This window comes from Leptonychotes weddellii, chromosome 10 (assembly GCF_054177405.1).
Source record: "Leptonychotes weddellii isolate Sample4059 chromosome 10, ASM5417740v2, whole genome shotgun sequence".
Taxonomy (NCBI): domain Eukaryota; kingdom Metazoa; phylum Chordata; class Mammalia; order Carnivora; family Phocidae; genus Leptonychotes; species Leptonychotes weddellii.
In genome coordinates, this window is record NC_138378.1 from 102,644,582 (window position 1) to 102,713,095 (window position 68,514).

Genomic DNA, 68,514 nt, shown 5'->3' on the forward strand with positions numbered 1-68,514 from the left:
CTGCCCTATGCATCTCTTCCATCTGGCTTTTCCTGAGTTACATCCTTTTATAATAAACTGGTAATTTGTAAGTTAAAAAAAATAAGTAACTGGGAAAACTGCTAAAGGAACAGATATAGACTGCATAATTTTCTAACAAGTAGAGGAAAAAAAAGTATCAAAAAATAAAAATTTAAAAAATTTCGATCAGAAAGAAGATAAAAATGGAGTGGAAAGACTTTGAGTTAAAACTTACTCATCAGTGCTAACAGTTGTGCTATTCACCTCAAGTATTTTTATATGTAGTTCCCTAGTTAAGTCTTTAAAATTATATTCACACATTTCCAACTGCAGTATTATATCTAGGTAGTGGGTAGAAAACGTTTTGAGATTGAGATAGATTTTCTTAAACTACACTGTTTCTAGTAGAATTCTGACCTATCCAGAAAGCCATGTTATTAAAACCATTTAATAGATCACAAGGCCAGTATGAACTGTCTAATACAAAGTCAATGGAAGAATTGGAAAACAAACTATATTCCTTGGTTAAAGTTCAGTATGTTAAGTAAAACAGTTAAGTCATTACTAAAGGTATCAGATATGAATAACTTCTACGTTATAGACATAAATCTACAATTAGTTTGTCTACAGCGTTTTCACAAGCTGTTTAATGTAAAAGGGCAATGATGATGATTTTTTTTTTTAAGATTTTATTTATTTATTTGAGAGCGAGAGCGAGAGAGAGATAATGAGAAAGAGAACATGAGAGGGGAAAGGTCAGAGGGAGAAGCAGACTCCCTGCTGAGCAGGGAGCCCGATGTGGGACTCGATCCCGGAACTCCAGGATCATGACCTGAGTCGAAGGCAGTCGCTTAACCAACTGAGCCACCCAGGCGCCCAATGATGATGATTTTAACTATAAATTTACTGGAAATTTCAATGAGAATATTGAGAATATTTTGGCTTTTAAAACATATCTAAGTCCAAAAGAGGAGAATTTGGGATAATTCATATGGAGCACTCTGAAAAATGTAAAATGTATAATACAAACTTAAGTGGGATACTTAATAACAAATCTTAGGCATAGAGCAGGGTAAGATCAGTGAAAAGAACATAAAAATATCCTATTAAAGTAAAAAAGTAGATCTTCTATCTATAAAGGCCTATTCAAAGATATATATCAGGTTTTAAAAAGCCTCTGTTTTATTTTTTTATGAGTTACAATGTTAACTTTATTTACTTATTTCTTTAAGTAGGCTCTATGCCCAATGTGGTACCCAAACTTACAACCCAGAGATCAAGAGTCGCATGCTCTACCAACCAAGCCAGCCAGGTGCCCTGAAATAGCCTGTTTTAAATAAGGTATCATGTATATTACAAATAAGAACCACAAAAATCACTTAGTAGAAAGCATACTTACAGAGCAATAAAGAAATTTATCCTGGTATGCTCATTTATAGTAAATTTAGCTCTCTTGAAATAAACAAAGGTCATAGCCAAAAGATACTATAGGGAAAAAAGTAAAAGTTAATATTAATGTTTCGCTTTCATAAGTAAAACAGCTTTAAAATAGTTATCTTTGAGATGAATAATAAGCTAAAAACAATAAAGCATTACTTATCTTTATTACAGAATTACCTATTTATTTGGGTCCTTACTTTTTGGCTTCCTGTAATCCATGTGAATGGTGAGAAATAGTTCTGAACCATTTATCATGATTAAGATAAATAATAAAATAAATTTTATTATTGCCAATATATTTTGAACCAAAATCCAATTTTTTTCTACCTTAAATTTCAAATCCATAGAGAAGTTGAAATAATAATAAAACAAATAACCATACATCCTTCACATAGATTCACCAGTTCTTAGCATGTTACCACATTGGCTTGATGCATGTATCTATACAAAAATTTTTTCCTGACTCCTTAATTGCAGACATCCATACTCACTTTTTATTTATTGACTGACTGATTGAATGATCAGTCAGGGTGGCATTACTGATCGAATTTTTAAATTGAGGTATAACTGACAAAGTTGTATATATTTAAAGTTTACAATGTGATGATTTGATGTACATTGTGAAATGAATACCAAAATAGAGTTAATGAACACATCCATCATCTCACATATTATCTTTTTCTTTCCTTTTTGTTAAGAACACTTGGGATCTACTTGCTTAGCAATTTCATATACTTACTTTTTAAAATAACCTTTTAAAAATAACTTCTAACCAGAAATTAGACTATATGACTATTTTCATTGGAAAACAGTGTTTTAAATGTGTTATTAGAAAGAAGTATCTAGCCTGGTATTAGGATACTATGCCAGGTCCTATCTGTCCAAATTAAAAACAACTTATAGTACTGATGTATTAGATTCCCTCTCATAAAATGCCTATTTATCCTATTCTTCATAGGATTGACTACAAAGGTGACTCCAAGTTTTCAAGGTAACTTTCAGTAGAGAACTCTTGAAACAGTGTTAAGATATGGTATGCTGGTTAGTTACTTTAAAAACACTGCCCCCTGCTGTCCAGCAATTTTAATTACTGTAATGCACTTAAAGTTGAAAAGTGTAACTCCACATGCACATATCTACATAGATATTTTATATGAAGGCATTACTGTTAATTTTTTAAAATATTAGTGACTTTGTGAATATGTTTAAAAATATTTCATGTTTTAGAAATACATCATCTTAAAAAATTTATGGATAAAGTATTAGGATGTCTGAGATTTGCTTCAAAATAATCTAGTTTGGGGAAGAAGGATTAGAAGAAACAAGCAGAGCCATGAGTTGATGATTATAGTAGCTACATGTTAGGCACATGGAGGGTCTTTGTTCTATTTTCTCTACCTCAAGGTATATATATTTTAAATTTTCCAGAATTAAATTTCCAAAATTAAAAATTAAAAAAACCAAACTCTAACTTTATCTTTGTTACCTTAAGCCTGAAATAAAAAAGTTCATATCAATATTAACTTAATAAGTATTTAATCATAAGCTAGTCTTCCATTCATCCCTTTCCCATTGGTTGGCACATTAAAATTAAGTGTGATGTGAAGTCATGCTGAATTTTCTGATATGTCTACCTGGTCTAAGATGGCATTTACAAAGCTAAAATCATAACTGTTCAGCTGAATCTAAAGAGTATAGAAATATCATGGTCCCTAGTATGTAAGCACCATGATGATCTTTTATGAAACACTGATTCTTAAATAAAGAACATAATAAACTAATTTTACTCTACAAAATTATTGGGATTTGTTTATCTAAGTTACCTACAAAATATTAAAATGTATAACAGACTTCCTTAGTGGAATGAATGTCAGAATATTCAGAATATTCTTTCCCCACAGCCTGATAAAAGGTAATAATTCTGATCAAAACATTAAGTCTATACTGATTCTTGCTTTCAATCAAACAAATATGGACTTAAGGCCATTTAAATCTAATCAATAATATTCTACAATTCCTCAAGTATAAAGTGAATCTCTGATGTATGCTAATTTCAAAAATTAATGTGTAAGGATTTCACTTTGAAGAAGCAATGCAGGCTAGTTCTTTTCCTAACCTTAATTAATATGATTGAAAATTCTTATAAGGTTTTTTAAAGTTCTGATGGTCTAGTAACATAATAATGCAGTTACTGATTACACTGTTACCAAATTTACCTTGTCTGCAATTTTACAGCAGCAGTCCATCCACAAGAAATCTTGAATTAAATCGTCATCTACAACAAAAGATAGCTATGACTTGTCTTTTAAAAACAGAATGTTTCCTTTTGAAGAATTAACTTCTAGATAGAGGATTATAAATGATGCTTAGAAAGCAAACAAAAATGGCTGGACCAGTGTTGTCTAAAATGTAGTCTGCATTTCTTTGGTATATTTACCACTGCAAGCACTGTACAAAAAGCTACTGCTTTACTTTGGGTTTCCCATCTGAGTTGCTCAGACTGGAGCGCAAGTGTTAGAAGTGTTTGGTTTCTTGACTATCCCAATAGTTCTTTGAGAAAGATGTCTTGGGTAACTCTAGAACAGCTCTTTATTACTTTCCAAAATCAATCTTTACTGGTGGAAATGGAATCTGATAAAAGATAACTCAGTCTTTAGTAAATAATGACTTAATGAATATTACTTGTTTTCTAAATATGTTTTACTCTTTCTACTACTTTCCCCTGTTAGATCCCAGGGTATTTTTAGTTTTGAATTCTTCTTTTCATCTCCTATTTATCTCTGTCCAATTATCTATTATCCAAATACCAATGAAAATGTCTAAATAAAGAAGATTCATAATTTATTAGCTATTTATAATTAATATTTAATTTTGGAAAAACAGTATTATGACAAAAGATCCACAAAAATACTTTTAAAAATATGCAAAAAGTAGGTCAAAAACACTTACTCAATTTTAAAAGGCTAAAATATATAATCCCCAAATATATGAGTAGTTGTCAGAATATACTCTGAGAAAATCTGCTTTTTCCCATTCCCCCCTTCATTTTAAGTTAAATAACAAACAAAACATAACTTCTTTATACTAATTTTTACATCCTAGAAATATCAATATAGTCAAATATACGGAAAGTTCCAAGAGTAAGTACTCATTTTCTTAGACTAATTAATTTCTGCCTTAATTCCATTTTTTTTTAAAGTAAACTCTACGCCCAATATGGGGCTCTAACTCGCAACCCCAAGATCAAGAGTGAGTCGCATGCTCTACTGAATGAGCCAGCTAGGCACCCAACTATTTCTTAAATTACTTATGGTAGAGCCAGGTATTTTCTCTTACTTCTCATGATTAGTTACGAATAATAAAAACATTTGTGCATAATAGTTTTGCACTAGTCTTAAAGAGAAAGGGAAACTTATATTAACAGCATTCTAGATCCTGACAGGGAACATCCTGGTAGTTCAACATTTTTCTACTTACGTTACTTACATTTTTTCTTCTTTATCTCATCTTCTTTTTTGCTTTTCTTTAAATCTTAACCAGCTTGCCCTCCTTTTTTCTCCCTCCCTCCCTCTCTCTCTTTCTTTCTTAAGATTTTTGTCTTCTGAGTAGGGTAAACACTCTTGTCCGCAACTCTCTTATACATGGGACACTTCTGCCTGTCACCTGGATTTAACAGACTATGGTATCTACTTGACTTGGTTCATTCCTACAGATATTTACCAGATTCATCTATCCTACTCTTTAATCTGTCTACCTTACTACCTTACCTTAGAAAAAAAAGAATCTTCCCTTTCTTGGCTAATAGAAGTAATATAAAGAAGTTTCTTTTTTAAGAACTTTGTCAGCAAAGTAGCATTGTCTTGTGATCTGAATAAATTTAAACCCAATTTCATTATATGAGCATGATGATAAAACATAATTTTTAACAATATTCCCCCCTATGTGAAGTGCCTGGCTGGCTCAGTTGGAAGAGCATGCAACTCTTGATCTCAGGGTATGAGTTCGAGACCCACGTTGGGTGAAGAAATTACTTAAATAAAAATAAAATATTAAAAAAATATATCCCCCATATGTAATACTGAAACTTATCGAGGTTGACCAATCTTCCCACTTTGCTCAGTTTTAGCACTGAAAATCCTGGGAAACACCTCAGGCCTAGTCAAACTGGGTCAATTGGCTCATCTGAGACTTTATGTAGTTATTTTACTTAGGTCACCCAAAACTCATGATATGAACTTGAATTGCCCAGAATTCACATTTGACACTTGGATTTAAGTAGTCCAGAAGCTAGATGAGTCTGAATTTCTAAACCAAAAGCAATCCAAAATAAAAAATCCAACATTAAAACAAAAACAACCTAAGTAAAACAAAAACAAATTTTCTGAGACAGAAAATTTGACATAGAAAATAACAACATCCTCTTTGATTATTATGAAAACAATAAAGTAGATCTTTAGATTCTCTCATTTTTAAGTACTTTACAATTACCGCTATTAAAATATTTTAAACCTACCAAATAATTTAAAGAAAGCAGTCATTTCCTGACGCTGTATAACTAGACAGGGTCCTTTGGGGCGTTTAGACTTGTTGCTATTATGTGCATTTTTTTCAGATGCTGGCCAATTATCTTTAAAAATAGGACGCTTCAGATTAATGGGTTTTTTAGGCTGATGTGATCTATTTGACCCTGATTTTACATGAACAGTGACAGTAGGTGGTGTCTCACAACACAGCTGATTATGTCTCATTTTGGTTTCCCAAGATTCCTGTAAAAATAAAACATATAATTATTTACCACACTCGTGTTCATTTCTATATAAAAACAACTAATCAGATGACATTACCAGATGCATTCACATAAAATGTTACTGAACTTGCTACTAAAATGTTATTTGTGATAGTGACCCACAGAAGAAATTGCTTTTGGGAATTCAGTGCTAAGAAATGCTATGCTTTCTTTGGGTAACTGATATACCTTCTCTTCCCAATAATAAGATCCTGTATACCATTTTGCTTTGATGACTAGGGATCCCAAAACCAAATTTGGAAGTTAATTATAGGAACTATGCTGAGTCTATAATCTATTTGTGGTATTTTTTCCTAGTATTTTAAAATTCTGCTTCTATTGACATAATTTTGTCATATGGTTATTATATGCCACTTCAAATTTTTTATAGAACAAGGCAAACTATTTCCAGAACTAAATTATTATCATACCAAGTGTTATATTGAAAACAGTCCCCCCCACACACAAAATATTTTCTTACTGGTTAATTCTTTGATATGTTACACAATTCACTTATTCAACAAGCATTTACTGGTATTTACTGAAAAGTTAAAAACACTTCCAGCAAAGAAATGTAGGGTATATGTGCTTTGAGGGAGTCTCATAAATTTTTCACTCTAATTTTTAATTATTTAAGTGACTGATAAGTGTACATGAATGTACAGTGTTATAATCCAATAAAATTAGAAACAAAGTTAATTCATCAGTATTTAACAATATGCATAACCACTACTATGTTTGGTGGTAATCAGTTCACATAATTACTACAGTTAGTATTACTTTTGTGGTCAAAGTATTTATAGGATAGGAAATGGAGGTAAGCATAGGCAAAGTAGGAAACTACTCTAAGACCCTAATGAGAACCTCTAAATCCATAACTCACAGTGACCCAGGCGGCCATGCCTCCCTTGGTGTTCAAGGAGTTAGGTACAGATTCTCCTTCCTGACCCACAGAAACTTCCCTGCTGAAGGAAGGAATGGAAAGTAAGATTGGATATAGTAGGGCTAGATCAGCAATGTCCAATATAATGTGAGTCACATATGTAGTTTTATATTTTTAAAGCTGTATTACAGAAGTACAAATAAGAAAATGACCTGAATTTTAGTAATATATTTTATGTAATCTAGTATATCTAAAATATCATTTTAACATGTAATCAATATAAAAATGAGATATTTTACATACTTTATTTTTCAAACTAAGTCTTTGAAATCTGGTGTGTGTATTTACACTTACAGTATATCTCAATTCAGTTGCTAAATTTCCAACAGTTAGAGTGAAATGTAGTCCTACCAAAACAATAGTATGTAAGTAAAAAATATTTTACACTCCTTCAGTACTTAAAGTAAATAAAAGTAAAAACTCTTCAGTTGCACCATCCACATTTTAACTGCTCAACAGCCACATATAGCTAGTAGCTACATATTAGACAGCAGAGGGCTAGATAATGAAGAACTAGGCAGAGGAAATTATATTCAATTGATTCTATAATTGCTTCTTTCCCTCTGTTTCACTTTCCTCCCCTCACCTCATCTTTCTTCTTAGATCCTAAGGTCCAACCAAATTGAAGGCAATTATGGAGTTGGGGTTGGGGGTGCTACAAACTCCAAAGAAAAAGGAATGGGTGATAAATTGAACCTTGAGACTTGCCTAAGAACTTTCTGCTCTTTCCCACCCACCTCATCTGGGAGACGGCTGGAGGTCTCATCAGCATCTTTTTTTTTTTTTTTTTTTTAAGTAAGAGCAGCCTTTCAACTAGATGGAAAAAATTAGTCAGGCTTTTCAAACTGGGGTGAAGGGGCTAGGCAGGCTTGGGGGTGTAATGTACCAGAATATAGAATAACTATGGCATATCTCCCAGGAGGTAAGTTTTACTCAATGTTAAGTAAATAACTTAAAATAGTGTTATTATATTAGGACAACCATGGATATATTGTGAAATAGAATGCAAATACTGTCAACCGAATAAATATGTTCACAGTATAGCTTTACACTATTCCACTAAACTCTTATGTTTGTGTTGGGATACTTCAAATAAAATTTGAGGAAATAGAGAAAGAACTGTGTGAAATTCCCCAAATAGAGATTCATTGAAGTTAATCAGCAAACACTGGCATGAAAGTTATGGAGGAACCTAAGGAGAGAAGCTATCAATGGTACATTCTTGGTCAAATTCCACCTTGAGATAGTTTTAAATTTTGCTCTTTATTTAGAAATACTGAGAGAATAGAGTTCTCATGGCAAGCAAGAGGAAAAGAATGCAAGGCAAATAAAAATATGAGCCATTTCAGGGGGCATCTGGGTGGCTCAGTCAGTTAAGTGTCTGCCTTTGGCTCAAGTCATGATCCCAGGGTCCTGGAATCAGGCTGTGTCAGGCTCCTTGCTCAGCGGGGAGCCTGCTTCTCCCTCTCCCTCTGCCACCCCCCCGCTTGTGCTCTCTCTCATGTGCTCTCTCAAATAAATAAATAAAATCTTTTTTAAAAATATGAGCCATTTCAGAAAAAGGTAAGAGACAGGAAGAAGGGGGAGCTAGGAGAAACTATGCTCATATGGCAAAACCATTTAATGAGTTTTTACACAGACTCCACCAACATGAAAAAAAATACCAGAATTCACACTTGAATAGGATGTCTGGGATTTTTTTTTTTTAATAGACCACAGCTAATCTATAAGCAACTGAAATAATTTCTTTTCTCTGGGGGTAATATAAGAGTGTTAGGGGTGCTGGTTCACAGAATCATACAATAGAAGTAGGATTTGGGGGTAATATAAAGAGTGTTAGGGGTGGTAGTTCACAGAATCATACAACAGAAGTAGTATTTGGGGACTGGTGTGCCTATATGAAAAATCTAATAGCAATATCCAAAGGCAATTCAGGGCAGGCAGGGAAAACTTAACTTCCCTATAATTACAGTCTCACACTAAGCACTTAATATGTGCCAGACAATGTGCTAAAAGTTTTACATGCATTTTCTCACTTAATCCTCAGAATATTTCTATAAAATGGGCATTATTTTATCCTTATTTTCTAGATGAGAAATTTGAGGCTCAGGGAAGAAGAAATTTGCCCACGGACACATAATTAGTGAATGATAAAGCTAGGACTTGAATCTGGGGCTGTTTGACACCAAAGTCCCATATACTTTAACCACTAAAACACTGTTCTAAAAATTAAATGAAGTCATGTGTAAAACACTTGACACATGGTAAGTAATATTTTACTCACTGTCATCTTGCCAGGAAAACAAAGCCAGCTTATGAGCTTTCGCTTTATAAAAATTTAAGTCTAGCATTTGCATTTAAATGTGCACATTACATTGTGACCTACATTGTTAAATAAGCCATTGCTTTAGGGAAGAAAGATGGGCTTATCACCTTTTTGCTAAAATAAAATAATTCTTAAAAATAATCCTTATTGAAATGACTATAACATTTTTTTTTATCATAACCACAAAATTTAAATTGTTAAAAAACAACACAGCAAATTGAGGAAAAATATTCTGGCAAAATTGCTGGAAGCTTTGCAGGGGCTATTATCAAATCTCCATTATTTTGATGTTTTAAATATTTTCTCTAATTTAATTTATCATCTAATGGTTATAGAATACTTTTAGACTCGGCCGAGTGCTAGGTGCTACAGTACTAGTAAAATTACACAGCATAGCTGTTTCAATAAGAAGTTCATATCTGATAAGAAATCCAACCCATTAGCGAATAAACCAAGACCCTTCGATGAAGTGGTGGGAATAAATGGAAACTAGATTGAATAGAATTATAGGAGTGATTACAAAAGGGAGTGTTACAAAAGGAAGTGCAGGAGGTGTGAACATACACCCTCCTTTTTCTAAATGTGGCAATCATGAGAAGGAAGAAAATGAAAAGCAGCTGGAAGGGACAATAGTCAACGGAGAATTTGTTTTTCTTTTTAAAGACAGGATTCTTAAGTTTGCCTGAAGGCAGAAAGGAAGGAGGAGCCAGTTGAGAGTATATGTTAAAATACTGGAGAACAGACCCTTATTAAGACCTGATTCTGTCTAGCTAATGTGACCTTAGGCTATTCAACTCCTGGGAACACCCATTTGCTCACTAATGATATTAAGATAATAGAAACACCGGTTTTCTTAGAACCTGGTACATATTAGAACCCAATAAAAATTAATTATTAGATATTGTTAATAATACATATTTAGTAGGGTTAACGAGCAAATGAACTATATGCATAATGCCTAGCACAGTGCTGAATCCTTCACAAAAACTCGAAATACAGCAGCACTATTATTGTATCTTTTTTACAGGTAAGGGTATCTTTCAAGGAAAGAAGAGTCGGATATGACAGCCACATTTCATCTCCACTAATAAATATAATTTAAATGTTAAAATTTTATTGGTAACAGAGATCATAGGTATTTTAAAATGTGCTTTTGCTAGAGAGTAAAATTTGTTAACAGGCAGGATCTCAATTTTAACATAGCGTGGGTTTTTCGGTCTTTAAGTGTTCAATTACTTCACAAGTTTCTTTTCTTTTCTTTTTTTTTAAAGATTTTACTTATTTATTCATGAGGGACAGAGAGAGAGAGAGAGAGAGGCAGAGGGAGAAGCAGGCTCCCAAGGAGCAGGGAGCCTGATGTGGGACTCGATCCCAGGACCCTGGGATCATGACCTGAGCCGAAGGCAGACGCTTAACCATCTGAGCCACCCAGGCGCCCCACAAGTTTCTTTTCTAAAAATTGAACCTAGCTGGCCTGCAGCCGTGCTGGACATGTAAGGAAAGGGCACCGGGAAACTGTAGGAGAAGGGCTCAGGGCAGAGCACTGAGATGCAGCAGCTCAGATCCGCGACTCTGGTGCCGTCGCGCCTGGGGACGAAGACGTGATGAAGGGGACCCAAGGAGAAGGGGCGGACTCACTCAAAATACCACTGGCTCACCCGGAGGATAACGGCGGGCCGGGACCGCCCCCCCCCAACCCCCCCGTCCTCTCCTCTGGCCGGCGCGCGAGGGGTGCCAGCCAGCGACAAGCCGTCCAGGCCCGCGGCGGGAGGTCACCGCCCGGCACGTGGGAGCGCGTCGTCCCTCCGTGGTCCCTGGTCCACAGTCCGCCCCGCGGGCTAAGGCGCGAGGGCGCCGCGCCCGCGAAGCCCCCACAGAGCGACGGAGGGGGCTGCGCCGGCTCGCCAACACCACCGCGCTTCGCCGCTTCCCCCCGCCGCCGACTCCGACCTCGACAACCCCCGCCCCTCTCCCGAGCCCAGGCCCCGGACGCTGGGAGGGCTTGCTCCCGTCGCGGCGAGGGAGCCACTCACGGGCGGAAGCGTGTATGAAAGGGGCCGTGACGCCGCCCCATCCTCACACACGGTGGGCGGCGGGGCCCGCTGCAGAGGTATGGAAGGACCAGGAGCAGCTGCAACTGGAGGGTGGCCGGCGAGGCCCGAAGCCGGGGCGCGAGCGGAAGATACCTGCGAAAACCTGGGTCTAGGGAGCGGGCGCCGGGCCGCCGGACAGCCGCCCCCGGACGCTCCGAGGCCTCAGGCGGTTGCTCACCACTCGCTCCACAGAGGCACTACCCGCTCAAGAGACCTCCCGCCAACCAGGAGCGACGCTCGCGCGGGCCAATCAGCGCACAGAGCCGCCGCCGGGGGGCGGGGCCTGCCCGAGGTCGCGCGCGCCGCGACCCCAGTTCCAGCTCGAGCGCTCCAGCTTCCGCGCGCCGGGTGCGTGCGGAACACCTGAACCTACCTGGGCTTGCGGACCCTCCGGGCCCGGTGCTGGCAGAACGCCACCACCCTCCCAGATCTCTTCTGGCCTCCTAATTTAGCCCCTCCCACGTGGACGCTTATCAAAGCCAGGCTTGTATTCGAGCCATTTACCTTCCCTCCGGTTAGATGGAGAGGCCCTGCGGGGCTGGGACTTCAGGTCTTCGCTAACTCCCTTCTACTTCACAGCACCAAGCAGGACGCCTTGCACACACGCACTAGCAGATACTTGATAAAGACAGGCGTCAATAGTAGGAGGACAGAGAATCAGAAGTGAACTTTGCGGGCGCCTGGGTGGCTCAGTTGGTTAAGCGACTGCCTTCGGCTCGGGTCATGATCCTGGAGTCCCGGGATCGAGTCCTGCATCGGGCTCCCCGCTCAGCGGGGGGTCTGCTTCTCCCTCTGCCCTCTTCCCTCTCGTGCTCTCTGTCTCTCATTCTCTCTCAAATAAATAAATAAATAAATAAAGAAGTGAACTTTGCAGCAGCAATTGTAATGCCCACAGTTTCTGCTATGTTAAATAACTATATAGACAGAGGAAGAGACCACATAAATTAAAAAAGAAAGGTGTGACTACCGTGGCAGAGGTTATGTTACACTATTCCGTTAAATCTACTGTTCTAAGCTGTAAATTCTTCTACAGGAACCTTTTCATTTTGGTCTCATCGTAGCCCTTGGCCAGGTGCCTGGGATGTAATTGATGCTTAGTAAACGCTTGTTCTCATTCTACTTTCTAAATATATCTCCCCACTATTATCCATTGATTCTTTACTCCAGGCTTACATACTTTCTTTTCTCAGAGAAGGTCTTAAACTTTCTTCTTTGAGCTGGCATATAATGTGCTCTCTCTTTTTCACCTTCATTTAAATTTTCTATCTGATATCCATCCTTTAAGACCCAATTTAAGTCATCAGCCCATCATCTGAGTACTTAGTAAGTTTAAGACTGTGCCATTCTTGAATTCCTGCAGCACCTTCAAAAGTTCTGATTTTTGCAATCTTATTAACCAGCTTTTTGATAAAATTATTTTATTATGTGTACATATAGATACAATTTTACATAAATGGCGTTGCATACGTACTTTAAAAAATGGAATGTTTGAGGGACGCCTGGGTGGCTAAGTCAGTTGAACATCTGCCTTCGGCTCCGGTTATGATCCCGGGATCCTGGGATGGAGTCCCGTGTCGGGCTCCTTGCTCAGCAGAAAGCCTGCTTCTCCCTCTGCCTGCTACTCCCCCTACTTGTGCTTGCTCTGACAAATAAATAAAAAAATAAAATCTTAAAAAAAAATGGAATGTTTGATAGGTACAAAAGAATATATATAGTAACATACATGCAGGCAGCAGAGCATAATAAAACAAAAACTCGAGAAGCCACTACCCACCAAAAAAGGATGAATCTTAACACCCAAGAAATAGAACATAAACAATACTGATAAGATCCTGTATGTTTCTCCTCCTCCCCTTACTTTCCCTGAAGAAGTGACTTTGGTTTTTCCCATTCCCTTAAGATTTACTGTACCTTTAAACACAGATTTTGGGGCACCTGGGTGGCTCAGTCGTTAAGCATCTGCCTTCGGCTCAGGTCATGATCCCAGGGTCCTGTGATTGAGTCCCACATCGGGCTCCCTCCTTGGGGGGAAGCCTGCTTCTCCCTCTCCTACTCCCACTGCTTGTGTTCCTGCTCTCCCTATCTCTGTCAAATAAAATCTTTAAAAATAAATAAACACAGGGCGCCTGGGTGGCTCAGTTGGTTAAGCGACTGCCTTCGGCTCAGGTCATGATCCTGGAGTCCCGGGATCAAGTCCCGCATCGGGCTCCCTGCTCGGCAGGGAGTCTGCTTCTCCCTCTGACCCTCCCCCTCTCATGCTCTCTCTCTCTCTCATTCTCGCTCTCAAATAAATAAAATCTTTAAAAAAAATAAACACAGATTTTGTTTGTAAATTTAATACTTTGTATTCTTCATAGTTTGAGATTTTAACATGCTAACACAGAACACTGTAAATCATTTTTATTGTTGTATAGAATTCTGTTCTATATATATACTGTAATTATCACCATGCTCTTGTCAATGGCCATTTGGGTCATTTTTTGCTACTCTGAAAGCTATGAGCCTTCTTGTTACACAGACTTGGTTATCAGTGGCTGTGCTTCTGTAAGACTATATTAGTTAGTTATAGCTGGCACAGATTAGTTGGGTGGTCTGATTGGTTGGTGCCCATGTTAAATATTCAACTACTACTGCTTGTATATGCCCCATGGTGCATGCGTGTAATTTTCCTATAAATGCTTTAAAGGGAAAATGATGGGTTTTGGGGTATGCAATTTACAAGATTACAAATGCTAATCTCATTTCCCAGGTAGCTGTACACATTTTATTATTTTATTTATAAGTAATCTATATGCCCAATGTAAGGCTCAAATTCCCGACCCTGACTGAGATCAAGAGTCATATGCTCTACCAACTGAGCCAGCAGGAGCCCCTAGTTGTACCAATTTTAAGAGCTCCCATTAGTCTACATCTTGCCAACTTTGTATTTTCAGACTTTTTGTGACTAGATTATCTTTTATTAAAGTATGTCATAGAGAACACCTTTGGATTTTTTTTCAGCACCCTTTTTTTTGGAAATATTCTACTCAACCTCCCAAACCACTTGGGTGCAAGGATAGCAGCTATATTCATACAATATCATTTCTCTTCTTCACTTGTTGGGAGTCATAAAGGCCTTTCATCCAAGCTGGGCCAAATTCTATTCCTGGAATTTTGCACTAGGACCCAGAATTCAGTGTGGCTGACTACTTTCTTATATTGGAAGCAACAAAAACTCCTGAGAAGTATCAGGATGGAACAATAAAACAAAAGGATTGCATTAAATTTCTCTCTAGAATACTTTTCTTCACTGTACCTCATTTTTTTGTTCCTTACTGAAAATATCTTTTCCCATACTTGCTTCTGCCTATGACATAATCCTTATTTGTTAAATTGAGGCAATAGTTTCTCCACTTTGAAGTTTAGATTCCTAATTTTAAGTGTTCATAAATACTAGGTGACTTTTGAAAGACAAAATGTTACACTATACCACTTTTCTAAAAATGTTTGAAGTAGTTCACAACAAAGGTGACTTTAAGGTCAATTAAACAGAGAACCTAGACTACAGAAAGGGGGAGGGGCAAGAAAGGAACCATAAAGATCTTGGCAAGTTTGATTGTGAACAAGAGGCAATTTCCCCCAATATGCCTGTCAGGTGCTGGCTGGGAAATGTTGCTTCAAGTAACTAGACACAACTCATATTTTTAAAATTAATTATTATTTTTGAGAGAGAGAGCATGTGAGTTGTGAGGAGGGGAAGAAGGTGAGGGAGAGAATCTTAAGCAGGCTCCACGTTCAGTGCAGAGCCCGACATGGGGCTCAATCTCACGACCCTGAGATCATGACCTGAGCTGAAATCAAACTGGACACCCAACTAACTGAACCACCCAGGCGCCCCACAACTTCTCATACTTACCAATATTTTACCAAATGAAGATTATAGTTTTGACAATACACTGAGGATAAATGAAAATTGGAACTGTATTTTTTTGGACTATGTTCTCCAAAAGGTCAAGGTGTCAAAACAGTAAGTTTTGAAACTCACTTGCATTCATTAAAAAAAAACATCTGCATGCCTACTATATGCCAGGCAGCACTCTAGAAGCTAGAGATACACCAGTGGGAAAAAAAAAGACAAAAATCTTTGCCTATATGAGCTTACATTCTAGTCACAAATAAACTGAGAAGCCCAAAGGCTTCTAAGGGCCAAATACAACAAAGTCTTGGAGGAATGCCCAACATACTCATCAATCTGTACAATGAATAATTGATTTTCTTTAAATAATGGAATAGACCATAGTTTCTGTTAATCTGTCAATGAGCACACCCAAAGAGTTTAGGGAACTCAGCTAATGAAAGATTTAGGTACCTCATTCAGAACAGGTGTTACAGTACAGTAACAGAAAGCTTTTAACCTAGATCTGTGATATTATCAAATTAACCTCAATGGAGTTACCAGGCCCCAGCCTTTATCTCTTTATTTGACAGAGAGATAGGAGAGCACAAGTAGGCAGAGCGGCAGGCAGAGGGAGAGGGAGAAGCAGGCTCTCCGCTGAGCAGGAAGCCCGATGTGGGACTCGATCCCAGGACCCTGGGATCATGACTGGAGCCAAAGGCAGACACTTAACTGACTGAGCCACCCAGGTACCCCAGGACTTGTTTTTAAAACTCCTTTCTTTAGTTAGATACTATACAACAGTTACATGTTGAAAGTTGGGTACTGGGCTTCACACATTTTTTCTGAGATAATAACGTAGGTTATTAATTTGGCAAATTGAGTAGTTTCATGAGTTCTACCAAAAAATGATTTCTCAAGTGACTCCACCCCTCACACCTGCCTGAGAGCTAGAGAGACCTGAATGAGAAAGTAAATTACAGTGACAAAGAAGTTTATAAGTCAACCAATGTAGGAGGTGGTGGCTGAGGAAGTAAGTTTTAACTTTTATAATTTTCTAATTATGGAATTGTTTAGAAATTCTGGAATTCAAATGTACAGGTAAAATCCAATTTTAACAGATCAAAATTATTACACTGAATCTAAATTTCACTTTTGTTGAACAGTTTAAAGAGAATAAAGATAATAAAGCTCTATGTGTGTACTTACACAGAATCAGTTTATGCCTTATTTAACTCCTGTTCATTTCACAAGGTATGCTGTCACTTTAAAATCCCTTTAACTACTTCTTAGCTGTTTAAGGAAATTATAAAACACTGAAAACTATTAGCAAAAAAGGACATAGTATTTCTAAGTGGATGCCACTGGTATAGTCAGGCTATTTAGTGTCTTCTCAGGCACAGCTTTGATTCAGAGATGGATCATAAGGAAATGAGGTGGATTAAGTCAATGTACATAGAGCAGAGCAAACCTGACCACTTTTCTTCTCTAAACACATTTTTAGTATATAGATGTGAAAGAAAATAATTGTTCTTTTGGTTCAAGAGTTATGGTTGCCAAGGAGACAAAGGAACGAACATACCTGAACTTACAAATGAAGATACTATTTCAGTCCCTTGGCTCAATGAATACACTTTTATGTTAAGGGACACATCTCAAGATGTTCCTGGCTTTCCCTCAGATGAATTTTTTTTGAAAGGCATATATATCCCTTGAACACTTTTTTTTTATATATATATATATTTTTAAAGATTTTATTTATTTATTTGACAGAGAGATAGAAGAGCACAAGCAGAGGGAATGGCAGAGGGAGAAGGAGAAGCAGGCTCTGCACTGAGCAGGGAGCCCGATGCGGGACTCGATCCCAGGACCCCGGGATCATGACCTGAGCCGAAGGCAGACGCTTAACCATCTGAGCCACCCAGACGCCCTCCCTTGAACACTCTTAACACTTCCAATTAACTGACCACGTTTTAAAGCTTTAAATTCTTCTTGCTGGTATTCTGACTCAACATTTTGCACAAACCAGTCTTGACGATCATGATTAAATTTGTCCCTAGGCAAAACTAAAACGACGAATGTTAAAGTTTCAAACACAAGGGGTAGCACACATTGTAGTTGTTTTTTTCCATTTAGGAACTAACAAAAATGTAACCTAATAATCTGTGATCCATCACATTAGCATGTTTAATTTTAAATGCCATGACATTTGGATTAAAGATAAATTTGAATATAGAAATTAAAAATCAGAGAGGAAGAATGATATAAATTAGTGACACTAGAATCACAGGATATTTTTCTCCTAAGAAATGAAGTTTTATTTATTTGAAGTAGCAGTGTTACCAACTAAGTAATATTTGTAACACATTATATGATAGAAACTTTTAAAGTGGTTTTAAGACTGCCTGAGTAATTTTTTTTTATTATTATTTTTAAAGATTTTATTTATTCATTTGAGACACAGAGATAGAGAGAGAGCATGAGCCGGTGGAGAGGCAGAGGGAGAAGGAGAAGCAGGCTTCCCGCTGAGCCAGGAGCCCGATGTGGGGCTCGATCCCAGGACCCCGGGATCAGGACCCGAGCCAAAGGCAGAAGGTTAACCATCTGAGCTACCCAGGCGCCCCTATTACTATTTTTTAGTAATCTCTATACCCAACGTGGGGCTCAAACTCACAACCTTGAGGATCGAGAGTCATATGCTCCTCCGAATGAGCCAGCCAGGAGCCCCGTTGCTTGAATAATTTTTAAACATAAATTTCTATCCTTCAAATTTAGTGACCAATATTAATATGCTTAGTGACTATTTTTTCATATTCAATACTGAGCTCGATGAATTATTATAAAAACACAGTAAGTCCCTGGGTGTTATATGCAAACAATGAATCATGGAACACTACATCAAAAACTAATGTAATGTATGGTGATTAACATAATAAAAAAAAATCTAAAAAAACCCCACAGTAAGTCAAATCCAAATTAATATGTTTTGACAACAGTGAGATTAATAAAAGACTGCCCTGTCTCCTGCCAAAGATTTATTTTTCTAGATCGCTTCACTATGACTACTAAGAGTACATCTAAAATTCTATTAGAAATTGCTCAACTTACACTCCAATTAGGAAGATATTTAAATCACATTACATAAAAGCCTGTGTAACCTAACCTAATACATCATATGTAGTATATGAACACCTCCAGAAAAGAATCAACTCAATATATGTCAAAGATGTTAAAATTTTATGTTTGAACAGAATGTGTGTTTAAATGTCTCATTGTAAAGGGGGGGGGGGGGGGAAGGAATAAAATGACCAGTCAGGCTTCATATCAATTAGACAACTTTTACTAAATGAGAAAACTACATTTAAAATGTGCTTTAAAACAAAATGGAATTAGAAAAAAAGACATATGCATTTGAAAGAACTTTGCACTGTGCTGAAAATCAAATCTCTTGCAGTAATACAATACGCCAATTCATAAAATGTAAGTTAACAGAATTCTCAATTGAACATTTTCAAAGACAATATTAAGGTCAAGAATTTCACATCAATGGTAGCACATACAGAAGAAGGGCTTTATAAATATGATGTCCATCCCTATGAAGCTTACAAATTTGACAATACTCAATAAAAGCTTTTAGAATCACATCCAAAAGGGTCGCATCCAAAGAATCACAAATCTGTGTCCTGTAAGTTCTCCTTCTAAAATCTTTATGTTGACTTTTCTACTCCTTGTCATTTGTTAATACTAACCCTTTAAAAAAAGAGAACAGGAAAAGAAATGCTGCAATAAACCCTTGATCATGTACAGAAATTATTGCTACTATAGTTCACTACAAAGCATGTCTATATAATATTGTATGAACTTTGATCATGAAAAATCAGAATAAAAATCTTTAGTGACATAAGCCTTACAATCGTATACAACATTCACATGGCAATATTAGACAGTTAAGCACCCAATAACCATAGTTGACAAAAATGTCCCACTGACCAGCATTCATTTAAATACATCCTTCGTACAGAGGGAGGAAAAAAGAGATAGTGTCAGCTTTCCAAGGCTTGTCAAAAAAGGATTCTCATGTTCTGTGGATCTAAAAACAAATAGCAACAAGAACAACAACAACAAAAAACCCCCAAAAAAACCCAAAAAAACAAAACAAAACAAAACAAAACCAATGCAGGTGAGGGTGTTACCAGAAAGTTAAGCATGCCAAAAGGTGTTTCGTGCGAATTAAAACCTAAAGCCAAGGTACCACATAATCACATTACCAACTAGTTGGGTAACACTATATGAGCCTTATCTTAAAGTTAAATGAAATGCTACTGCACAATAGAGCATCAATAAGTTAAAAATTAGAGTGCACAAATCCAAATCAGTGGCAATTTCTGTATAAAGCAAAATATTCACTATCAGCTGTAAAGTTTGCCCAGTCAAACTGTTTGATTCAATCACTGGATTGGACAGTTTGCCTATTTTTAAAAAATATCAATCTCTAAAATTCCTTTTTACTGTAATGAGGCGTAAGTTTTCTTAGTAAGATCAAACAGGTACGTAAGTAAATAAGCAAGGGAAAATAATAGTTGGTGAATGTCTTTAAAGCTCTTCCCACATTTCACTTGTAAAAATGTTCAGGGAAAAAAAAATTAAAATATTTGCCATTATTCTAGCAAAAACAGAACAAAACAAAACAAAACAAGCCCAAAATAATTAAACAACCAAGCAACACTAAAACCACATTACACAGATGGATCATCATGCTTTCATCTGGTTTAACTATCACATCTAGTTTAACTGGGATGCTTTTCAACTTTAAAAACTGTGATACGTGAAGATGTAACTTTAATGGGTAATTTTGAATTTGGATTTAACTTTGCTGAATATTATAACAGAGTATACTTATTACAATACAGTGTAGCACATCTTTCTATTAGAAAAAATTTAAGATCCTTTACCCGTCTCCTTAAGTTAAAGGTGTGACATCATAAAGGGTGTCAAATGGCTGGATGGTTTTACAGTGCACACTTATATATTATGAAGTATGTCCTTAACAAATCTGATGGATTCTTTACAGAATTCCTTTCTTCACCTTTTCTTCGGTGGATTAGCTGTTCGAGGTGGAGTGACAGGACGTCCTGAATTCAGTCCACCATACTGGTACTTAGCTTTCTTTTCAGATGGTTTCAATATCTTAAAGTAAATTATTTAAACAGTGTTATTCTTTCAAGTGCAATAAGTTAAGGAAAACTGTTATAAAAGTGGACTTTTCAAGAAATAACAAATTGTAAATAAAATATTTACATAATTACACAAATTGCAATAAAAATATAGAAAAAACCAGAAAAGTTTCATGAACATTTCTCACATTTAAAGTGTGCATAGATAACTAAATATCTGAATATTGCTATTATTTGTCATTCCGTTAATAATTTAGTAACAAAAGCTCAAGCACACAAATCCTATCAACTACCCAATCCTTTACATAAAAAAAAAAAATTTTTTACTTTAATTACTTTCTTTATTTTGAGAGAGAGAAAGAGAAGGTGTGCACATGGGGGAATTGGGGGAGTGGGTAAAGGGAGAGAGAGAATCTTAAGCAGGCTCCACTCCCAGCGTATCACCATGGAGCCAATGCAGGGCTCAATCTCATGACCCTGAGATCATGAACTGAGGCAAAATCAAGAGTCGGACACTTAAACAACAGCCACCCAGGCACCTCAGGTGAAAAAAAAAGAAAGAGAAGAAAAAGAGAAAGAGAAAGAATTGAACTACCATATCTGTATGGTGAGTGAAGAACACTTAGTTTATGAGTGAAAGATTGAGTTGGCTACACACATAAAAAAATGCTCATCATCAGGGAAATACAAATCAAAACTACACTGTATCACCTCACACCTGTCAGAATGGCTCAGTTTAACACAGGAAACAACAGATGTTGGCGAGGATGTGGAGAAAGGGGATCCCTCTTACACTGCTGGTGGAATGCAAACTGGTGCAGCGACTCTGGTGGTTCCTCCAAAAGTTAAAAATAGAACTACCCTGCAATTCAGCAATTGCACTACTGAATATTTACCCAAAGGATACAAAAAAATACTGATTCAAAGGGATACATGCATCCTGATATTTACAACAGCATTATCAACAATAGCCAAATTATGGAAAGAGACAAATGTCCATCGACTGATGAATGGATAAAGATGTGATACAGATCTACAATGGAGTATTACTCAGCCATAGAAAAGAATGAAATCTTGCCGTTTGCAAAGGCACGGAACTACAGTGCATTATGCCAAGCAAAATAAATCAGTCTGAGAAAGACTAATACCATATGACAGAACAGAGGAACACAGGGGCAAGAAAAAAAAAAGGGAGACAAGCAAACATTAAACCATAAAATAGACTCTTAACTATAGAGAACAAATTGAGGGTTGACTGGGGGAGGTTTGCAGGGGGATAGGTTAAATGGGTGATGGGTATAAGGAGGGCACTTGTTATGATGAGCACTGGGTGTTATATATAAGTGATGAATCACTAAATTGTACTCCTGAAACTAGTATTATGCTGTATGTTAAAGGACCCTACCACTACTTATTTAGACAGTAATTAGTCACAAACTCTTTAATCTTACTTCATGTGTAGATCTCAAAAAATATATATTTATACATTTTACATATCATAAGTCCAACTGTTTAAAATGTACAAGTCGACGATTTTTAAAATACAGAGTTGTACGACCACTGCTATAATCTAATTTTAGAGTTTTTGCCACCCCAAAAGAAATCCTGCTCCCATAAGCAATCACTCCACATTTCCATTCTCTACTACCCGAATAACTCCCTTCAACTCCAAGGAAACACTAATCTTTCTCTATTGATTTGTCTTTTCTGGCTATTTCACATAAATGAAGTCATACAATATGTGGTCTTTTGTGACTGGCTCCTCTCACTGAGATAATGTTTTTGAGGTTCATTCATGTTATAGCACGTATCAGTACTTCATTACTTTTAACTGTCAAACAATATGTCATTTAATGGATATTCCACATTTTGTTTTCATTCTTTAGGTTTCCACGTTTTGGCAATTATAAATAATGCTCCTATGAATATGCATATACCTGTATTTGAGTACCTCCCTTCAATTCTTTTGGGTATACCTATGGTGGAATTGCTGGGCCATATAGAAACTCTATGTTTAACTTTTTGAGGAAGTGCCAGTTTCCAAAAAGCAGCTGCACCATTTTACATTCCCACCATCAATGTATGAAGGTTCCAAATTCTCCACATCCTCACCAATACTTGTTATTGTCTGACTTTTTTTTTTAATTTTTTTTTTTTTTTAAAGATTTTATTTATTTGAGAGAGAGAGAATGAGAGACAGAGAGCATGAGAGGCAGGAGGGTCAGAAGGAGAAGCAGACTCCCTGCCGAGCAGGGAGCCCGATGGTCTGACTTTTTTATTGTATTTATTCTAGTGGGTGTAAATAAAGCTTTAACCTACATTATAGACAGAAAATTTCAATATTTACACAAAAAATGTGTAGAAAAGATATATAAAGTATTTCTTAGAACTATTCAAAGTGTCACAGTGTCTCAATGAAAAAGAAATTAATCCAATTCCATTATGCTAAATGTTGAAGGATAAGGTCTAGTTCCTATGCTTAAATTATAAGTAAGAAGTCACATATTTACCATTCAATTGTACTAGCTAGTAGAAACAGTAAAATACAATAAAAGGAAAGAAGGATGGGAAAGCCCCTTTACATTTAGAGAAAGAGGAATATAGTACATGCACGAGAGGAACATAAAACCCTTTGCAAAAACAAAGCATTGAAGTTGTTTTGTCTGTGAACAAGAATGATTTTAAAGTAGCACACTATAGACAGACTATGGACTCTGAGAAACAAACTGAGGATTCTAGAGGGGAGGGGGGTGGGGGGAATGGGTTAGCCTGGTGATGGGTATTAAAGAGGGCATGTACTGCATGGAGCACTGGGTGTTATACGCAAACAATGAATCATGGAACACTACATCAAAAACTAATGATGTAATGTATGGTGATTAACATAACAACAAAAAAAAAGTAGCACACTATAAAGCCAGAGTTGGTCTATTTCTTGCAAAAGGAAACAAAAGCTAAGTTATTAATTGAATTCACATTCTTTTAGTAGGTTAAGACCCTATTCCAAGAAATGATACAGGAATTTAACAATTTAAACATCTGCATCAAGAATGATTAACTTAGGTTCTCCAAAACTCTAATATTTGATATATACCAAAAAGTCTGGAACCTTTGTGAACGAAAACAGAAATCTCTAACAAATCTGTGATAATCACTTTTTTTTAAAAAAGGTCTTTATTTGAGAAAGTGAGAGACAGATCATGAACAGAGGGGGAGGGGCAGAGAAGAGGGGAAGCAGACTTCCCACAGAGCAGGGAGCCCCACTCGGGGCTTGATCCTAGGACCCCGGGCCATGACCCGAGCTGAAGGCAGACGCCCAACCGACTGAGCCACCCAGGCGTCCCAGATAATCACTTTTGAATAAAACTAATTTATATGTATTTATATCATACCTGAAACGAACACATCAAAGTTTCATCCACACTCATCATTCCACCAGCATTATCAAACTCGCCACAGTAATTTGGGGCTGAAAATAGGGTAACCAATTGTCGTTTAGCAAAAAATTCATATCCATCTTCTACCACCTGTCAAAGGAAAGGTCAAAAGAAAAAACACACTTATTTATAGCTAATTCTCAACTGTCTATATAATTGAGATTAATGTGACAAAGACCTAAAATTTAACACTATTTTGTTTTGGGAGCTTGATTTTTATTTTTAAGCTTGCCTTAGAATATTAAAATTGGTATGCCTTTTCTATAATGGTAAGGATTTAGCTTAAATGAAATAATACACTTGTGATAACTAAAATGTTTAAAAATTACACCATTCTAAGGCTCTCCATATGCTAATAAGTACAGTATCTATAGGAACATTGGACATCAAGTACTTCTTAGATGATGGCATTATATCACAACTATGGAGTCCTTAATTCTTTAATGATTTAACATGATTTCTAGAATCTGTTGCCAATTTCTGAATGATTTAAACAACTTAGGTTTCTCAGCTACAAATCTGAGAAGTAGAAGCAATGACACGTAAATATTTTATATTTATTTATGGTAGGCAAGAATAATTTTTGAAGTCTTTTAGGCATCCTTTGATTAAGCAAAATTATCCTACAATACTTGCTAATAAGAAAGCACCTCCAAAATAATTTATTTTTTATTTATTTAAAGATTTTATTTACGGGGGGGGAGGGACAGAGAGATTAAGCACGCGTGCACAAAGGGGAAGGAGCAGAGCGAGACGGACAAGCAGACTCTGAGCAGAGCCCAATGTGGGGCTTGATCTCAAGACCCTGAGATCATGACCTGAGCTGAAACCAAGAGTTGGACACTTAACCGACTGAGCCACCCAGGCTCCCCCAAAATAATTTACATTTTAAAATAATTCCTACCTTAGTATCAGGTACATGCTCCTACTGTAATCACATCACGGTAGAATTTAGATATTAACCTTTTCTGTCAAGATCTTGGTCACCGTTATCTACTCCAGCTCAGCCATACATAGTGTTTGGCACTCAGTATATCCTTTTAGTTCTTCTTTTTTTTAAGCTTTGAATCCCACCTTTTTTTTTTTTTTTTAAGATTTTATTTATCTATTTGACAGAGAGAGAGCACAAGCAGGGGGAGGGGCAGAGGGAGAAGCAAACTCCCCGCTGAGCAGGGAGCCCGACGTGGGGCTCAATCCCAGGACCCTGGGATCATGACCCAAACCAAAGGCAGATGCTCAATGACTGAGGCACCCAGGTGCCCCATATCATTTTAGTTCTTAGTTTGCTTGTTCACTTGTTCATTCACACATTTACTAAATGAACAGGTTTATTGTAAAAGGATATATTTGTAGTTTGTGGTGTTTCCCAGCATAAGTCTCTTAATTCTAGAGATAATATGTTTGAAAATAAGCAGAATAGGATTTTGGAAGGGTCTGGAAAAAAGATTGTCCAAATCAACGTAGCTCAATAACTTGACTTTTAAAACAAAAACATCGTGCATTTTTGAAATGAGATCAGTGAATGGAAATCTATACCTGAAAAATTTTATATCAGTGGGCATCTTATTAGGAAACTTAGCAACTCTGCACTGTTCCCTAGTAGTAGGCTTATATTAATTAGTTAAATCATTAATACAATATTTGCCAAAACTGCCAAAAGCAAAGGATTTGGGGATGTGACTTCATTTCAATGGAACCAGGAAATTCTGCTAGAAAAAAGGCATGTGACACACAACATGCACAGAAAATGAAAAGCCAGTCATCTTTGCTTATCCACAGGATCAGATAAAGTAGTCAAGGGTCATGGGGAGTAAAGCCCCTCCCCCAAAGAGAGAAGTATTGTGGAATAGCATATACTTAATAAACCGCTTTAACAAAGAAAAAACAAGGAATCTTTAAAAGTATTATACTTAAAATTTCAAATACTTTTAGTACTTTCAAAAGTAGCAAGAAAAAGTTATAAAAATACCTGTCAGTGAATGTATTTCATACCAGTTACATTTTAGAGAACATGAAGACTTGATACATTAAATCATTAAAATAAGCTTTTGTTAATTCATTTATTCAAACACTAAATGCATGCAGTATCTAAGTTTACAAGGCATGGATTTTTAAAAGTCAACAAGTCACAACTTCCTCCCTAAAGAGTATACATTATAGTAGTGGGGGTAGACATTAAGAAAAAAACTAACACAAGTAAACCTAAACTGTATATATGAAGTAGAATTCAATAAACTCTCTTTACTCACCACCCTGGTTCAATAATTACCAGGATTCTGCTACATATGTTTCATTTATCCCTTTCCTTTCTGCCTTTTTTTTTTTTTTTTTTTAAGTAATCTCTACACCAAACGTGGGGCTCGAGCTCACCAGGCTGAGATCAAGAGTCGCATGCTCTGCTGACTGAGCCAGCCAGGTGCCCTTCTGCTGATATGTTTTAAAGCAAATCCTAGACATGTTATCTTACCTCTATATACTTGAGTATGCATTTCTAAAAGAATGGACATCCTTCTTACATAATAATGCTATTATCACAAAGCTAAAACAACGATTCCTTAGTATCTAAGACCCAGTCTATAACTGAATTTTCCCAACTGTCTCAAAAATGTCCTTTAATACTATTGTCATTGGATTCTTATCTAAAATACATAAACATCATATTAAAATGGGATCAAATGTTTCTAGAAAGCTTCAAACACCAAAAAAAAAAAAAAATCTATTAGTTTGAAACATTTCCTCCCAAGAGGGTGAAAAAGGGTTAACAATTTATTAGATTGTTAACTATGAGATTAAGCTATAGGCTTCACCTCTCCTACTTTCCTTGTATAATTAACTTTCTTGGATCTCAGTTTCCTCAAAAATAAAAAAAGCAGATTTGTGTGAAGTTAATATTAAAATATTCAAAAGTTTTATATCATACCTGATGAGCTCGACAAATCAAGTCTAAATCATGACGATTCAGAAATTTACTGACTACATCAGCTCCAAAAGTGAAGGAAACACCACGATCATTTTCTCCCCAGCCTTGCACATCCTTATCTGGGTCAGACCACAGCAAATCACAGAGCAAACCTTTAAAGAATAAAAACATGGCAATGAAAAAACAAAACAAAGTTTATAAAATAAAGTATATCTGTTATCACATTTCTTCTCGTGCCCTCTTACCCTTTAATAAATAGTAACAATCACTTGCTCCCTAGTCTCCCTGCCTACCACATTTAGCCACGTTTGCGAGCCCAACCATATCAATGTAATTTTGCCTGGCTGAAAGTAGCACTTTTCAACTCTTTCCACATACAGGAAACGTGTGTATGGCACACTCTAAGCACACAATGTATGGAAAAGGCTATTCATCTTTTGTACATAGTTTCTCCATACGGATAAGCAATTGACCCAGCAGCATTTCCTGAATTGAGGATACTTACACTACTTCTGGGTGCCAACCTATTCAATTAATCGATTTTATTTATTCCTAAGCCAGTAAGACACTGAAGTTTTTAAATACATCTATATATTTGGTAGGGGTAGTATTTCCACTTAGTATTTTTCTTCAGGATTGTCTTGGTTACTTTCAATCCTTTGTTCTTTCACATATATACTTCCAAATCAGATTGTGTAATTCCGTGAATCCAACTGAGATTTCACTGGAATTGTATTTGACCTAATGATCAATTTGAAGGAAGAAAACATTTTCTGTAAAAGTTTGGAGGATTTAAATGAAATATGGATGAACAAAATCAGAACGGATCCCTGGCTTTAGTTCTGGGCGTATAAGAAAAGAGGTCAGAGCTAAAAATACTTATCTGAGTATCTCCGTCATGCTCATTATTGTATAATCTTAGGAGGGACTCAGACTACCTTGGGAATGTCAAGTGAGAAGACCAGTAAATGAACTCTAAGGAAGCAAACATTAAAATGCAGGCAGAGGAAGGAGAAAGGGGAATGAGCAAAAAATACTGGGAAGGAATAATCAAAACAAAAGGAAGAGATTAGAACAGTAGAGAGCTCCTGAAAGGGGTAAGAATTATCCAGAAGTAGGAAATGGTTAAGATTCAAGTACAATGAATAAGTGGAACAGGACTAAAAACCAAAAAATGTGCCACTTACAATTCTATCAGCAGACCTTAACGAAAGCAGTTTCTTTTTCTTTTTTTTTTTTTTAAGATTTTATTTATTTATTTATTGAGAGAGAGAATGAGAGACAGAGAGCAGGAGAGGGAGGTGGGTCAGAGGGAGAAGCAGACTCCCTGCTGAGCAGGGAGCCCGATGCGGGACTCGATCCCGGGACTCCAGGATCATGACCTGAGCCAAAGGCAGTCACTTAACCAACTGAGCCACCCAGGCGCCCAACGAAAGCAGTTTCTTGATGGATGAGAAGAAAATGGTTAAAAGTCAAACTATAGTGAGATGAAGAGGGGGTGGATGTTGAGATGGTGATATTAAGTACTTTTGTAAGAGTTATAGTGCTAAGGGAAGGAAAAACCAGTGCTAAGGGATGATTTATTTTTAAAATAAGCCAGTTTCAAGACTTTTTTTTTTGTAATTTATAAACTTCATAATATAGGTTCTATCAGGAAAGGAGAACTTTTTGAGTTATGATATAGTTTGTCTTAATAGGGGAATTATCTAAAAAACCTTGTAAAATTGGTGGCGATGTACTCTTAATTTCTATTACTATTTTCTAAGCTCCTGCTATGATGCTTGAAGAAGTCCATCAGCATACAAAACCCACTGGGATAGTCTCAATTTACAAGCTTTTTCTGATTTTCAAAGACTCACAAACTGATTCTTTAGAACACACAAAAACACCAACCCCAACACACCACCAGTGCTCTATAATACTTCTTCCAGTTTGTTTCCACAGGTGAAGCAATGAGCAGGAGGCCAAGATGTTAATCTTTAATTTTAAGGTGACAATAAAACTAGAATGTAGTTACTTTCGGAATTATTTCGGAAATATGACAGTCTGGATGCATATAAAATCAAATAATGGTAACAACAATGTGGCATTTTTCAACCTTAATGGAATCAAGACAAGAATCTCAGAGTCAAGGTTCAACATTTTATAATTAAATTCCTAATGAACAAGCATCTTAATCATTTAGCTGTTTTTAAAAATGTATTAATTTATAAATTAAACTTCTGAAGATTACAGAGAACACCCAGGCTTAAAATGTCCATTTTCAGCATTTCAAAAACTTGCTTCACCTTTGAAAGTGACTTACGTCTGAACTATGTTAACAGAATCTGAAGATGTAATGACTTGAAATATATATTTATATTGTACCTTATTTAAAAAACAGATTTTAAATAAATGGCCCATTATTTTTTTTATTTCTAAATTCCGTTATAGTTAACTTAAAGCGTTGTATTAGTTTCAAGTGTACAATATAGTGATACAACATGCCTTATTATTTAAATACTAGTTTCTATTAGGTTTAGTCAAATATATTCTATAATTATAATCAAAATCTGATTAAATGCATGCTTTTTTACCTTTTGTACTCAACACAAATTGTTACTTGCACAAGTAAGTTATGAGGCAAGTTACTACAATATGCAATGTCAGTGGCTTACTGACAAGAGATCTATACACCTCTTCATAATGGTTGATGTTTAATCATGAGTAGCATTTTGAGTGATATTATCAGGCTTTCAGTACACTGAGCAAAACGATCCAATCATACTTGAAATCAAATAGCCAAATGCATGTTCTTAACAGTTCAATTTCAAGGTTTAGCCATGTTTTGCTTAGGTATTGGTTCATGAATATTTTTTAGTGACTACTTTTTTATAGACTCTTTGGATCTTATGAGTAGAAAATGGAAAGAAAAAAAAAAAAGAGTAGGAGATGTACTTAGTAACCATCTAGTCCAGCCCTACTTATGAATAATCAACTCCCCTTTACAAAATTACCAATAAACAATCCTCTTATCAGTAAGTTATAAGACCTTTGGTTTTTCATTTACATGGTCTTAATATATAAAGGATTTCTAGACCCTATGGCAGTCTAAGCAATCCTCATTTTGAAGATGTTCAAGTTTGTTGAGAACTGATGAGTATGATACATACAGGGTGAGCCTGATTACACAAATAATAATGGGACAATTAATCCAATAACGTAATTTATTAAGAAAAAAAAAGGTCTGGTAGAAACTGACAGGACAGTTTTGCTTATGTTAATGCCCCCCCCCCCTTTTTAAAGTAGGCTCCATGCCCAGAGTGGAGCCCTACTCGTGGCTTGAACTAGGGTGCTGAGATCAAGAGCTGGCTGCTTAACGGACTGTGCCACCAGGTGCCCCTATTAATGCTTTTAATAGTGAGACAGTGTGATATAATAAAAATACATTTGGTCTTTGTTCCCATTCCTGGCACAGAGCTCCTAAAGCCTTTGGAATTTCCTGAGTGACAGGGATATCTTTTGTTATTTATAAGGAGCCCCTTTCCACCACACCTGAGTTTATGCTAATGAAGTGGTTCAGGAGCCCCTAGAGCCCTTCAGGATGGGGCCAGTCAACAGAAAGACCAAACACATGATTAGAGGGTTGGAACTTTCAGCTGTCCCCTCCGTGTGGAGAGGAGGGCTGGAAACTGAGCTCTATGAAAACTCTTGAACTAGACTTGGGAAGCTTCCGGTTGTTGAACATACTGATGCCAAAGAGTATGGAAGCTATTCACCAACCAATGTCCCCTCCCCATACCTTGCCCCATGAAATCTCTTCCATTTGGCAGGTCCTCAGTTGTACATCCCTTTATGATAAGGTGATAAATGTAAGTAAAGCATCTGAGGAGGGAGTTGTGGGAATTTCAGAATTTTGACTGGGCAGTAGTTTGGGTCTCCAGAGAATACCACTTGAGGCTGACAACCTAAGCGGAGGCAGTCTTGTGGAATGGAGTCCTTACTCTGTGGAGTCCTGGCTGACTCCAGGAGTTAGTGTCAGAACTGAATTAAACTGTTAGAAACTCACTTAAGAGTTGGAGAATGGGGTGTGTTGTGGAAAAACGGTGTGTTGTAGAAAAACCACATACACTGAGTGTCAGAAAATGGCACAAAGAAAGGTACTGATATTTTCAGCAAAAGGTGAAATGAAAAGCAGAACAACCTTACTGCATTCAGTTCATAGGTTATCATAGCACTTTATGATATGAATGCCATGATTAGTACACATCTCAGTACATACACTTGCACTCAACTATGAATAATTACCATTTAAAAGCCGAAAGACAAGTTAGGCAACTGTGCCCAGAATTTATTTATAAAATTACATTAGGCTCATTTGTTAATCAACACAGCAATTTATCCTCAACTGGAACTTATTTGCTTTTGTTCTGACTTGCTTCACTTACCCAAGAGTTATTTTGAATCTCTGAAGAGTTAATTTTCATTATTCTTTCACAAATTTTTCACAAAACTCACCATGTATCTCTACGGCTTTCTGAACTCTACAAATTTGAAATATAAAAGATGCAAAAAATAACAGAAAACTACTAGATAATTTTTAAAAAGGCAACTGTATCTTCAGCTAAGAAAGATTATTTTAATTAAAAAACTTATGATTAAATTTTTAAAAAATCCTTAAAAACATTTTTTTTTTAAATTTATTCTTTTTAAGTAGGCTCCACACCCAACTTGGGGTTTGAATTCTTGGCCCTGAGATCAAGAGTCCCATGCTCTAACAACTGAGCCAGCCAGGTGTCCTCCTTTTGACTAATTTTTAACAAGTCTTTGAAGGACATAAGCAATGCTGATATGAATGAGGCCATGATAGGAAGGTAAGGGGAATCAATAACAAGATCTTTTGTGATATATAAGTTTAACAGAACCATACTACGGTTATATATGAAATTTAAAAGTATTGCACCTCAGGAAATAATTAGTGGGAGGTGAAATATATTACTACACTCTAATTAGCTTATTGATGATTAAAAAAGCTCTATTATTTATTACATAAACCAGTCCTAATTCCACTAAATATATAATATAATTAAGTTCAAATATGTAAACATTTTATGTAAGACAACTAATTAAAGTTCGCTATATACACCCAACCTGTATCAGGGACATCAGTGGGTCTCATAATTCTCCGAATCTGCTCCATAGATTGCAGGTCTGGTGATAGTCCTATAAATAAAAGATGAGTCTTACTACTGACATCTAAACAATTTTCACTCAAATAAAGAAGCACTTAATCAAAGTAGATTCACTATGTGAAATTAAACACACTTAAGGTGTTCTTTTTAATGTTATCTTTAATATACTGAGTTATTAAATAGAATCCCACTTTGATGTAATCGAACATTATGATTAGGTATTCTCCACTTTTCCCTACCAGGGTAATGAAATTCCCTTTCATTACAAAAGATTTCTCAAGGAAAGAAATCTTACCACTCTTCTTTCTTTCCAACCATTTCTTGCCCTTCTACAGGAACATATCCAATTTCAATACTTCCTACCACTTCTGTCACTTCTTACTACCCAGTCCTAAATATATTTATTTCCAAGTTTAAATGCCTCATTCTAGCCCATAAGACCTTCCTACATCCCACTCCAATATGCTCATTATTTTCATAAAAGCATAACTGTTGATCAGAAGGATAAGCAAGAAAATACCCTGCAATCTTTAGACTAGTATATAAATATAAGCTAGTATTTCTCTTTTATAGATAAATCCAAGTGCCATCACATACTTCTAATTTCTATTTTTAGCCATACCAATGTGCAAGAGCGACAATTTCCTAAATGTTTAGTATCTACTATAAAATACGTTTCAACTAATATAGTGATTTATGTTCTATCAAGAATAAATCATTTTTTACCTCAGGCCTAGACAAGTACATCTACCTTTTCAACATTTCCCCACTTAATTCTTCCTGCATATTGATAAAAAAATAATTTTCTTACAGTATTTTCATTGAATTATTTCCATGTACAAAAACCCAATATGATAATTAAACCATTCAACAAACTCCTTTGCTCAGTATTCAAATCTCTATAATCTGATATGTATCATTCCCCAACATGTACTTGACATTCTAGTTAGGCCAGTCCTCACACATTCCTTGAACTAGACAACATAAAAAAGACTCTCTCAAATTCTCTTTGCGTCTCCAAAATCCTCTAAAACCCACATTTCCATAAACATTTGCCCAACAATTCTCTCCCTTTCCAGACTTCACAAAAATTACTGTCTCTCCAAGTACTCTGACATAATTAAATTCCTTTCATTACACAGTATGTTTTGAAATACATTTTATCTTTTTCTTTTAAAGATTTATTTTACTTATTTCAGAGAGAGAGAGTGCATGGGGGGGGGGGGGAGAGGGAGAGAAGCAGATTCCCTGCTGAGCACGGAGGCCCACACAGGGCTAGATCCAATGACCCCGAGATCACAACCCAAGCCGAAACCGAGTCAGACGCTCAACCAACTGAGCCACCCAGGCCCCTGAAATATACTTTTGCTTACTTTTTTGGAAATATACATTTTATCAATAGGTTTTTAATTTCTCAAGACAGCCAGATCATACATAATCTATATCTTTTCATGGCACCTAGCCAAGTGCTAGACACATATGTTAGTTTTTCAAATGAACTTTCATATATGCTTATTTAACAAGGCATACAGAAAAACTTATTCTGGGGCACCTGGGTGGCTCAGTTGGTTAAGCGTCTGCCTTCGGCTCAGGTCATGATTCCAGAGTCCTGGGATCGAGCCCTGCATTGGGCTCCCTGCTCCCTGAGCCTGCTTCTCCCTCTCCCTCTGCTCCTCCCCCCCCCGCCGTGCTCTCTCTTGCTCTCTCGCTCGCTCTGTCTCAAATAAATAAAATCTTAAGAAGAATTAACTTATTGTATCAAAAAATTATCTTAAGGATGAAAGTGGACATATTACATATAGCCCAGAACTCTTGGCATATGGGAATAGTAAACCCAATTACATCTGGATTCTGATGAAAGGTATTTAATATAGGCAGGAAAATAATCATGATCCTCTCATTTTTACTGATAGTAGAGGTATCTTTCTGTCAAAACTAAGGCAAAGGGAAGATGTTTTTTCAAACAAAACTATAGTTATCCTCCTTGCATGTGAAATTTAAAGACAAGTACTAAACTAAATTTTCATTTTCATTATTTATAAATAATCATAAATTTCTGGTTACTAAAAGAGATTTTAGCCATGTTTAGAACAGCTCTAATGATTTTTCACACAAGCACTGCTTTGTTTTCCCATAGCATGCATCTTAGTTACTATAGGTCTTTTCTAAACAATAAAGGACAGTAAGAAAAATCCATAAAGCAAATCTATTAGTTTACCTCCATGACAACAAAAAATCTTCTCATCCACAATGGCAGCTATAGGCAGACAATTAAAACAATCGGTGAAGGTCTTCCACAATTTAATATTAAACCTTCGTTTGCCTATGAAAAGAATAAGCAAATAGAATAAATAAACCTATTTTCATTTGTTATCTCATAGCTACAGGATTATGAATAATTTCAATTTTATTCTTTATACAGCACTTTCTTTTTTCTGTAATAAGTATTTCTTGTACACTTTTAAAAACGTAACATTCAGCACCTTCCCGTAAAAGTTAAAAAAAAAAAACCCTCAAAGATTGTGCTATGTATTTTATGGAACAACTATATCAAACACTTTTGTTTTTTAAGATCACTATAATAAAGTAATTTTGAAACAGTCTAATAGACTATTAGTTTATCTTTTCCATTTAACATGCACATTAGTTAAATACTAGCCAAATAAGCTGAAGTGAAAGGGGTGCCCCTGGAGACTGTCCATTTTGACTCTAAGGCACTCAGTAATACAGCATAAATTTACTGCCAAGAAAGGACAATTTCCAAGTGCCTGACTGGTATCCACTTCTGAGTGAATTACAACCTGGCACTACAGCAAGTATAAATAGAGACAAAGGCTATAATTTTCCTTAGTCTAGAATAAAGAGCTACAACAAAGACAATCTCAAGTGTATGTTCACCTTTTTAGAGTTACCTGATTTTCCTGAACTGGGCAATAAGTTGCAACAACTAACCCAGGGGAGGGAGGAAACACACAAGCACTAATTTCCTATGTTTTTATGCCATAACTTGCCTCTCAATGAAAAAGTATAACTCAAAGCAATGTTTAAAAGCTATTCTCACATACATTATTTCATTTGATGTCATTTCTATCCCTGACGATATTCAAGCCCATATTTTATCCTTAAGAATGCACTTCTATTCCTGATACAGCTTTAGAAAAGTGGTTATAGTTAGATGTACTATAATCCACTTACTGTCTGCTAGTCTGATTTAAACAGGTGAAACCACACACTACACCTTAGAAATATGCAATGTAAAATCAAATGTGGCATCATTCCTATTAGAACACAGCTCCATGAGAACAGATTATCTGTCTTCTGCCCTGCTACATTCCTAGTGTTTAAAATAGTGCCTGATATATAACTTCCTCAAACATTAGTCAAATAAATGACTATATATAAACCAAGGAGGTAGGAATTTGAATAGGACTCTACTATATTTAAGGATGGAAAAAAGCAAAAATAGATTCTAATGGAGAATTCAGCACCAAAAAACAATAAATTCAATTTGAAAATCACTGTAATTGGTTCTAAATTATAATCAGCCAAACATATATTCGTACCCATGGTCTAACAAGCGCAAATTCGAATGTAGTAATTTAGTAATAATACTTGGAAAACACTACTACAAAACACAGATCAGGGATTTCTTATTGATGAAAAGGAGTACAGTAAGATACACCAGAGTTGTTAGTATCCTTATCTCTGTAGGTTTATAGGCATAGATTAAAATTCTAGGGGCACCTGGGTGGCTCAGTTGGTTAAGCGACTGCTTTCAGCTCAGGTCATGATCCCAGGGTCCTGGGATCGAGCCCCGCATCGGGCTCCCTGCTCAGCCGGAAACCTGCTTCTCCCTCTCCCACTCCCCCTGCTTGTGTTCCCTCTCACGCTGTCTCTCTCTCTCCCTGTCAATTAAATAAATAAATAAAATATTTTAAAATTCTAATACTAAACTTCAACTTTTAAATAATTTCATACAACTTTTCAATAGTTCTTATGACATAGGGCCAATGAGAATTTCCGTCATATCATTAAGAACGCTGAGAACTAAAATCTTTAAATAGACACTAGAAAACTAGAGGCTATTATCTATAGTGACCTCTGTTTCATGTGGATATTTTACTCTGTAAACTAATTACAAGAGGGCCTTTCAGTTGAGTAATAAGCTGCAGTCAACCTGAAACAACATGACCAAGGAGATCCCACAGAACCAGTTCAATTAGTAACATGTTTCCCAGTTTCAAGGCCCTCTTCCATGAAAGACTCTTCTTGGTCCAATACTTGATAAATTGTATTTTTAAAAAAACTGAATCAAAGGAACTCTTTTGAACCGGAAAATTATCTTAGGGAATATTAGGGAATTTTCCCATTAATAAAAAATAAATTTTTATTTTTACTTACATTCATCATAGAACCCATAAATGCGATTGATGCTAGCACACTCATGGTTTCCTCTTAACAGAAAGAAGTTCTCTGGATATTTGATTTTATAAGCCAATAGCAAACAAATGGTTTCCAAAGACTGCTTTCCTCTGTCCACATAATCTCCTAAGAAAAGATAGTTGGCTTCTGGGGGGAAACCTCCATATTCAAATAATCGCAGTAAATCTGTATACTGTCCATGAATATCTCCTGAAAATAGAAAAAGCCAATTTTAGAACACCTGGTTACTGTGGGAAGCAGCTTCAAACGATTCCCAATGTTTACACCCCTGTGCAATCCTCTCCCTTTGAATGTGGGCTGGAGATGCTAACTTGCTTCTAACAAACAGGATATAGCCAAAGAGGGATGGGCTGTCACTTCTGAGATTAGGTTACAAAAGATCATGACTTCCATTCTGCTTGTACTCTCTTGTCTTCTCTCATTCTTGACGCTGAAGCCAGCTGCCTCATGGAGAAGCACAGGTGGCAAAGAACTGAAGGAGGCCTCTGGCCAACAGCTCATTAGGAACCAAGCCCTTGGTTCATCAGTCCATAACAAATGGAACCCTTTCACCGTTGAGCCCTGAGATGACTGCAGTTCCAGATGACACCTAGATCACAGCCTCGTGAGAGACCCAGAACCAGAGGACACAGTAAGCTGTGCCTGAATTCCTGATGCACAGAAACTGTGAGGTGGTAAATTCATGCTATTTTAAGGCATAAAGTTACAGAGTAATCTGTTACACAACAGATAACTAATACAGTTACCCTTATTAGCTGGTAGTTTAACAAAGGTTACTCTGTTATACCAAAAAGTGAGACAAATAGCCATAATTTAGAAATATTTAGTATAACTAACTTTTATTACCCTCAAATTATTTCTATATCAAAGCATTTTAAAGAGTACCTTAGAGAGAATTGGATTCATTTTAAGATGTTATAAATAACTACATTTGCTTCATTTAGATCACAGAAGAGATTATTTCCACAAAATTTCTTTTTTTTTAAAAAGATTTTATTTTTAAGTAATCTCTACACCCAACATGGGACTTGAACTCACAACCCTAGATCAAGAGTCGCGTGCTCTACTGACTGAGCCAGCCAGGCTCCCATCCACAAAATTTCATGCTACCTCTTACTTAAAGGTGATACACTAAGCTAATTAATGTATTCAACAAACATTTCCTTAGCTAGTACCTTTTATTAGCTAGGTACTGTACCAAGGAGCACCAAGCACATGACTTAAACACAAGAAGAAAGAGAAAAAAAGTATTTAAAGAGCACACCAAGCTGCAGTTTACAAGGTATGAATGTGGATCACTAAGAAACATGCAGGACAATGAAAATTTTTACATATAGAAATAATTCTTGATTGAGTAAAGATGACAATTAAGTCCATAAAAGCTATGTCATAAACACTAATAGCCACTACAAGTTATCAAACCAAAAGCCAGTATGATACAATACTTACCCCACTTCCCACTGTTATGTGAACTATAGAAAAATACTTTCTGTACAACAATTTTTCTGGCTATAACAATGTGATCACTCAACCTATGGTTTTAAGTTTTTGTTTTTGGCCAGAAGCCGCTAGAAGACTTAAAACAAATATAAACTGTAATGCTATATAATCTTCAAAGTAAAATCACAACAAAAGTAGAACACCATGGATACTGCCATACTGACCCCCAAAACTCTATTCTTGTTTTTTTGTAACTGGTGTATCAGAATGCCTATTTTTCCACATCCTTGACAACACTGGATTATCAGTTTTTGACATTTTTTTTTTCCAATGTGACTACAATTTGGGATTTGTTTTTAAACTGCATTTCACTGATTACTAGTGAGGCTGAGGATCTCACGTTTATTGGCCATTTGAATTTCTTCTAAAATCTACCTTTAAAAAAAAAATCTTTCTCTTGTCTTTCTTATTTGTTTCTAAGAAACAATCTTTCATAGCAATCTTTTTATGTGATGTATATCTAACAATCATTTTCTTCTTGTCTCTAACATCATTTTATGAAAGTTTCAATTTTTATATTTTATGTAATCAAACCTTTCAATCTCTCTTAAACACAAATTTTAAATGTTCTCTCTAGATCACCCTCAGTGTAAATAGGGGAGAAAAACTGGTATTCAAAATAGACTTTCCAACTCTACCTATTTACATACCACAAATTTTCAGCGGCGCTTCCAACTCCAAAAGAATAGGCTGGCTGAGAAAGATCTCCCGAGACTTGATACATAAGCCCCGAACTTCTGCTTCAGTCATCTGCACAATCTTTCCTGGACGACATCCTCGTACTGTTAAACAATAAGTAAAATGGTCAGTTTTAAAAAATTTATCTATAAAATAATAATCCTTAAAAAAAAAAAGTCATGCCCATATTTTGAAGATCAGGAGAGTCACAGAGGAAGCAAACTACCAGACACCCTGTTGTGTCCTATGGCTGACAGTAAGATCATTCCAGTGATCTCTGGCTTCCATCTCTATTGTTGCTGGTTCCTAATGATGCTCCTCAAGGCTGCTGCCACAGAAACGCAGTCCACTTTGCTCTCCAGGGGCCAACCTCATAGCCCAAGAGACCCAAACAGTTGCAGGGACAGCACCTCTGAGGACAGCCCACTCTCTCAGCAAAGTCTTACACTTAGGAAAAGGCCAAAATACCATCATTAAGAACCAGTGGTTGGGGTGCCTGGGTGGCTCAGTCATTAAGCATCTGCCTTCCGCTCAGGTCATGATCCCAGGGTCCTGGGATCGAGCCATGCATCGGGCTCTCTGCTCAGCAGGAAGCCTGCTTCTCCCTCTCCCATTCCCCCTGCTTGTGTTCCCTCTCTCGCTGTCTCTCTTTCTGTCAAATAAATAAATAAAATCTTAAAAAAAAAGAACCAGTGGTTATGAAGAAAGGGAAATTAAACAAAAAGTAGCTGTCAGCAGATAAGATTTAGTTTCACACATTTCCTTGGAATATCAGGAGCAGTCCTAAGAATTAACCACCCCCACCTCCATTTTCTGATCAAAACAAATTTAAAATTAAAATTTAAAAGGTACCAGATAGTTATTAAATTTTAATGCATTATTATGTTCACAGTAGGGCATTATATAAAAAACTCTAAAAGCTATTTAGATGGAGGAAAGCCATTTGTCAAATGAATGAGCAATAAAATCCATGAACTAATAAGTAACTTCCGGAATGGAGTGGGGAGGAATGGTACATGAGAAGTTCCTTATTTGCCCTATTGAACTGAACTTGTAATCATTTCCTCTCATCATTATCTTCTCCACTGGCTCTCTCTAAATAGACTGCTAGCTCCCATTTAATCTTAACTGAAAAAGGCATTTAAAAAAAGGAAGCAGAGACTGTATCTCTATATATCCCTACCACTTCCCACTTCCAATTAAGTCCACACATTTCTTCTTAAAAATTGCTATGATTCTTTTGTCAGGTCAAGAGGTTTTTTGTTTTTTTTTTTTTTTTAAAAAAAAGGCCCCCACATGCAAAAGCCATCCATGTATCTATTCCATTAATACAGTAATATCTAAGTAACAGAAGAAACAGAGACATTGCTGAAATGTTCTTTAGCAAACAGGTCAGTTAATAAGATCATCCCTGAAATTCAAAACATGATCAGCAGAACTGTTTTTATTATAAGAACTTTAGCATAGCTTCTGTATGAGTACTAGCTCTCAAATATCAATTACCTACTTCCCATGGATATTTGGATTTTTCTAAGACCAAAATGGGCACCTTACTTTGTACTTTCCATTAAGTATCTACAATACTAGCTTAGATTCAATTTTCCGTAAAATTTTTAACCTTGGCATTAAGTTTTAAAAGCATGGGAAATGATGGTTACAAAATACAGTCCTACCATCAGTGCATCAAGTACCTATCTACTTTTTGGTATACTAAATAGTATTTTTCTCAAAGGATTAAAGATCTCTTGTTGATCTCAGATGACAATTATTCACCTAAAAATAATTATTTAAAGGTAAGAGCAATGGACAAGACAAACAAAATACTTCTGGCTCCTAGAAAAATTTCCACAATTTCTGTTATGATTCTGTAGTAATAAAACACTGTTTAGTTACCAACATTTAGCTGTAACTTGACGACAATCATTATTAAAACTAGTGTGGGTCAATTTGATGTGTCAATTTAAAGTCTAAATTACGGTGGGGAATATTTTATCTCATTATTTGTTTTATTTTCTCTGTAAATTATGTGTTTGTTTAATTTTGACCTCCCAAGTAATTTACACTAAGGTGTACTTTGACTAACATTCTTACAGAGCTAAAAACAATTCAACTTATAAGTCATGCTAATCCACAGAAACTAAAAATTTACCCAAACAAAAACACGCCCCATGAAATTTCATTGATTTTAAGATGCATGTTTTTCCCTAATTAAGATCTTTGAGTTAGGAGATGCTTTACAATCAATAATTTCTTACAATTTTAATTGGCAGTCACTTTTTGCCTCTCAGTGGCATATAAAATAGTAATGCATTTCATAATCAAATCACTTCTAAGAGTTGATGAAATTAGGGAAGCTAAGGGTTTTTCTAAAGGTTAGGCATTTGACAAATGACCGAATTTTAGGAATAAATTAGCTAAATATTTGGGAAAAGATGGTAGCCAGCTAAGGGCAATCCCAGCTGTCTGTCAATTCAAAAGTCCTGTTCCCTTATGTAGTCCCACCAGTAAGTACACCCAAATTTCCAAGAGCATTTCAAATTTCTCCCAGTCATCTGAAAAAAAGGAATAAATCAAGGCAAGCTGTTACAAAGGGGAACTAGATCATTACAATATCCATGAGATTCCAGAATTTGGGTATATGAGTTTAGATACAAGTATCTAGTTGGATTATGAAGATACTATAAATCTGCATAATTCATTAGGTGCAAAGCAATTTCACATCAGTCATCTCATTTAATCTCTTTGATATCCCAAGAATCAGAAAGGGTAGTCATTATTTACACTATACAACAGAGTTAAAAACCTTGCACAAGATCAGGGAGCCCAGGTTTTATAAGACTAGAGGGAGTAAAAAGCAGCAGAGAAAAATTTAGAGTAACTCCAAAACTCTGTCTCCTCTACTACCACAATAATTTTTTTAGTCAAAGGTTTCCAAGAAAAAAATTTCAGCAGGTAATAATTGCAAACCAGGTAAAAACACCATTAGAGCATACTGTTTAGAAAATACTGCAAGGTATCACACATATACAGTACAGTACACTAACATTATGGGCATTTACTCAATAAATCCAGGGCAGGGACGCCTGGGTGGCTCAGTTGGTTAAGTGTCCGCCTTCGGCTCAGGTCATGATCCCAAGGTCCTGGGATTGAGTCCCGCATGAGGCTCCTCGCTCAGCGGGGACCCTGTTTCTCCCCCTGCTTGTGCACTCCATGACAAATAAAATCTTTAAAAAATATATTTTAAAAAGAAAAAGTAATCACCATCCACAGGCAAGATACAGAATACTTCCAGCAGCCCTGAAGGTTCCCTTATACCCTTGACCATACAATAATAATGCCCAAGGTTAGTATTCTTACCTTCTCAGTATGATTAATCTGATCCATTTTTGAATTTTGGATAAATAGAAATATACAGTATATACTCTTTTGCTCATTGAAATCTATCCATTTATTGTGTTCAGCAGCCACCTGAAGTATTGCATTGTATCAAACACCATACTGCATCTACCCATTCTATTAAGTCACTTCCACTTTGGCGCTATTACAAATGCTCATGAATATTTGCATACATTTCTCTTGGGTATATATAAAACATAGGAGAATTGCTGGGTCATAGGGAAGGCTCGGCTTAAGAAGCTGATATAGCGGGGCGCCTGGGTGGCTCAGTCGTTAAGCGTCTGCCTTCGGCTCAGGTCATGATCCCAGGGTCCTGGGATCGAGCCCCGCATCGGGCTCCCTGTTCGGCGGGAAGCCTGCTTCTCCTTCTCCCTCTCCCACTCCCCCTGCTTGTGTTCCCTCTCTTGCTGTGTCTCTGTCAAATAAATCAATAAAATCTTTAAAAAAAAAAAAAAAAAAGAAGCTGATATAGCCAGTTTCCCAAAGTGGTTATACCAATTTATAATCCACCAACAATGTTGCTTCACATCTTTACCAACACTGGGTATTATTAGTCTTAAATTTTAGCCGTTTCATTGGGTGAATGGTAGTATTCAATGAGATTTTAATTTGCTTTACCCTGATAACTAATGTTGAACATCTTTTCATATGCTTAATAGGCCACTTGGAAATCCTTTTTTGTGAAGTTCATTTGGACTGTCTTGTAAAAAACTGATCTGTAGAAATTCTTTATATATATCCCAAATGAATCTTCACGGTGTTTTACATCTTGTTCGAGAAATTTTTGCCTCCTCTAAAGGTATTGCCTTATGTTTCCTTCTAGATTCTTTACTGTTTTCACCTATATTATTTGATAATTCATCTTAATTTTGTGTCTGGTTTGAGGTAAAGGTCAAGTTTCATTTTTACCCACACAGATATCCAACTGATTTAGCACCCTTTTGTAAAGGCCACCTTTTCTCCACAGAATTCCAGGGGTAGTGTTGTAGAAAAATTAGGTGACCATACACAAATGGGTCTATTTCTGGAAATTCCATATAGTCCCATTAACCTGTTTATTTTTACATCAGTACTACACTGTCTTAATTACTGTAGCTTTTTATAAAGTCTTGGTATCTGGTAATACAAGCATTCCAACTTTGTTAAGATTGCCTTTGCTAATCTAGGTCCTTTTACATTTTCAAATATGTTTTAAAATTGGCTTTTCCATTTCCCCACACCCCAACTTGTGAGAGTTTTAATTGGGAATGAGTATAGTCCAGGAAGAATTACCTTAACAATTTTGAGTTTTCCAATCTATAAACATGATCTCTCTCCTTTTATTTAGGTTGTCATTTGTTTCTCTCAGTAATGCTTTGTAGAGTTTATGCGGCACATTTTCATTAAATTGAGGGGGCATTGCTTTGTAAACCTGTTTTCTTATTTCATTTTCCAATTGTTTGATGTTAGTATACAAAAATATCATTGATTTTTGAATACTGACTTTGTTTCCTATTCTAACAGTCTGAAGATCCCTTTGGATTTTCCAAGTATACAATCATATCATCTGTGAAGAAAGTTTTACCTCTTTTCCAATTTTTATATCTTTTACTTTTCACTGAATTGGTTAGGACCTCCATGACAATGTTGAAAAAACTGTGCTAATGGTCTTCCTTGTCTTGTTCCTGAACTCAGAGAAAAAAGCATTCAATATTTCAGCATTATGATAGCTATAGTTTTGTACATACTCACCTAGTTTGCTAAGAATTTTTTATCATGAAGAGTGCTAAAATTTATCAAATATATATATATCTCATATATTGAGATAATCATATAATCCCATCTTATTCTGTTAATATGATTTATATTGAGTATTCAGCTTCCCTTGGATTCCAAGAATAAACCCCACCAAATTAGGACATTATCTTTCTTATTGTAAGATTCAATTTACTAATAATTTGCTCATGATTTCTGTGGCTATATTTATGAGAGATATTGGCTGGTAATTTCCTTTCCTTGCTATCTGTCAGATTTGCATATTAGGGTTGTGCTGACTTCAAAAAAAAAAAGTTGGGTAGTGTTCTGTCTTTTTCTGTTTTCTGTGAGAGACTGTGTAAAATTGGCCTAATTTCTTTAAATGTTTAGGTCAGCAGTGAAACCAAATGGGCATGGAATTTTCTTTTTCAGAAGTATTTCAAGTACAAATTAATTTTAACATATGTAAGACTATTCAGATTTTCTATTCCGTCAGTTTTGCCAAAATGAGTTTCTCATCTAAACTATAAAATTTATTAGCATTATTTACAAAATCTTATTGTCCTTTAAAATACATATGTATAGCTTTTCTCTGAACCACTTGAGAATAGACTGTATACATCATGCTCACTTACCAGTATATTATTTCCTAAGAATATTCTCTTATATATAGCACAGTATAAGTTATCAGATTCAGGGAATTTAACACTGATATAAATCTTTAATGTGAAGAATATACTACAATTTTAATAATTGTCCTTTTTTTTTAAGATTTTATTTCTTTGACAGAGGGAGACACAGCGAGAGAGGGAACACAAGCAGGGGGAGTGGGAGAGGGAGAAGCAGGCTTCCCGCTGAGCAGGGAGCCCGATGCAGGGCTCAGTCCCAGGACCCTGGGATCATGACCCGAGCCGAAGGCAGACACTTAACCACTGAGCCACCCAGGCACCCCTAATAATTGTATTAATCACGTCCTTTATAGCATTTTCTTCTGCTCTCATACAGAATTCAAGCCAGGATTATATTATTGTTTTTATCTGTTCCACTTCTTTAGTCTCCATTACTAGTCATGTCTCCTGTATCTTTTTTGATATTGGTAATTTGTTTTCTATTTTGTACATTATTAGTATTTCTAGAGGGTTTTTCATTTTATTAATCTTTTCAACTACTTTATTTTAAAAAATTATACATTTGCTTTTTGATTTCTGTTCTTATCTTTATTATGTCTTATATCTTTCCTTCTACTTTTTGGGGGGTTATAATTTGCTTATTCTTCTATTGTCCTGAAATAGAAGTTTAATGTTCAGACTCCCCCCATATATATTTAAAGCTATACATATCCCTCTAAGCATTGCTTTTTGCTGCAATTACACAAACTTGACACGTATTTCATTATTATTCAGGTCAACATATTTTATAATTTTTACTGCTATTTCCTCGTTAGCCAATAAGATATATAAAAATACACCGCTTATTTCTAAATATTTGAGAATTTTCCAGTTATCTGCTACTGGTTTCTAGTTTATCATTACTGAAATCAGAGAATCCGAGACCTCGTTTCTTTCAAATTTACTGAGATATGCTTTATGATATATCATATGGCATATTTTAGTAAATGTTCCATACATATTTGAAAAGTGTATACATCCTGTAGTTGTTGGGTAAAGTGTCCCGTGTGTGTCAATTAGGTCAAGTTTACTGTGATGTTTAAATCTTCTAGATCCTTGCTGATTTTTTTCTTCTGTTAGTTACTAAGAAAGGTGCATTAATTCATCTACATGGTTGTGGTTTTGTCTATTTTAACCTTTTGGTTTTTTCCTTCTTTTGTTTTAGATCTATAATATTAAATACCTAAAAAATTTAAGATTTGTTATATCTTCCTGTTGAATTCATCCTTTTAACATTAATCAATACCCTTCTTTAGTGATACTTCTTGCCTTACCTACTATTTCTTACATATATAGCAATCAGGCTTCTTTTGGTTAATATGTATATGATGTATTTTTCCCATTCTTGTACTTAACTCACCTGTGCCCTTAAATTTAAAGCATGTCCCTTGTAAATAGTAGAGTTAGGTCTTCTGAGCTTTGTCTTGACTGTTTACTCCTTTCTTATTTACTGTAATTACTGACAAAGTTAAGTTCTACCATCCTGTCATTTGCTTTGTTATCACATGTTCTTCATTCCTTTATTTCTCTTTTCTTGCCTTTCTTTGGAATAATCAATTATCTTTAATTATTCCATTTTCTCCTCTATTAGCTTTTTAGTAACACATTCTTTTTCTTTTGGCAGTTACTCTAGAGATAACAAATGTTATTTTTGACTGAGTTATCACTTTCTAGCTTTCTGTTCTACAGTTGTCCTATATTGCTTCCACATATTTGAAACCCTACAAGCCATAACTATTATTTTAAATAGTATTAACTTATATTTACACATATTTATCCTTATTATTGTTCATTTATTTCTGCAGTTCTGTTCTGGGATCATTTTCTTTCAACATGAACTTTAATATTTTCTAGCACCAGTCTAAATCAGTAAGTTTTCTCAGCTTTTGTGTCTTTATTTTGCCTTCACTTCTGAAGGACATGCTCACTGGATTTAGAATTCTAGGTTAGCATTCTTTCTTTTCTTTCAGCAGACTAAGAGGCTTTTCTGTTTTCTGGTATCTCTAGTTCCAGGTGATATATCAACCATCACTGTTCTCCTGAAGGTAATGACTTATTTCCTCTGGCAGCTTTTAAGATTTTCTTTTTCTTGATTTTTAGCAGTTAAGTCTATGATGGGTCTCAATATGGTCTTATTTGTATTTTTCCTACCTGGAATCCACTGAGCTTTAATCTGTTTTGGTATCTTTCTCAGTTTTGGAAAATCACTGGTCAACATTACCTCCAGCCCTATCTCCTTTCCTTCTGGGACTCCCATTATGTATGTTAAGCCTTTCGACTGTCTCCTGCTTTATTTCCCCTCCATATTTTTCTCAGCACTGCGTAATTTCTAAACAACTTTTTTTTTCCTAGCTTACTTCTCTTTGTTTCTAATGTGCCAGTAAGCCCAACTCTCAAATTCTCATTTTTAATGTATTGTTTTAGTTGTAAAGTTTTCAGGTCTCTGATAAAATTTTCCATCACTTATCTTGAACATATTAAATGAGTTACAGTCTGTGTTAATTTGAATATCTGAATTATCTATGGATTTGTTCCCTTTTTTCCTCTTGATTTTTGGTCAGTTAAGCCTACATTGTCCTGTAGCATTTTGCTGAATGAAATATCTGATTATGAATGAAAATTGTGTAAGTTCTAGATGACATCCTTCCTTTTAGCAGTTAGTAGGTAGAGTGACAGTGACTTACATTTTCTTGAGAGCTGTGGTCTACTTCAGTTTTGCTCTCAATCTTAGGGAGTGGCCATGATGGAGTACCAATGGAAAACTCAAGAGTGTAATACAGCCCCTCTAACTTAGCAGTCTTCAACTTTTGCCTCTCTGGCACTAGGGTGATGCTGGAATCTCTGCTCGGAATTTTAGCTTTCCAGGCACTGTTTTCTTCTGGGTTTCTTTGAATCTTCTCTTGCACATGAGTCCTTAAAAGTCAGTCAATGACTTTAGGGGGACCTGACTACAGATTTTGGGTTTAGAGTCTATGTGGTTCTCTCCTCTTTTGGATTTAAGTTTCAACTGTTTTAATGGCCTCAGATGTGTACCTCTCCTCTGGTCCAGTAAAACTGCCACTTTTTGTTTGGGATCTATTCCCCTATACCTCCAGAAAAAAAGCCAGAGTGATTGGTGAGCTTACTGGTGCTTCCCTTTTCTCAAAGATCAAAACCCTCAAACATTTCCTGTGTTGGTTGCTCAAGTAATTATAGAAAAGGACATAAAATATGATTATTGGCCACACATTAGATTCAGATGATTACATATAAAGAAATTTGAAGAATACCTTGCAAAGGCCTAGACACTATAGGCCCTAACCCCGTATTTTACCAGTCCTGAATGAATGAGTCACACAATTTTGGTGGGAGCATCAAAACCTCCTCCTCCTGATAGGTAATCTTTCTGCACAATCATGTCTACATCAGGAAAGGGGGAAAACATGAAGATCTGAGGATCAACTCTGGCCCAATGCCTGGTTTTGTGAATTGTTATTTTTTTTAAATGGGGGAAAAAAGACATAAAAATTATATAACATTTCAGTGTCCATATATAATGTTTTACTGGAACACAACTACTCTTTTTTTTTCTTCCTCCCACCCTCATTACGTATTATCTATGGGCACTTTCACCATACAGTGGCAGAGTACATTAGTTGCAAGGGAGACAGGGAGCACTCCCCCACTTCACACTGCTTCTTATGGTACTACAAATTGCAGAGATACAGTTATAACTCAACAGTGTCTTGAGTGTCATGCTTGTTGCTGTACTGCAACATTTTACTTTTACTACAGTACATACTCATCATGTCAAAGCAGAAAAACAGAATGCAAATGTTACACTTTTAAAGCACAGTGGAGTGTGGATTATTTTGTTACTGAATTAGATGGCTAGGCATTGTATTTATAACATTACAGCTATGCTTAAAATATATATATTATATATATTTTTTCACATTACCAGACTAAGCACTCATCACAACATTCCCATTTGACCAGAAAGCAAGTCAGAAAAATTTAAAAATTTTAAATGGAGTAGAATTTCTTCACAAAAATAAAAATGAGACTGCAACCAAAGTTAAGTTTCTAAGTGGCTCATGTTTTAGCAAGAGAGAAAAGCCATTTTACTAATGGTGAGTTAATGAAATCATGTTTGATTGGAAAAGCCAAAGAAATATGTCCCAAGACAATAAACTTGTTTAAGATTATTAACCTTTCTGTAAAAACAGTTCTTGAAGTGTTGAGGACAATGAAAGCAACATCAATAATCAGTCAAAAAAAAAAACAACAAATGATTTTGAGTGGTTTTCCTTGGCTCTTGGTGAGTTCACAGACATTACCAATACTCAGCTGTTGCTTATTTGGGAGCCAATACTTCATTAAGTGACTGGAGAGTTAGCCTCTATGAATTGTCTATGTGGAACTACAGGCAAAAATTCAGTCGGTAAAGTGTCGGCCTTCGGCTCAGGTCATGATCCCAGGGTCCTGGGATCGAGTCCTACATCAGGCTCCTTGCTCAGTGGAGAGCCTGCTTCTCCCTCTGTCTGCTACTCCCCTCCCCCCCGGCTTGTGCTCTCTCTTGCTAACAAATAAATAAAATCTTAAAAAAAAGTTAAAAAAATATTTTCAAGAAGCTTTTGAGAAAAACAAAACAAAAAGTGATGGTGGCAAAAATACACATGGAACACAACAAAAAACCCAGTTGGACAATTTTATAAAGCTTATGAAATTTTAAGGTGTTTATAGCCTATGAAGCAACTGCTCAGCAGAAAGACATTTTATTTTTTATTTGTTTTTTGGGGGTGGGGAGGGGCAGAGGGTGAAGGAGAGAGAATCTTAAGCAGGCTCCTAGTCCAGTGCAGGGCTGGGATCTCATGACCCTGAGATCATTACCTCAGCCAAAATCGACTTAATTTAATGAGCCATCCAATTTAATGAGCCACCCACGTGCCCCAACAGAATGATTTTTTTTTTTTTAAAGATTTTGTTTATTTATTTGACAGAGAGAGACACAGCGAGAGAGGGAACACAAGCAGGTGGAGTGGGAGAGGGAGAAGCAGGCTTCCTGCCGAGCGGAGAGCCCGACACGGGGTTCGATCCCAGGACCCCGGGATCATGACCTGAGCTGAAGGCAGATGCTTAACGACTGAGCCACCCAGGCGCCCCAACAGAAAGATATTTTAATCTATGATGTATTGTTGAACCCGTGGTATCACTAGTGAATGTCATTAGTGTTCATGAACTTAACCATTGTCAGTTCCATGGATATTTGTCAGAAATAAAAGCTGAGTATCTTGAATTGCCCTACCACACAGCAGTATGATGGCCTAGTCGTGATAGTTTTATTGTGATTTTTTTGAGCTCAGGGCAAATTTTCCGAATGACAATAATCACTATCACTACTACGGGGAGTTTTATAAATTAAGATTTTGCTGCAAACCTGATAGTGTTTCCTAATGATTCAATCTAAAATTGTAAGGCAAAAAATACTTAACACACGAAAGGTATACTATGGTAAGTCATTCTGATAACTAATGTTGCCTGAATCGCAAGCAAATGTCAAAGCTGCTTTATACACTCCCAGGGCTGTCAAAAGTTAAAACAAGATCTTCATTTCCTCACAGATTTGCATTGGATATATTTTCTAAGCTCAAACCACAGTTCCACAACATTCTTTAGATCTCAGTGCTAGTGCAAAATCAAAATCTACTTAACTGTGTAGTTGAGGAGCTTCCACCTAGCCCTCTACTGGAATTGGTTCGTGTGCAATGTGATGACATGCTAAAAGGGAAATATCAAGAAAGGAGTAATAGAATTCTATAAATGCTTTCCAAATGATGACTAAAATCATTAACTAAAATCATATGCTTGTGGATTGATACCAGTATTTGGCAGTACCGATCTGTGTTAAAAGATACCTTCCAAGATGAAATACAGAAGATCTCATTACAGATCAGCATTAACAGATGAACACTTGCAATCGAACCTCAATTAAACAAAATGTTATCTTCTCCCAAAAGAAATCCCCTCCTCCTATCATTAAACAAATTGTACTCACTTGTTATATTTCAAATTTCATATTCACGTAAAAACTTTTTCAATGCAGGTTTGTCTTTTAAGTTACAAATGGTATGTGAAATATAGGTTTTTATGTGTATTTTGTGTATACTAAATTTTGTTTCAATAACCATCTGCTATTTTCTCCAGCAAGTTCTTACTAATAACTGCCTTCTCTGAAGTAGAAAGGATGCCAAGAAAAAAGCAACCCCACTACTATCTATCATGTTTGCCCCATGAAATCTTAGTAATCTTCATGAACCTTTAATATTTTAATTCACACTCTATCGTGCCCCCCAATTCACTCAAGTTTACATATAAATAGCAAAGTTAACTTAAATCCAGACTTCCTAAGTTTCCTAATTTTTTTTCCTGTAGAATGAAATGGCAATTTCTCCATATTTAGCACGTAAGTCTCCCTTTAAGCCACAAAAAAAGGGAAAGGTAAAATTTTTACAAGTGGCTTAAATGTGGAATTTGGGTTTTAAGTGAATGAATTAGGCAGCTGTCATAATTTCAATTTATCTTAAGTCTGCTGATAGGAATAATTAATGTGGCCTTCAGGAGCTCTGTGCAATACCTCAAACCGTAATACTGTGTATATACATGAACATATTTTTCTGAGAAGGCCTATGGCTTTCATGAATTCTCCATGGGGCCTGTGAATAACTGTAAGTTAAAAAGGGATTCCAGATACACTGGTAAACAAATAATGAGAAAAGAGGAAAGAAGAAAAGTAACAGATACAGGTGAGAGCCAGATGTTTCAGGAACAGAGGAAGTGTGCCCTAGCTCTATGGGACCAAAGTGTGATCCCCTTTCCACTATGTTGACATCTGCACGGTACAAGAGCAATTGGGCAAAACTGCGAGCACCTGAGCACAAACCAAAGCAGTGGTTTGTGGCCGAACTGTACTGGTAGTCACTGATGGCGTTCGCTGCCGTGCACGTACAGAGAAACACAAAAAGTCCAGTTTCACTTAAGAATGCCCTCGAGTAGTAAAAACAATCAATTTTATTAAATCTCCACCACTGAGTATGTCTTTTTAATATTTTGTATAATGAAATGGAAAGTATCCATGAAGCATTTCTGCTGCATACCGAAGTGCAATGGCTGTCTTCAAGAAAAGCATTCATGTGACCGTTTTAAATAGTTTCAAGCCGATCTAGCCACACTTTTCACAGAACATCTTTTTTATTGTAAAGCACAACTGACAAACTATTTACACTTAGGTATTTAACAGGTACTCTTGAAAATGAACAAAGTGAGTCTGTCATTTCAAGGAAAACAAGTGACAGCATTTGTGCTAATGATAAAACCCAAGCTTTCAAGTGAAAATTAAAATTCTGGAAACCTTGTATTTAACACCATGAATTTGACAGGTTCTGATATCTTGTTGTAGAATTAACAAATATGATTTTTTAATATTGTGTAAGATGTGTCAACATTTGAACATCGGCATAACTTGGTTTAGCTGATGTTTTCCAAATGACCAGTGCATGTTACAGAGAATGTGTAAGATACATTTAAAGTGCAAGATCAATGGATTTTCATGTAAAGTAACAAAAAAAACTTCACTGATATTTCAGATTCCACATTACAACTAAGTTTAAGAAATTACTTGTTCATTTTTGGTATAACATTAAAGAATATCCACAATGATCTAAAAAGACTATTAAAATACTCCTTCATTTTCCAATTACGTATCTGTATGATTAACTTCTATAAAACCAGACGTTGGAGAGATTTACTTATCACTATTTTTGTTGTTTCAGAAACCATTATTTATGTTAACATGTAATGGGTTATCTTCAAATGAATTAAAAAGAGATATTTTAAAATTGTTTTATTTTTAATACAGTACTAATAACTCACATAAACAAAAACTCTTGTCCTCCATTCTTATTTTATTTATTTATTTATTAAAGATTTTATTTATTTACTGACAGAGAGACACAGCGAGAGAGGGAACACAAGCAGGGGGGAGTGGGAGAGGGAGAAGCAGGCTTCCTGCGGATCAGGGAGCCCAATATGGGGCTCGATCCCAGGACCCTGGGATGACCTGAGCTGAAAGCAGACACTTAACCGACTGAGCCACCCAGGCACCCCATTCTTTTTAGTAGTATAAAGTGGTCCCAGGACTCAAACAGTTTGGAACCCACTGCTCTAGTCCCTAGCCAAAAGAAGGCATACAACAAATCTCCTTAAATTACCTTTCACCGTGTTCTGCCTAGAAATATCTCTGTCCCTCAACACCAACACTAATATGCCAAACCAGACTACAAACTCTGGATGATGGAAATAGGAAAGAAATGTTTTACACATACATACACATATATGAGGAAAGTGGTTGTATGCAATTAACACAATGTAGAGGTCGCAATATATGTTAGATCCTCACAAGGAATGGCCTTCTCAAAAATTACTATGGGGAGTGCTCAGGGCTCAGCAGCATAAAAAGTCCTCTATTTTCTCAGTTCAGGTTTATACTAAACAGTAACAGCAGCTAACATTTTCTTTTATTATGTATCAAGAATTGTTCAAAGTGTTTTATCTGTTCAATCTCTACAGATACATTATGAAGTAGATACTTAGCATCATCCCCAATATGCAGAAGAAACTAGGCCAGGGCTGAAATTAAAATACATGCAGAACCTGTACCCTAAACCAGTATAAATACGGCCTCCCACTGTATCAATACTGATGTATCTTTTTTTTTTATTCTTATGTTAATCCCCATACATCATTCAATACTGATGTATCTTGAGCAAATACGTAACAGTAAACATCTGATTATCATTCAGGATTAGCTACTGCAGTTAAGGCTTATTTCATAAAATACATTCCTTACTGTCACTATATAATTTAGATCTTCCTCTCACTCAGAAGCCTGGTCATTTTCTCTGATTACTTTGGCTCAATTATTTGATAAATATTCAAATAACATAGTTGAAACCTACTAATACCTATGAAGTTTCCTTCTCAATTTACTAACTGAAATAAAAGTCATTATAACCGTGAAATATAACATTAAAGAAAGCTATATAATAGATGTCCTTAAACTTATTTTATTATGAAAATTAACTTTTGATTTTTCTCAATCTTGAAAATAGGAGGTAAAACTAGGGGAAAAGTTAAAGTGGTGTTAGACAAATACTCAAAGCAAGAAAATGCTTTGGTCAACCTCTGACTGACTAGAAGGGAACTTTGGGATATTCTGATGAACATTCTGGGGATGAAATTCCTTTACAGTGAGGGGCGCCTGGGTGGCTCAGTTGATTAAGTGTCTGCCTTCGGCTCAGGTCATGATTCCCAGGGTCCTGGGATCGAGCCCCGCATGGGGCTCTGCATTCAGCGGAGAGCCTGCTTCTGCCTGCTGCTTTGTCTACTTGTGCTCTCTCTCTGTCAAATAAATAAATAAAATCTTAAAAAAAAAAAAATTCCTTTACAGTGAAACAAACTGTGTCAAAACCTCTAAATTACACAGTGTTGGCACAAACCAGGATCCAAAGGCAATGTTGCCACTATTACATAAAGATCTTACTTGTCCTTGCACAGATGCAGGTAAATATGGGAAGGCAGAAAGAGCCCTGAGGCCAGGGATTTTCAGGAAACATATATATACCCTCATAAATCACTCTGCTACACATGTGAATAGAAGTAGAATAAAGGACAATTGCCACTGTCCTTTTACTAATTTTTCTACTGCATTACAAAAGTACCCACCTAGACCAGGGACTGAATTCCTCCATTATTGGGAAAAGACTGGCTACTGGTTATTTATACTTACTTAACTTCAGAATGAGTTTCTGCATTTTTAGTCTTCTACCTCTAACTGAAGAATAAAGACTATTTCCACTAAAGCATTTTTAATTTTATCTAACAGATGGAAAGTCTCTGTCGTATGGTGTATTTCAGAGAATTAGGTGTAAAAAAAAATTGCATTCCACCTACTAATAACCAAGACTTCAAAGGTAATCCAATTCAATCCTGGAGAAGTGTAGAGGTTGTACAAGAAAAGAGATGTGACTCTGATCACTTTCTCCTTCCTATATTCACTGATCCTCTATTTTCCCAGGAAAAATAAGCCTTGAAATGGCTATTTACAGCTGCTAGAAGGGCAGTGACTGCTGTGTGAGGGTATAAATTTGTATCCACTCAAAATTAAATCCTAGAAAATTCAACTGGGAATTCCCATCACCCACACCACACCGCTGCTAAACCTACTGCATTTACAGACCATTTCTTCTCTTTGCATCCCTATATCCCAAGTCTTCCAGGATAACCTTTGTTTCAGAAATACTTAATGATTTCAGTTATTATTTCTAGATATATCGACATATATACCAATATTATTTTACCTCTGGTAAAACTGAGAACACATGCCCCCGGAATGAACACCGTTAAATAGTAAACATGGAAAATAAGATAATAGAGGGACAACAGCCTACTAGATACAATTTGCAATCTTCCCCATTAATCCTAAATCTTAATATATAACCCTGTCTCTGGATTCAGATGTAAACAGATTTCTAAATCCCAATGAATTCTAATCTTGGATTTAAATATTTACCAAAAAAGCTCCAGCTCTGCATTCATATAACAAAACAGAAACACTTCTGAACTACTTCAAACTTTTTCTCTCCTTACTGGAATGAATTAACAGGAAAACAAACCTAATTTCTGAATCAGTTAAAAAATGTACCACCTTTATATATCCTCTACCTTCTCCTCCAGGAAGAGGCAAGAGAAGAGAGAAAGCATCCCTCAGATGATCTTCCCTACTCCCCAACCTGCTCTTTTCTAACAGACTGGCCTTGGATCTATACACAACACCTTCCCTGTGGAAGCTGAGGTTGCCAGGAGCAGCTAGACTAGCACTTCCTTTAAACCTGCCTAAACCTTTAAACCGCCTAAACTTTAGACTTCTGGGTCATAATTAAACAATTTAAATTGGGGGGGGGGAAGGCTTTGAACAGTCTGGCAGTTCCTCAAAAGGTAAACATATAGACTTACTGTATGACCCAACAATTCCATTCCTAGCTGTATACCCAGAGAAGTGCCCACACAAAAACTTGTACATGAATGTTTATAGCGGTGTTATTCACAATAGTCAAAAAGGGGAAACAACTCTAATATCCACCAAGTGATGAATAAATAAAAGGTGGTATATTCATACAGTGGAATATCATTCATCCACAAAAGGAATGAAATACTGAGACATGACACAATATGGATGAATTTTTAAAACATCAGAAGAAGCCAATCACAAGAGACCACATATTACATGTTTTCATTTATATGAAATGTCTAGAACAGGCAGAATCCATAGAGACACAGAAACAATAGTGGTTGCCTAGTGCTGGGAGAGGGCTGAAAGAAAAAAAGGAGTGTTGGCTAATGGCAACAGGATTGTTTGAGGGTGGTGGTGGTGAAAATGTTCTAAAATTGATTGTGGTGATGGCCGCACAACTGTGAATATACTAAAAACCATTTAATTATACACTTCAAATAGGTGAATTACACATATCTCAATAAAACTTTTATTTAAAGAGAGCTTTAATGTGGTTTTATTAATCTATTTCACTTTTCAAATCCATTCCTTTTTTAACCTTCAAAAGGACGTATAAGAAAGCTTCCTATTTGCTTAGTCTGTCTCAGCCTAACTGAATTTTTAGAGTACATGATCCACAAGAAAGGAAATGATCACAGTTCCACAAATTCAGACATAATACACACACAGTATATACACACATATAATATACATAATAAAATACACAATATATATAATAGGCATGTGTTAATTATCAACTGGTAAAGCTGAGTTTTTAAACACCTGGATCAAGTCTGGTTGGGAACAGAGCTAGTGGGAAGCAGTTTCTCATCCTATCCTCTTCCCAAACACATCAATCTTCATTCCATTTCACCTCCTCCCAAAATAAACACATTTATAATTTGAATAAAGTTTGCAAGGTGATTATGCTATACTCCCACTGCCATCCTAACTCCTTCTGGAACTAGTGATCAAAGTAAAAAGCTTTCACTGGGTTTTCCAGAACACCCATAGGAACTAGATTTAATTTATACAATCAGTCAAGAGCACTACTATAAGCCACAAGAATGTGGTAACAGGGTCACTACAGGGGATAGCATGGCAGGCATCTTTGGCTTTTAGTTCCAAGTAAAACTTAACCCAATATACTGGAGGAATATGCATTATTCACACAATAAATCAGTATAGTGTTTTGCATTAAATAACAAATTTTTTTAAATGTTCTAAAGGCACTTTGAAATTATCATCAACCACATGCCCACTCAAAAAAGAAAAAACACAAAGCAACTCATAAAATACAGTTACTAAAAGTGTTACAGCTGATTGGCAATTTGATATAATAAAAAAAAAAGTCAAGAGCATGTTTTGGAATTACAATTAACATTTTAAAATGAGATGAAGTCCTGCTGATGTTTTCCGCTAATGTGGAGACATTCTGACCAAATTTTAACTTTTATGTTCATTTAATACTTAAAAAAAAAATCTAACTGTAGCTATTCTGCTAGGCAGCTTTACAAAATACCATCATTTGAATCTGAGTTAAATTTAATGAGCAAGTAACATCACTGAAAACCAAGGCAGACAAAACAATTTTTATTTGAAGACTAAAAATAATTACTTTTTAGAAAATCCAAGTCTGTTCTGGATGTCTTTGAATAGGTCTAGATTTTGGAAGTGGAAAAGAAAAGGAGCCTGCAGACCCAAGGAGGTACTGTCAAACTAAATATACTTCTGGGATTAAGAAGCAAGTAATGAAACTCTACTGATGGGAGTGTGTTGAATATATGCACCAAGAGGAGGCTGGAAAAGCCCAGAAATCACTTTAGACTGGCAGCTCCTTTTGTTTTCTTTTTGGATTCCTGGTGACTAGCATAAAGCAGGTCAATAAATGCTTGCTAATCTAAAAGGGGAAAATGTCTAAACTAGGTTTCTCACCAAAAAAAAAAAAAAAAAAAAAAGGGTGGGAGGAGAAACATTATCCAAAGCCAGAACCAAACATTTAATCTGAATTCACAAAACTAATGGAATCACTCAGCCTATCTTTCTCCTTCTATATCTTCCTTCCAATAAACTTAACAAGCCACTAGTGAAGTTTCTGTCATTAAAAAAAAAGTATATCTAACTTAAAAAATTCAAGATCAAACATTTAAAAACACATAAATCTACTGTTTTATGCCTATAAAGTATTCATATATATTAACTGTATGAAAAATAGAAGAGAAGAAGTTGAGATACAAACATCAGGTTTTTAAAATACTTAAATTTACAAACCAAGTCTGGATTTCCCCCAAAAGTTAATGAGACATTAAAATTTTTAAGTAGTTTTATTTCCCTCTTGAAACAATGCACAATTACAAAACACAATATTTTTTCAAAGTAAATATCTCATAGACCCAGCAAGATGTTCACATCTGTTAAAGTCTACCAAGTCTTAAGCAGTGAACACTGACTACAGGCACCAGGGGGCCTCGCAGGAATAACTTGATATTAGTAAAGGAAAAGGTAAGTAAGTTTCTGGTAAAACTTTGCTTCTTATTCAGTCTTAAGACTGCTGGGAGGCTTTCACATCTGGAGCAAATAAACTGTAGTTTGTTACACAACGGGGACACACAGAACTGATGAGATACCGACACATCGACTGAAAAAAGGAACTAGCCCGCCACCCCCCCAATACAATCTTCTTTGATTATTTCCCAAATGTAAGTATATACTGCGCTTCATTGTTGTAAAGAGTTACCTTCAGGTAATCTGAAAGCAAATAGTAAGTTAGTGCATATGCACTCCGACGTTTCCAACAGAGAAGACTAAATTTTCTTAAAGGCTTATTTTCTTTTCTACACATTCACAAAGCAGTTAGTGGTGACGCAAATTTTAGGGTAAAGGGATTCACTGGCCGAAGACTACGATTAACTCTGAATATTATCCTGGCCTCTCTCTCTCTCTTCTCTTTCCCTCAATCCCCCAACCCAACCTAAAACTGTTCAATAAAAACAGAAGGACCCGGAAACTTCAAAAGCCGCAAAGACTTGTAAATGCCTTTTAAACACAAGAGAGGCTTCACAACAGACCTTTTTCTAAGTTTGTGCAGAAATTAAATCCTGCTCAAACCTGTTAAACTCTAACCCGAAAGCTAATCCCGTCAGCAAACGCGTCTACATATTTCTTTCTTGAGTGCATCTTCAGCTCGATCAAAGACCTCTGTTTTACTCTTTTTTTACCCAAATTTATTTCCAATAAATTGGAGGTTCTTAACTCCCGCTAATGTTAACCTCTCCTTAAACAGAGTTCGTCCCATAGCATCATGTAAAAATGCAGAAGAGATCCAACAACTGTCTCAACGGGAAGGTTTTTATAAAATTCACTCCCGGAACAAGAATCGGAGACAGCCAAGGGCAATGCACAAAGAGAACAGAGAAGAAATACACGTTCCACGGACATACAACGCACAGAAGCTCGCATCCTCGCACCCTCCTTGGGAAGGGTCACCCAGCACCCTTGGGCTCCTCGCAGCCCCCGGCCGGCGCGACGCCGTGACGGTCCCCGAGGGTCCACGGAGACCCTGCCCGCCGAGGACGGCCCCTCTCGCATTGCCTCCCACCGACCGTGTTCCCGGAGGCCGCTCCCCCCGGCCAAGCAGCCTCTTCGCTCCCTCCTCCGCGGCCGCCGCGGGGCCGGAACGGGGGTCCCCTCGGGTTTCGGCGGCGGAGGGGGAAGAAGGGCTGAAGGGGGCGCCCCCTCCCCGCGGCCGGCCGGGCCCCGCACTCACCCTCCAGCAGTCGGGTGATGAGACTGTCCACGTTCAGCTCCCCGTCCGCCATCTTGTCGGCACCAGACGCTCCTTCCCGGCAGCGGGAACAAGGGCTTCACGGCGGCGGAGGCTGCGGCGACCGCTCGGCGTTCCCTCACCTACAAGTCACGCGGCGTTTCGACCCCGGTTCCAACTCCCCCTTTTCCCCGGGCCCTCCCCCCACCCCCTCCCCACCAAGTAGTGGAACGCGCGTACACTCGGAGGCACACACGATAAATAAATAAATAAACAAGTGGGGCCCCCACGAACCGGGCCGCGTCAGACCCAGCCGCCACCTCCTCCTCCTCGGCACCGCCCAACTCCGCAAAGCTCACCAGCGCCGCCGACGGCCCCACCCGCAGCGCCACTCACTGCACACCGCCCTTCCCCGCCACCGCGCCACGCAGCCCTCCGCGCAGGCGCACGGCGCTCGCCTCCGCGGCCCACCCCCCCGCCACGGCCCTGGCCTTCCGCGCAATCGCACTGGGCTCGGTTCTCCCGCCGCTGCCGCCGTCGCTGCCTTCGCGCAGGTGCGTCGCCCTCCCTCGCCACTTCCACTGCGCCGAATCGCCGCGGCGGCGCAGGCGCCCCGAGGCTGGCGGGGTTCGCTGGGCTGGGGAAGTTCCCATTACGCGGAGCGCGCGTGGGCAGCGCTGACCTTCCAGCTGCCCAGCTGCCGGGGTCGGGGCTCTCTGCCGGCAGCGTTGTTGGGCACTTCCCGCCTCGTTTTTCTTTTCTTGGCTTCCTTCCCTAGTTTTGCAAGCAATTCTTCATGTTTCCGTTAACCGGGAAACGTGGACTACATTACCCATGTTGGAAACCCAAGTTTACGTGTTTGGGAAGCCAGAAGGGGTTACTATGCTGGAAAAGTTTGACATTGCAAATAAGGGTTTTATACCCTATTGTTCCACAAGGCTAGTTGCCCAAGTGTCTGGATGAAATACGTTAAAGTGGGCTCTGGAACGGTCAGCAATAATATTTTACGTGGGTACTGCTCTCTACCTTCTGTATCCTGCTTCCACACATCTTACAACTCCGTCCACTCTGTGCATACTATTTTCCCCCAGTGCTTTTTTGTTCAAAGCTCCATTATATTGCTTAATCATCCTGCCTTGTAATTGTTTATGCATTTATCTCCTACACTGGACTGTAAGCTTCTACAAGGTAGACCCACCAATTATCTGGCACACGGAAGAGGAGGACAAAGAAACATGGAAGTTCAGTAAGGTTGGTTGCCCAGCTGTTCTTTCCACCACATAGTTCTGCCTCTAGAAAGGCAGGAGGAAGAGTAGCCACGCGAACGACCTAGGGAAGTCAGAGTTTTTGGCCTGTTCTAAGAAAGCGGTCAGATCAAAGGTCTTTACTCATTCCTCAGGTGTTTGTCCAGAAACTCCGACAAGGTGCGTTCCCAAGCTCAAGGCAGTGCTTTTCCCACTCACACATCACGAATACTAGGTAACATTGAGATTCTTGTATATGCTCTGACACTGTTTTAAGTGTTCTACATTATCCTATTTAATCCTTAAACCAGCCCTATGAGGTAAGTACCATTCTCTCTACTTTGTAGACGGGATTAATTGAGGTACAGAATGATTAGATACGTAGCCCCAAATTACACAAGTAAGTAACAGATCTGGGATTCAAACCCAGGCATCTAGTGCCAGAGTTTGCACTCTTAACAATTGTGATATACTCCCTCTCAGTATATGTAAACTGAGATGCTTAAATATGCATGTGCTATCTCACAAACTTGGAAAGTAGAAACCATAGGGGTTTTTTTGTTCGGTTTTGTTTTTTGTTTGGTTTTTTTGTTTGTTTGTTTGTTTGGAGGGCCAGGGAGGAAGCATTGTCCAATCAAGTGCTTTATAATGGCCCAAATGACTTACAGAGCTAGAATTTCCTTTTTTTTTTAAAGATTTTATTTATTTATTTCACAGAGAGACAGCGAGAGAGGGAACACAAGCGGGGGTGGGGGGGTGGGGGGGGAGAGGGAAAAGCAGGCTTCCCGCAGAGCAGAGAGCCCGATGCGGGGCTCGAACCCAGGACTCTGGGACCATGACCCCAGCCGAAGGCAGGCGCCCAACGACTGAGCCACCCAGGTGCCCCCAGAGCTAGGATTTCCTAATGCCTTTTTTTTTCTTCTAACTTTTTCTCCATTTGGGATTTAGCTTGTACATTGACGGTGAGCATAGAACAGGTGACAATTATAATGGTGATCCTGTCTGGAGTAGTTTTCACAGACTCTTATTGCCAGTTCATTTGGGGGCTTTTGGGGGTGAAGAAATGGTTCATCACATTCTTGTTCTATTAAAGAACATTTTTTTATTCCCTGTTTTATTCCAAAAGAAGGGATTTAGGGTAGCTTATGAAAATACATGTGGTAGAATAAATTAAAAATAAGTACAGAGAAAAATAGGACAAAAGAAAACAAAGTAGGAAAGATAAAATAAAGCCAGCAGTTTTGTATGCAAAGTGCATGGTGTAAGGTACTGTTGGTTTGCTAGGGATAGGCCACAGATATAATTCTAAGCTTTTTAGCAACCAGAGAAAAGATCAGTTGCAAGTGGAGTAAGTATTCTAGCTGAGCTGGAACTGGGACTTGAATACACCAGCTGTGGAGTTGGATGCCACTTTCCCAGATCTCTTCCATGAAGCTCTTAAAGAGTAACAGGATGCTTGGGAACAATTAAATAAGTGATTGCTTATCTTCCAATTTTCACGGAGCCCATGGACCCCATGAAAAAGAACTTTGAACCCTGTCCACAATTAGGGTTTAAATACACACGGACAGATTTAATGGACAAGGGCACCCAAAGGAAACTGTATTGCACAAGGAGAAAGTAAGCATCTGAAGAGAAATCACCACAAGTGGGGCAAAGAGAGGCCAGTCTCAGCAGAGCTGTGGGAGTCAGAGGGATTGAAGAGTAGTCCTGAGTACTGCCTGCAGACATCCCCTTCTCCAGGTTTTCTAGTGCTTTGGAATCCTGGGAAGGAAAGGGCGAGTATAAAAATGAAAGAGCTATATCCCTAGAGGCCCAGCCAAATTTTCTGTGGGATCTCCTTCCAAAAGAATTATATAAGAACTCAGATTCAGAATTCCTTGGATTTTGAAGTTTAACTGGTGCATATACTATATATTGCTTAACACCCCAGCAGCTTCTGGGGCAGCTCACTATAATCTGAAACATTATTTTTTTTTAAAGAAAATCATATGAATATTCACATCGTGTAAGATAAATAAAACTACATTATGTCTCATATCAGTCTAGGTCAGATTTGCCATTAAAGTAGCTCCCCCCCTCTGAATAAAATGTATTTAATGAAGGAAATTTGGAAGACAAAGATAAAATATAAAAATCACCTATAATTTCACAAGCTATAGATAACCACTTTCCTGTCTTATACCTGAATATAATCCTATTTTATAAAATTGGAAAAATAAAATAAAATTGGGATCATGCCTCACTTCCATTTTATCCTACTTTGTTAAATGAGGTTTGGTCCCACATTTATGTGGAACTCAGTTTTCAAAGTTTATTTGGATTTTTTTTCCTACCCTGTTTGCATTTTCTTTTTTTTAACATAGATTTTTAAAAATTATTATTAACATATAATGTATTATTTGTTTCAGGGGTACAGGTCTGTGATTCATCAGTCTTACACAATACACAGCGCTCACCACAACACATACCCTCCCCAATGTCCATCACCCAGCCATCCCATCCCTCTCACCCCCTTCCACTCCAGCAACCCTCAGTTTGTTTCCTGAGATTAAAAGTCTTTTATGGTTTGTCTCCCTCTCTGGTTTTGTCTTGTTTCATTGTTTCTTCTCTTCCCCTATGATCCTCTGCCTTGTTTTTCAAATTCCACATATCAGTGAGATCATATGATAATTGTCATTCTCTGATTGACTTATTTAGTTTATTTGGATTTTAAAATGTGGATAAGAGTGGCTTCTAGGTGGTTGGTTAAGCGTCTGACTCTTGATTTCAGCTCAGGTCATGATCTTGGGGTCATGGGATAGAGCCCCATGTAGGACTCTGCGCTCAGTGGGGAGTCTGCTTGAGATTCTTTCTCTCTCTCTCTCCCTTTGCCCCTCCCTCCATTTGCTCGCTCTCTCTCTTTCAAATAAATCTTTAAAAAATGTGAAGAAGAGATTGAGAACAGAGGAAGAGGTAAGAGGTGGAGATCTGGAGGCTGGAGGAGACAATGCTACAGGCACTAGCCACAGAGGCTGTTGGAGCCACCATGAGGTTCAAGGGGAGGTGGGTACCAAGTAGAGAGAAACCCCACTTGGCAGATATTGACACTAAGGAGACTCTTGGCCTGAATATGAGCAGTATCCTGTTGGCAGAATGGAGAGCATCAGTTAGGGAATTCAGCAACGTGGAAGCAGAGACATGAGAAGGCTGCCAATGGCAGCAGACATTGGTTGGACCAGGCACTGTGGTGGGCAGCAGCCCTGTAGAGCACCCACACCTGGAAATCAGAAGACTTGAGAGCACAGGACTGACAGTTGGTGGTTCTGATTGCCTGTAGGAAACTGCCTCTCAGTCTTTTTGAACATGTGGCAAGACTCAGGAAAGGGATCACAGTAAGGTCCTGCTCCTTGTTAGATCAGGATTGTTAATCTCACAGACCAAAGGGCAAACTGTGAGCTGGGACTCCCAACCTAGTGGGGCTTTAGATAGCGGTGTGCTGGAGCCTGCTTACACTGGCTCATGAGAGTCAATTGTTAAACTTCCAGGAATTCTGCAAGCCAGTTGTTAAACAGAGCCATTATTTAAAAATTAAATTATATGGACTTACAAATAAATTATACTAAAAGCAAAGGTAACGATTACTCAAAACTCATAATGTCCTATTTTGCTACATTTTACTATTATGTATAGTCTAGTGGTTGTTTGAATTTATTGTATCTGTATGGGGGAAATACTAAACAATGATATGCTACTGTGTATCTCTTTTCCAACTCCATGTTCAGTGACATCACATTGGCCATGGTAGGAATATTTACACCAAGGAAATTAGCAAATGCTGTGAATCTATAGCTATTTCTGCCACATAGCTTGCTGTTAAACATTTGCCAGTACACCACTGGGCTTAGAGAGACATTTGGGTTTCACATGCCAATATTCTTGGGTAATTACAGGAATGTCTATAGAGGGATATTAGACTTTGTGATATCAAGGGATTGGGGAATCATAATTTGGGGTATTAACAACATCATGATCTTATATGTACTTACTAACAGAAAATGCCTGGGACCCATCAGTGCCCATTAGACAAAGGCAGACCAGTGCTCAGAGGACCCCAACCATCACTATGTTGAGACCAGAGAGATGTCCCTGTGGATTGTCCTCAAAGAAGAACATGGTGAACAGCAGCCTCATTATTTCTTTTAGTAAACACAGCACAGACTTTCATAAGGATGTTTTATATGCCTTTCAAAATTGGCCAATAGCCAATATGGTGTGAAAGTAAGTAGGTTTCGGTAGCAAAATGTGGAGGCTGTGATAGAGATGTACAGCTCTTTGCTGCACTGACTAATCCAAAACAGCTTTATAAATGAATGAATTGACATTCATTGGGCTGTCCTTCTATAAATATGATTCCTCTTAATCAAGTCTTTATTAAGTCTGAAGTGGGAGCAAGTTCTAAATTTTACTAGATATAGCTTGAGGGCAACCATTCTGTCTATCAAATATTATACGCTTTGGTAGTCAGCTCAATTCAAGGATATTGAGAAACCGTACAAAGACACATGCATCAGAGAGGAGCCACCCCTCGCAATACAGAGCCAGGCTGAGGTGGTACACCAGGTCAGGGCTGAAATTTTTTCTTAAGATTTAGTTTTGGTTTCATTTCTTTTTTTTTTTTTTAAGATTTTATTTATTTATTTGACAGAGAGAGAGACAGAGAGAGAGAAAGCGCACAAGCAGGGTGAGTGGGAGAGGGAGAAGCAGGCTTCCCGCTGAGCAGGGAGCCCGATGCGGGGCTCGATCCCAGGACCTTGGGATCATGACCTGAGCCGAAGGCAGACGCTTAACGACTGAGCCACCCAGGTGCCCCAGTTTTGGTTTCATTTCAATACACATATGAGAGAATAACCAAGTACCAAAGTTATCAGCCAAGTCATAAGGCATGTCCTCAGGCATTTTAGCCCCTCAAATTATAAAGCCAGATATAACCAAGTGCCTCTTCCCTGTCCTTGGCCAGTAACTGCCACCCTCCCAATTCAGACCCCCAAAACACATACAAACTCTCAGTGGAGCATTGTCTCTTTTATTTTATTTTTTATTTTTTTAAATTGTTATGTTAATCACCATACATTACATCATTAGTTTTTGATGTAGTGTTCCATGATTCATTGTTTGTGCATAACACCCAGTGCTCCATGCAGAACGTGCCCTCTTTAATACCCATCACCAGGCTAACCCATCCTCCCACCCTCCTCCCCTCTAGAACCGTCAGTTTGTTTTTCAGAGTCCATCGTCTCTCATGGTTCGTCTCCCCCTCTGATTTCCCCCCCTTCATTCTTCCCCTCCTACTATCATCTTCTTTTTTTTTTTTCTTAACATATATTGCATTATTTGTTTCAGAGGTACAGATCTGTGATTCAACAGTCTTGCACAATTCACAGCTGGAGCATTGTCTCTTAAGCTAAGTTTCTGGTATAACATTCATGATAAAATGATTGAAAATAAATGCCTAGTAATTGAAGGAGTTAACTGGCTATATAGAACCGTTAACTATAAGACAGTGAGAGTTGAATGGGCAGCTACCACAAAGGAAGACTATTTAATTTTTGAAGAGTTTATCTGTGGTCCTTATTTTTCTCTTGTAATTAGATTACAGGGCCAGCTGTCTATTTAGGTCACTCCTACTTTGTTACAATAAAACCATGTCATCTGCAGGTATGAAATTGTTTCTTTTTAGGTGCTCTCCCATCCTGCTCATTCAAGATACGAGGAAATAACTAAATGTGTTTGTAGGTGAAGAAAAATATACAAAACATGAAAGTTTGTTTCAAGTGAAACAATTTAAATGTTTTGTTTCTAATGATGGCTGCTCTCCTCATACAGCAAATCCAAATTACGTGAGTCACCTTTTCAGTTGGAGAAGGTTTACTTCTGAATGGTTTCACAAGTCTGTTTCAGTTGGTTTTGGTAAATAAAACAAAGCATTTTTAAGTTTTCTAATGTATTATAAAGTGAGTAGCTCTCCCCTAGAACCATGTTAAAATTAATGGCATGTATCTCTTAAAACTAAACCCAAATATGTCTGTGAGCTATAAAAAATATTTATTGATCCAACACTGATATAGGTCCTGTTACATAGGAAACACTGGTTAAATAAAATGTTTATGAATTATTATTCAAATCTCGATTGAAACCAAATCTGGTCTCTTATAAATACTATAAATTCTTAATCAAAATGTTCTAATGGTACTTGTTATTTAAGGAAATCTTATAGTGAGTGGACCTCTAAAGCAAAGTGAATAATGAACCAATTAAGTATTTATGAAACATTTAGTATATTTGATTCTCTGCTGAAGACATGATCCCCCCAACTATGAAGTAGTTTACTATGTGGGGAAATGACCACAAAATGATTTGGATAGTGGGAAAAGCATTGGCTCAGAGGTAGGAGACCAAAGTAGCTGAATAACCTGAGACAAATCTTTCTCTTTCTGAATCTTGGCTTTATTACCTACAAAATTAGTTCATTAATAAATGATCAACAATGTTTCTTCCAGCTCTAACAAGTCTTTGATTCTAAGACACACAAGTGAAACCGAAAATGTAACATAATACTGTACAGGCTGTCCCCAACTTAGGAACTGGATCAACTCCAAAAGGTCAATTGTTTGGAACACAGAATATATTTTCCCACAGAGACTGTGGTACAAATGGCAGTTAAATTCCCGGATCAGTCTGCAAAATCAATTTAATCCTTAATGTAACTGTAGGAAAGTATCCATGGTAATACAGACTCTAACCACTGATTATAACAAAGTTTATGGGGAAAAGCCATTGAGAATTCTAATTTGGAATGGCAGAAAACATCTATCAGTGTTTCCCACTACCCTGTGCAATAGGCATAAAGACAGTTCCAATTGTAATTCACAGGCTGATGTGGGCCTTAAATGTGAGACTAGCAGTGTGGATAGTGAAGGAACCTGAGATACCTCTGATCCCATAAGGGGGGTGGACTGAGGACAGTTCATGGTGTCTAGGGGTTTGGTTGCCAGGAAGGAGTTGGTTCCAAACCAAAGGACAGGGACTGTAAGGGAAAAAGGGAGTGAACATATGTGCTGGGAACTTTTTAAAAAAGAATATTACTTTTGATCTCACTCACTTTGTAGGTGAGGAAGTTGAGATCTGGGAAGGTTAAATTGCATTGTCTTAATAATGAAACTAAAACTTGAATCTGAAACTTATGATTCTTAGCCCAGATAGCTATCTACCTCTCGCTCCCTCCCTTCCTTTCTCCCTCTCCCCACCTCCCTTCTCTCTCTCTTTCTCTCTACTCCCCTCCCCCCGATTTTTACTTGAAAGCAATGGCATTGTGCAGGGACCTACTCTTTTCATCCCCTCTTTCCTGTGCAGGAATCGCCTAAAACCCTGCACCTTCATGCCCATTCTCATTTAAGTGTTCATCCCCTGGCAGCCTGGCCAACAATCAGCACAACAGTTTTCTGTTTTGCCCAAATGTGTTTTAAACAGTGCCACCAGCTCAAAGAATGACTTTCTAGTTGCTAAAAAAAAAATGTTGCCCTGACCCTTAATATTCCAGTCTAGAGAATGTGATTGAGTAAACCTAAATCCTAAATTCTGGTAACATTAGGATACTTCTTTTTTTTTTTTTTTTTTTTTAAGATTTTTATTTATTTGGGAGAGAGAGAATGAGAGACAGAGAGCATGAGAGGGAGGAGGGTCAGAGGGAGAAGCAGACTCCCTGCTGAGCAGGGAGCCCGATGCGGGACTCGATCCCGGGACTCCGGGACCATGACCTGAGCCGAAGGCAGTCGCTTAACCAACTGAGCCACCCA

The 68,514-nt window shown here is 37.2% G+C and overlaps 2 protein-coding genes across 3 annotated transcripts in view; both read right to left on the reverse strand.

Annotated features, from left to right (window-relative positions):
* Positions 1–12,263, reverse strand: part of SPDYA (speedy/RINGO cell cycle regulator family member A) — a 32,291-nt gene extending 20,028 nt beyond the window's left edge. Inside the window, exons 1-4 of the mRNA XM_006741672.3 lie at positions 11,682–12,263; positions 5,954–6,206; positions 3,657–3,715; positions 1,400–1,485 (exon numbers count right to left, since the gene is read on the reverse strand). Coding sequence (XP_006741735.2) covers positions 1,400–1,485; positions 3,657–3,715; positions 5,954–6,188 — 380 coding nt within the window. The 5' untranslated portion in view covers positions 6,189–6,206; positions 11,682–12,263. The remainder of the gene's footprint in view (positions 1–1,399; positions 1,486–3,656; positions 3,716–5,953; positions 6,207–11,681) is intronic.
* A 6,523-nt stretch (positions 12,264–18,786) lies between these two features.
* Positions 18,787–59,918, reverse strand: PPP1CB (protein phosphatase 1 catalytic subunit beta). Of its 2 annotated transcripts, none has more exons than XM_031037182.2 (9): positions 59,795–59,918; positions 59,439–59,578; positions 38,758–38,889; positions 36,566–36,796; positions 34,383–34,487; positions 32,124–32,195; positions 26,994–27,145; positions 24,029–24,163; positions 18,787–20,649 (listed from the first exon to the last, which is right to left on the reverse strand). In XM_031037182.2, exons 2-9 carry the CDS (start codon positions 59,488–59,490, stop codon positions 20,545–20,547), a joined length of 984 nt encoding a protein of 327 aa, XP_030893042.1. In that variant the 5' UTR covers positions 59,491–59,578; positions 59,795–59,918; the 3' UTR covers positions 18,787–20,544. The 2 variants fall into 2 exon arrangements, with proteins under 2 accessions (XP_030893042.1, XP_030893044.1); XM_031037184.2 differs by having other exon boundaries at positions 59,730–59,826.
* Between the last annotated feature and the right edge of the window lie 8,596 nt (positions 59,919–68,514).

Coding starts and splice junctions, on each gene's coding strand:
- PPP1CB (XM_031037182.2), bottom strand. CDS start 59,490: ATGGCGGACGGGGAGCTGAACGTGGACAGTCTCATCACCCGACTGCTG. Junction 36,797..38,757: donor AGCGCCGCTGAAAATTTGTG/GTATGTAAATAG, acceptor TTCTATTTTCAG/GAGATATTCATGGACAGTAT. Junction 34,488..36,565: donor TTATGGGTTCTATGATGAAT/GTAAGTAAAAAT, acceptor TTCTTTTCATAG/GCAAACGAAGGTTTAATATT.